The sequence below is a fragment of the Canis aureus genome, chromosome 25 (genome assembly GCF_053574225.1).
Source record: "Canis aureus isolate CA01 chromosome 25, VMU_Caureus_v.1.0, whole genome shotgun sequence".
NCBI lineage: Eukaryota > Metazoa > Chordata > Mammalia > Carnivora > Canidae > Canis > Canis aureus.
The window spans coordinates 22,324,815-22,396,903 of record NC_135635.1 but is presented as its reverse complement, the minus strand read 5'-3'; the positions used below and the strand labels follow the sequence as shown (position 1 = coordinate 22,396,903).

At 35.6% G+C, this 72,089-nt stretch overlaps 1 protein-coding gene and 1 pseudogene across 8 annotated transcripts; both read right to left on the bottom strand.

The window, feature by feature from the left end:
- Positions 1-18,220: 18,220 nt before the first annotated feature.
- LMNTD1 (lamin tail domain containing 1) lies at positions 18,221-67,830 on the bottom strand. 8 transcript variants are annotated; one of them, XM_077870688.1, is made up of 10 exons: positions 67,589-67,830; positions 67,394-67,512; positions 64,119-64,345; positions 61,220-61,418; positions 44,844-45,030; positions 44,037-44,156; positions 41,805-42,016; positions 41,023-41,194; positions 23,253-23,316; positions 18,221-18,590 (listed from the first exon to the last, which is right to left on the bottom strand). In XM_077870688.1, the coding sequence occupies exons 2-9, from the start codon at positions 67,480-67,482 to the stop codon at positions 23,293-23,295; spliced, it is 1,230 nt and encodes a 409-aa protein (XP_077726814.1). In that variant the 5' UTR covers positions 67,483-67,512; positions 67,589-67,830; the 3' UTR covers positions 18,221-18,590; positions 23,253-23,292. The 8 variants fall into 8 exon arrangements, with proteins under 8 accessions (XP_077726814.1, XP_077726818.1, XP_077726812.1 ...); XM_077870692.1 differs by having other exon boundaries at positions 64,119-64,178; XM_077870686.1 differs by having other exon boundaries at positions 67,394-67,533; positions 67,605-67,830.
- Positions 30,844-31,861, bottom strand: LOC144297629 (ubiquitin-conjugating enzyme E2 variant 2 pseudogene; annotated as a pseudogene).
- Positions 67,831-72,089: the final 4,259 nt, after the last annotated feature.

Here is a 72,089-nt window from a genome sequence, read left to right as displayed (position 1 = left end):
GTGTATCATCTGTAAACTGAGAAGAACAGTAGCACCTACCTCAGAGGATGGTCATGGGGATTAAAGGAGCCAGGGATGTGGATGCGCCTGGCACGCTGTGAGCACTAATGATTGGTAGCTAGGACCTCTTGATGAAGAGCATTCAAGTGGAGGACTATTTGAAGTACCTAATACAAAATACAAATAAGGTATTAGTTAGGGGTTCTCACCTCTATCATGTGGAGAGCCCTCTGAAAAGAATGGTTTTGGGTGCTTCAACAGCTAACACGTTTTGAGTATTATTTACCAGTTACTGTGCTTAAGCACGTTTCCTGCTTTAACTTATTTGAACTTCATAATAATGCTATAAGATATGCACCATTGCTCTTCCTATTTTACAGATGAGGAAATGGAGGTACATAGAAGCCAAGCACCCACTGCTTTAAGCAGTAGGCAGGACTGTGTTGAAGGGCCATATGGATGTGGTTTGGGGCACGGAGCTCACTCAACCATAGTGTTCACAGGCTAGACACTGGGCTGAGAGCAGGAGACAGCAGCCTGGTCTGGGAGGAGAGAAGGGATATGCTAAACCTTTGCAAATTCCCTTGTTAGCAGAGGGGGTGGTGAGAGCCCACGGGGCACATGTCTTACCTTCTTACCTGGAAGCCGCTGCCCCACCACTTCACTGCACCTATTAGCAGAGGACACGGGAGAGGAATGATTTCCCAAAACTTGGGTACCTGGCATTTGTGCAAACTGAAAAAAACAAAACAAAACAAAACAAAACAGGGAGGGAGGGAATGGCTTTGTGGGGTAACATGACTTTAGTACAACACTGAGGTGAGGCAGAGATGCCTTCTGGCCAGAAATATCCTTTCTACCACCTGTCTGAAAACTCTCTTTCCAGAAGTGTCTGTTTACAAAGGGAAGGACACAGGGAACATGTTAAACTGTCTTCAGGTAACATTAATTACCAGCTAATCTCTCAGAGTCACTGTTTTATGTGTATTTGACGAAAAGATTGAATTTAATGTCATCCAGCTGAGAGCAAGAGAGGGAAAAAGAATAAGAAGCTAAATGGTTTGTGTTTGGGGGTGAAGTGGGGTGAGAGTAAGGATGGGAGTGGGGAGCGTAAGGGATCCAAGGAGGAATAATCTGGGCACCAGAGACAATTCTGCTTGTTTCCAATTTCTCTTAAGCCAGCTTTGGAAATGCCATTCAGGCGGACCTTATGTGATTCTTTGGCATGGATGTTGTATAACACTGACCCTTGGGAGAGGGCATCCGGGAGTATTGTCTCTTTCATCTTTAAAAACACTTTACTTCTATTCAGCAGCTGCCCTATTGCAATTTAAGTTCCCATCAGTCATGCAGACATTAAGTGGCTTCTTATATAAATACTTACAGAGTTCTGACTTTGCAAGGCTCTCTGAAAAGCATTCTGTTTCTTATAAGTTCTTTGAAGTTTTCTATTGGCTTCAGCAAGTGTGTGCAGATATATCCACAGATGGAAAGATTCCTGTACAATGAACTCCACAACAATAAAGTTATGTGAAAGATAATATGCTCAAGATTCACTGCCGGAGCAGCCACCTCAAAAGGTCATCCTCAGGTAGCATGATTGGGAAATTACTTTTGCTGTTAATTATTGTCCTCATTTAGAACTGAGACTTTAAGAATTTCTTTTTAAATTTTAAGTGTTTGACAATTTTAATGATATGGGTAAATTGAAGAATTTAAATCGAAATTAAAAGTAACTTTTACTTAAAATTTTAACTGAAAGTTTCCATTAATAATTTTTATTCACAATATATCTGTTATCTCTATCTTTGCCTCTACTGATTAATCAACCAATCTGCCTGTGGCCATAATAATATTTTGAGATATCAGCCAATTTTTATTGTAAATTATATTTAATTATGAAAAACATATAGAAAAGTACACAAATCTTAAGTGTACGCACAAATCAATGTGTCTTTTTAAACTGAACACATTTGTGTGTTTAACACTAGCTCAAGAAACACATGGTGTAATTGGTGTTTAATCCCTCTGTCTTTACTTGTATCCTGAGGCCCTTTCTCTTCCTTAAGTTAGAGTTTTCCAACTTTGTATCTTGGGGAAGAGAGGTCTCAGCAGATCACAGAAATAAAAAAGAAAAAGAAAAAGAAAAAAAAAGAACCTTACTTTTTGACAGAGAGCCAAGATGAGAGATTTGGAAGAACATGAATCAATCCTAACCGATTTTTCTAACCATAAGCCTCAATAAAAGATTCTTGGACAGGGGAAGAGGAGAGAAGAAATGAAGTAACCAAATAAAGCAGACATTCGTGGGTCTCCCAGAAGGGAAATTGGGAGTTCAGAAACTCTATCAGAGAAACTGTGGATGGGAACTTTGATGCATATGGAAGTGTTTCCAGATCTGATAGCATCCAGCTTTCAATACAGTGAAGTCTTGAACCCTTGTTCAATTCAACTAAAATAGCATCCATGTGCCATTTCTCAGTGTAATCTTCCATGTCCTGATATGCACATCCCTGGCATGCAGGGAGGGGACTGATGCAGGTTGTCCTTGGTCCTTACTTTCAGAAACATGGGTATAGGTTTTTGTCTAGACCGTGCCATGGTTCCCAAACTTATCTGTACATCAGAATTACCTGGGAACCTTGTCAAATACACAGATTTATTGTATATTTAAGACCCACCTCTAAATTTAATCAGGCCTGGCCATCTGAATGTTGACCAACTCCACAAGTGATTATTATGCAACAAGTCTGGCCTCCACTGGAGGACTGGATTTGGATTCAAGAAGTAAGTATGGGTAAAACCAGAATCAGATGGTGTTTATTTCAATTTGTTTTTATCCAAGTAAATTTCTTATTTAACTTATATATGAGAAGGTACAAATCATAGATTAATAATTAGGTGAATTTTTACCAAGTGAACTTTCCACTTTTGAATGTGTCTATAGAATGAAGAATTTTCAGTTCCCTGGAAGCCCCATCTTGCCTCCTCCTATCACTGGTTCCCATGAAGAAAATTGCTATCCTAATAGTAACATGGGGGATTAGTTTTGTATATTTTTGAACTTTACATAAATGGACTCATACAACATGTACTTTTTTGTATCTGGCTTCTTTTACTGTGTTAAAGAACTCATCTACTTATTTGTGCATAGCTGTTAATTTTCATTACTATAGTGTCCCATCCCCTGGGCATACCACAGATTTTCTATTCTCCCGCCAGACTATTTAAGGTTCTTTACAAATCTTGGCTATTATAAACAATGCTGCTATGAACTTGTTTGTGTGCTTTTAAAATAATCTTAATCTTTGACATAGTTATGAAAGGAATTCAACTATTTTTATTAAAAAGAACATATTGAACATATGGCAAAATGTTTTCTTGGGAACTAAAAGTCACATTTCACTACCATTTTCTTTTTACATAAAAATAAAATATAATGAGCGTAATTATTGATGGTATACACCACAACCTCCTTTTCTGCTTTTTGAATAGTGGGAGAAAACTGCAAACACATGATTGGAGTATTGAGAAATATTAAGTATCAAGACAATTACATTTATAGGTAGGGTTCCTTTGGTTGAGGAGAGAAGTTTATTTAATTTTAAAAAATGTTATTTGTTTTGGTGGGAGGAGAGAGAGAGCAAGCGAGCATGAGCAGGGAGGAGGGGCAGAGGGAGAAGGAGAGAGAGAATCACAAGCAGACTGCACTGAGCATAGAGCCTGAGATCATGACCTGAGCTGAAATCAAGAGGTAGACACTTAACCAACTGAGCTCCCCAGGAGCCCCAAGAAGGGAAACTTATAATGTAGTTTTTTGCTTTTCATATAGATGATAATCTGGGTGATCTTTTCCTGATGAGAAATCCATAAGCCGATTCATAATATCTTATAATACTATGTTAAAAGCTCATTTAAAACTGTCGTTTTCCCAGGAATGGTTCTAATTTGTCTTGGCGAGGGTGTGGTGGGTGAGTGCCAGATCAATGATGCTCTCCTGCATATTCTAGAAGGTCCATGTTGTACCTGTGTATCAGTTAGAATCACGTTCAGTTTTACATTAAAAACAAGACAAAACAAAATAAGACAGTGTGAAACAAGACAAAATGACTGAGACTTAAGCTTGATATACTTTATTTCTCTCTTAGTCTGTGGATATATTATGATATCTTTAAGATAGTATTTGTGATCCAAGCTTCTGTTTTCCTTATCTGTTATCCAAAGCACATGACTTCCATTCCAGTCGTCATCTCATGGTTCAACAGGGTTGCTAGTGATTTAGTTGAAAGCTGGTCCACATTATAGGCAAGAAGGAGGGGAACAAGGATGAGGACAAGGAGGAGAAGAGGAGGAAGAAATTCTTGAACAGGCTTCTCAAGACTTCTTTTAAATCAAAACTTAAGTAACTACTTAGTTTACTCAATAAGTTAGGTCAGCGGGTACGTACTTAAGTCATCAACATATATTGAGACATTATCTCTTCTTCTGATAGGCATACACACACATATTGACTTTTGAACAATACAAGGTTTAGAGGTGCTGACTCCTCATGCAGTTGAAAATCCAAATATACTTTGACTCCCCAAAAACTACTAATAGTGGACTGTTGACCGAAAGCCTTATTGATAACAGTTGATTAACACCAATTTCATGTTACATATTGCTGTATAGTGTATTCTTTTTTTTTTTAAGATTTTTTTTATTTATTCATGAGAGACACAGAGAGAGAGGCAGAGACACAGGCAGAGGGAGAAGCAGGCTCCATGCCGGGAGCCTAATGTGGGACTTGATCCCGGGTCTCCAGGATCGCGCCCTGGGCCAAAGGCAGGGGCCAAACCACTGAGCTACCCGGGCCGCCTATATAGTGTATTCTTACAATAAAGTAAGCCAGAGGAAAGAAAATGTTATAAAGGAAATCATAAGGAAGAGAAAATACATTTACAGTGTGGGTCTGTATTTATTGAAAAAAATCCACGGTTAGTGAATCCATGCAGTTCAAATCTATGTTGTTCAAAGGTCAGTATGATATATATATCAAGATATAAAGAAGATCGAAAATAAATTCATCTGGGTCTTCATTGAAAGGCTGTAGGTCAAGCTTTTTTTTTTTTCCTGAACTTAAATCTCTTCAGCAGTATTTTTCTTTGTGGTAGGAAAATAGTTGACTATGGATGATTAGATAAAATAATCCTGAAATAATTTGCAAAACATTCAGAATACGTATGAAAACAAATTGGAGGCAAAAAACAAACAATAAGAAAAGAATTCTACATACTCTAACTTTAGGCTGTTGTCAGCAGCATGTTTGACAGTTACGAGGTAAAGTGATTAATTGGCAGAGTTTGATTAGAATCAACAGAAGATATGTTGAGACCTAATAACTTAACACTGCATATTGATCCCAGAACCACACTAGCCTTAACAGCTTTCATTATCTTTAATTCTACATTTCCCAGTGATTATATTTTTTTACAGTTGTCAGAGATCATTAATTTTGAAGCTCTAAGGCAATCTACTTTCATGAGGAAAATAAAATTAAAGCCCACAACTTAACACATATCTAACTGCTGCAATAAGACATAATTAATTAAATAAATTAATATTTATCTGTTAATTCATTATACTTTTTGAGAATCATTTCTCTTTTCCTTATTAAGAAAAAAATCCCGTTAAATTCTGGATCGATCATTGCTGATGTTCCCAGTGAGAATCAGTAATAAAATGTAAGAGATAAAGACTAGAGTTTCCTTCTAAAAATAAAGAAATAGGAAGTGAAATTTATCGAATTTAAAAAATTTTTATTATTATTTTTTTAAGATTTTATTTATTTATTCATAAGAGAGACACACAATGAGAGAGGCAGAGACACAGGCTGAGGGAAAAGCAGGCTCCATGCAGGGAGCCGGACGTGGGACTCGATCCTGAGTCTCCAGGATCACACCCTGGGCTGAAGGCGGCGCGAAACTGCTGAGCCACCTGGGCTGCCCCAATTTATCACATTTTAAATTTTTTTTCAGAAGAACCACCTCTCATGTCTCTGAACTCCTATCCTCATGCCTAGCTGGGTGATTGTGTTTATTATGTTCAGCTCCGTCACTTGAAAAGGCACAGGCCCAGGAAACAGCTGTTCACAATTAAATTAATTATCATTTGTCAACGGCACTCTGAGGCCCAGAAATTCTGTGTTCACAGAAGAGAATGTTGCCAGGCCACAGTGCACTTCAGAATGTGTATTCATTTATATTAACCATCTAATTTGGTAAAGTATCTTTAAGGTTTTCAAAGCAGTGACAACATCTTTGTAAAGTTATTGCCACATAATTCACTAATATTTCTCTCAACTTTAGAATATTTGCTCATCATTTATCTAAGAATTTTTTATTCTCCTTGAATTTTGACACCATACTTAAAAAACTAATACAAGTAGCAGAGAATAAAATGTGTATAAGAAATACCAGTGTGGTCCTTTAAAAATGCATAATTTATGGCTGAAGCTGAAGTTTCTTGGGTAGTAACCCCACAAAATTTATGAATTAGAATTCCAGCTCTTTAACCCCTTCATTAAAATATTTTTTTGCTGAAATAAATAATCTGGAGAACTAAATAGGACTTGGAAGACCAAGAGCTTTAACTGTACTCATTAACCTTAAGGATTGCGTCTATTCATGCAAAACAAAGTTCAGTCAGAAAGGGATTAAACTTAAATTTGTCAGGTAATTGACAGAAAAAAAGCAAATGTATTTAAGTTACCTGGATAGTTACCTTTGAGTTTTTCTTCCGGAATCTCTTTCAGAAAGAGATTCCAGGATTTTCTGGAGTTGAGAATTAGGGAGTTAAATTTAGAAAATATTCATACTTTATTCAATTAGAGTTTTCAATTAAAGTTAAATTCTTCTCTCTAAATATTTTTATTTTTAAAATAATATGTACATTAGTGCTTTTGGACAAGTAAATAAGCTGACATGTAGAAATAATAATACACAGGAATATGTTTCTTGAAGCATTGTTTACAACAGGAAATATTTGGGAAATGGTTTGAATGTCCAAGGTGAAGAGATAAATTATGAGATTTGACCCGTTAGCCATTTTAAGCAGTTATAAGACTATGAGTCAATATGTACCAATTTTATCATAAGTTAAAATTACATAAGATAATCCAATGATATTATTGAAAAACAAAGGAAGAAGAAAACAGGATATAAAGATTGTATGTACTGATTACAAATGTACTTATTTCTATAGTTTTCAATATCTTTATGACATGGCTACAAATTTATTAGTGTAATTTGAAATAATGTGTTAGATCTATTTTTATACCAAAGAGAGCTTGTGAAAATGTTGTTGATAAGATCTAAAGTAAACCAGGAAGTTTAATTTTTTGGAAACTATTTGAGTTTAAATAATAAAAAAAACAGTTCAGCAAATATCCTTTTGAGCTTCCTGCTCCCCCACCCAACTCAGCTCCCCGTACTTGTTGAACATTTATTTATTTATTTTTTAATTTTTATTTATTTATGATAGTCACACAGAGAGAGAGAGAGAGAGAGGCAGAGACACAGGCAGAGGGAGAAGCAGGCTCCATGCACCGGGAGCCCGATGTGGGATTCGATCCTGGGTCTCCAGGATCGCGCCCTGGGCCAAAGGCAGGCGCCAAACCGCTGCGCCACCCAGGGATCCCTTGTTGAACATTTAAAAGTTGTGTGTGTGTTTTTTTAAAGTAGGCTCCATGCCCAGTGGGGAGCCCAATGTGAACCTTGAACTCACAACCCTGAGATAAAGACCTGAGCTGAGATCAAGAGTCAGATGTTTAACTCACTGAACCACCCAGGTGCCCCTAAAAGTTTTCAATGAGCCTATAATGTGTAATTTATTCTTCTCTAACACTATCTCATAGTCTAGCCTCTAAACTCCCCTCATAAAAAAGATATACTATACATAATGACAGACATCTATAGTGGGTGTTTTGCTAGCTACAAAAGAACTAAGCAAAAACTCCATTTGGCACTTTCAAATAGGATTTACTTATATTCATAAAATTTTCCTAACATAAGTGAAATTTAAATCATAATACTTTCTTAAAGGATAACATTTCTGAAACACATGGTGATTACAAATTTTAATAAGATATATATTCCTTAGTTGCCAATGAACACAAGTAACAAATCTATTATCTAGACAGAATGGATAAATTCACAAAAGTTGGGGATCCCTGGGTGGCTCAGTGGTTTAGCGCCTGCCTTTGGCCGAGGGCACGATCCTGGAGTCTCGGGATCGAGTCCCGGGATCGAGTCCCACGTCAGGCTCCCGGCATGAAGCCTGCTTCTCCCTCCTCCTGTGTCTCTGCCTCTCTCTCTCTGTCTATCATGAATGAATAAATAAATAAATAAATAAATAAATAAATAAATAAATAAATAAATAAATCTTTAAAAAAATTCACAAAAGTTAAAAATGAAGCATTTACAGTTAAGGTGGGGATAAAAGGAAACCTTATTTAATGGAGGGTATGGAAGGGAACTTGAAAGATGAAAATTACTTAAATAATTTTTGAGAATAGCTTGAGTTCAGAACTAAAGCTTCTCCTTTCTCTTACTTTTTCACTATTAAACTATTTTGCTTTTTCTTCTTAGGGTCATCAACATCTTCTTATGCTGAGCTAGCAGTACTAGTTGAATACAAAACTTAATCAGGAAGTATTGGTAAAGCTTCGGTGATCCTAGCAACAAACTTAGTATTCTAATGAGTGCTTCTCTAATTGATATGCATACTAACCACCTAGGGATAGAAAGTATGTTTAGGGTTGATTTAAAGGTGATGAGTTTCTAATAAGTTTTCAGGTGATTCAGTGCAACTCTTCTACAGACTAATCTTTGACTAGCAGCACTCCAGAATACCAGAAGGCAAAGTTGCATGCCTTTGTAAAAAGTGAAATGGAAATAGACAGTTGACAGAAATGAGCCATAGAATACTTGGCCAGATAAAAATAAAGCAACTGCAACTGAGCCCTGATTGACTGCTGGTGTTGGGGGCTAATGTTGTCTAAGGATAAAATGAGAGCTATCTAGTTAAATGGCTGGCACAAGGTAGGTGTTCAATAACTGGTTTTTCCTCTTCTTTCTACAAAAATTATTACCAAATGAAACTGCTAGCAAACACATCCACATGATATTTCAGCATTTTATACTGATAAAATCAAATGCCGATTAGAGAATGGGCCAATGGGTATAATATAGAGTGCAGAAGACATTATTTAATAAATTTGAAATCAGGGTTTCTTTTTTCTTTTTATTTTTTTTTTCCTCTTTTAAAGTGTTTTTTCTTTTTAAAGATTTTATTTATTCATTCATGAAAGACAGAGAGGAGAGAGAGAGGCAGAGACACAGGCAGAGGGAGAAGCAGGTTCCATGCAGGGAGCCTGATGTGGGACTCAATCCTGGGACTCCAGGATCATGCCCCTGGGCCAAAGGCTGGTGCTAAACCACTGAGCCACCCAGGGATTCCCTTTTTTTTTTTTTTTTTTTTTTTTAAAACAGGGTTTCTTTTGAAAGAAGATTGACTTGTTTAGCAACCACAACAAAAAAGCTAGAAAGAGTAATTTTCCATGAGAGAAGTAATAGGAAAATCAATCCTGGAGGTAGTGGGGTGGTTGGAGAGTTAGAACTGGATTAGGAAGCTAAAGAAATGGTGCTAAGAAGGAAGGTTGATGAAGCAACATGCTTTTATGGGAGCAGTATCCTTGAGAAACTCCCAGAGGTCATGTGACATTGTGATTTATAAATACATATTTGATCTTCATCTCCATACCTGGCACAGAGCTCCCCAAGCCCTTATAATTTCCTGTGATGAGAGCTTTTGTTATGTTAATAAGTGACTTTTAGAAAACATCCCCTGGTTGCAGGGGAGTCAACCTTGTGAATAGAGGATTTAGTTCCACCCCCCCCCCCCCCCCCCCCCCCCCGTTAATGCTGGGGAGGAGTGGGATGCTGAATCAATTACCATTGATTAATGATTTAATCAATCATCCTTCTCTGTAATGAAGCCTCCATAAAGACCCAAAAGGATGGGATTTGGAGAGCTTCCTGGTTGGTTAACATGTGGAGATTTGAGGAGAGTGGTATGTTCTAGGAGAGGGTATGGAAGCTCTGTGCCCTCTATCATACCTTGCCCTATGTATCTCTTCCATCTGGCTGTTCCTGAGTTATATATCCTTTTATAATAAACTGATTATCTAGCAAGTAAAATGCTTTTCTGAGTTCTATGTGCTGCTTTGGTGAATTAATCTAATTTGAGGAAGGGGGTCGTTGGAATCTCTGATCTATAAGAGTGGGTCAGAAGCACAGTTGATAACATGAACTTTTGAGGGGGCATCTGAAGGTGGTGGGGTGGTGGAAGTCAGGTGGGACTGAGCCCTTAACCTGTAGGACCGGATGCTATCTCCAGGTAGATAGTGTTAGAATTGTGTTAAATTGTAGGACACCCAATAGGGTTGGAGAATCTCCTGGTGAGGAGAAAAAAACCACACATTATAATTGGGTGCAGAATCTTTTTAAAAAAGTAATCTCTACACTCACGACTCTAAGATCAAGAGTCAGATGGTCTACCGACTGAGCCAGCCAGGTGTCCCTGGGTGCAGAATTTTGTATGGGAATGACCAAAAAACTTCAGAACATGATAAACATTCAATTCTAAGTTATTTCTTGTGCTATAGACTAAGTGACATAAATCCCCTCTGTTGCCCCAATACAATGTGTTCTGGATACATACAGCCTTACATAGGAAGTACTTTGGGGTGTGGAGGATTCTGGTAGTATTCAGTCTGATTCTGTTTATATCTAGTAATGTTCAGCTTGAGGGAAAGGAAAGCGTATGGAGAAGGTAAGAGAAGAATAGCATATGGAGAGTTTTTCAGTGACTGTGGGGTGGGGGAGAACATAACCCCTAAACAATCAACAATCAACCCCCCAAGAGATGGGGGGTTTCTCATGATGGGGGCGGGAGGAGTCTTTGGGAACATTTAGAGAGTCGACAAATTACATAAAAAGAAAATGCTAATTGAGACAGTAATATGTCAATAAATACAGAAGGGAGAAACATAATGTGACCAGAAATCGACCAGAAGATTTAACACACTTCAGATTTCAAACTATACGGAAGTAAGGGCCAGTGTAGGATCTTGAGCCATAATATATGAGCTAATTTTCACTTTGGCAAAACTATTAGTGTAGGTTTAAACAAATAGGTCCTTTCTTACTAGCACATTTTTCTTTTTTTGATAAAAGGTTAGTAACTATTTTTTAAAATTCAATTAACATATAGTGTATTATTGGTTTCAGAGGTAGAGTTCAGTGATTCATCAGTCCTATATAATACCCAGTACTCATTATATCATGTGCCTTCCTTAATGTCCATCACCCAGTTGCCTCATTCCCTCACTTCTCTTCTCTCCAGCAACCCTCAGTTTGTTTCCTAGTTAAGTCACTTATGGTTTGTCTCCCTCTCTGATTTCATCTTGTTTTATTTTTCCCTCCCTTCCCCTGTGATCCCATTTTGTTTCCTGAATTCCACATATGAGATCATATAATTCTTTCTCTGATTGACTTATTTCGCTTAGCATAATACTCTCTATCTCCATCCACGTCATTGCAAGTGGCAAGATTTCATATTTTTTTGATGGCTGAATAATATCCCATTGTAGATATATATTACATCTTCTTTATATCTGTCAATGGACATCTGAGCTCTTTCCATAGTTCGGCTTTTGAAGACTTTGTTGCTATAAACATTGGGGTGCAGGTGCTCCTTCAGATCACTACATTTATATCTTTGGGGTAAATACCTGGTAGTGCAATTGCTGGGTCATAGGGTAGCTCTATTTTCAACTTTTTGAGGAACCTCCATACTGTTTTCAGAGTGGCTGCACCAGCTTGCTTTCCCACCAACAGTGTAAGAGGGTTCCCCTTTCTCCACATCCTCATCAACATTTGCCGTTTCCTGTCTTGTTAAGTTTAGCCATTGTGACTTGTGTTAAAGTGGTATCTCATTGTAGTTTTGATTTGCATTTCCCTGATGCTGGAGCATTTTTTCATGTGTCTGTTGGTGTTTTGTATGTCTTCTTTAGAGAAATGTCTGTTCATGTCTTCTGCTTATTTTTTGATTAGATTATTTGTTCTTTGGGTATTGAGTTTGAGAAGTTCTCTATAGATTTTGGATACTAGCTCTTTAATAAGACATTTGCAAATATCTTCTCCCATTCTGTTGTCTTATGGTTTTGTCGACTATTTCCTTCACTGTGCAAAAGATTTTTATTTTGATGAAGCCCCAATAGTTCATTTTTGCCTTTGTTTCCCTTGCCTTTCAAGAGGTGTCTAGCAAGAGGTTGTTGCAGCTGAGGTAACAGAGGTTGCTGCCTATGTTCTCCTTTAGGATTTTGATGGATTCTTGTCTCATATTTAGGTCTTTCACCCATTTTGAGTCTATTTTTGTGTTTGGTATAAGAAAATGGCCCAGTTTCAATCTTCTGCATATGGCTGTCCAATTATCCTAACACCATTTGTTGAAGAGACTGTCTTTTTTCCATTGGATATTCTCTCCTGCTTTGTCGAAGATTAGTTGACCATAGAATTGAGGGCCCATTTCTGGATTCTCTATTCTGTTCCATTGATCTATGTGTCTGTTTTTGTTATTAGTACATTTTTCAAAAGTCTTTTTAAAATTAGAATTATCTCCCCATCCCCAATGATGTTTTTACCTGAAAATTCTATAACATAGGGTGAGAATAATTCAAGCCAACTTTTCAATTTAGGTTCACACCTCTAATCTTTCTCCTTAATAGAATAACTTCCTCAACTCCCGAGACAGCTCCTTGAATATGGCAATGTCCCAGTAGCATATTTTCACAAAGGGGATTGGACAACATGCCATTATTAACTTGGTAACATGAGTTAATTGTAAGGTAAGACAAGAACAGCAAATGGAGAATTTAGTAGGAAGTAATTAGTAATCAGGGGGTGGGGTGAGAACATAACCCCTAAACAATCAACACTCAAACCCCCAAGAGATATTGGCTTAACATTAAATTTCTGGGGGATGGGGAAACCATCACACAAATCATGGCTGCCTTGAGTATTTATTTGTATGCTTTGTTCTAACAGTCAATGATGGAGGTGAGGAGAATTTTAAAAAGTCTATCCTGACAGTAAAGACAGACCTTTACTCCAAAGCCAAAGCTAGACGTAATCAAACACTGCATTTGGTCAATGATTTTTAGGTTTTGTAACTGCATATGTGTAGCTAGAAATGCTCTACTCCATATTTTTTTCCTCACTGAAGATTTTTTGTTTTTGTTTGATTTATTTATTTATTTATTTATTTAGTTTTTGTTTGTTTTATTTTTTTTTATTTTTTTATATTTTTATTTTTTTAATTTTTTTTTATTTTATTTTTTATGATAGTCACAGAGAGAGAGAGAGAGAGAGGCAGAGACATAGGCAGAGGGAGAAGCAGGCTCCAAGCACCGGGAGCCCGACATGGGATTCGATCCCGGGTCTCCAGGATCACGCCCTGGGCCAAAGGCAGGCACCAAACCGCTGCGCCACCCAGGGATCCCTATTTGTTTTAAAGCAAGTTTTTATTTTGTTTTAAAGTGAGTTTTACTCACTTTTTAAAAAAGTGGGTTTGGAAAAGTTAGGGTTTCTTAGAAAACAGCCACCATATATAGTGGAACAAATTCTCTCTCCATCTCTCACTTTCCAATGTACTGACAGATTCCAAAGGTGAATCTGGAATTACTATTTCCTTTCTATAACATTCAAACACTTGGCCCCAGAACACAGAGCTCAGGATTGGCTCAATCTACCTTCCCAGCCTGATCTCCTTGTTCTTCCTTTCATTCTATATTCTATGCACACCAATATAAATAGTCATTTCTCAAAACCACCCAGAGTCTTTCATTTACTTTCTGCATGTGCTGATTAACCTTCTGTTTCCCCATTTGCCTGAAGCATCTTCACTTTTCTCTTAAAATCAGCTCCATGGCACCTATCTGGAATTCTTCATTCTCTAAGAACCCACAGGATGTTGTGTTTAGCTTTACCGTGGTATTTCTTTGATTTTTTTTTTTTGTTACAAGTATGTTTCCCACTGGTATATGACCCCTATAAAACCATGGATCATGTATTTTTAAAATTCCAGTGCTTAGCATATAAAAGATGCTCAAAAAATACTTGATTAAGAATGCATGACAGAGAAAAATAAGCTTGCAAGATGCAAACTAAACAGACAACTACCAGCCCTTCAAGATATATCTCCAGCTAATCTGCATAGATTTTAGTGATTTACAGAGAGAAAGATGTTGAGGGGTCCTAGAAAGGTGGTGCAAGAAATTAAGAGGTAATTTACAATCTCTACAGCCCATTATTGTTTCAGGGCAATATTTCAGACAGATTTCTCTTTTTTCAGAAAAGATAAATAAATCCTAAGTAAAGGTGAGGATGTCACAGTTTCTTGCCTATTTTGTTGTGATTCTTTGAAGTATCAGGATTCAACTGGTTCAAGGGATATAGTTTATTTTCTAAGACTAGGGAAGACATTCCCAGTTGAGATTAAAAAGACAAGACCACATTGAAAACAAGTATGTATTTTCTTGGTGATTTACAAATAGTGCTGGTTTTAAAACAAGGCCACAAAATTCTTAGGCCTCCTATAGAAAAGTGATATCTATGTCTCCTTCTCTGAAATATAGGCTCTATGACTTCTTAATAGAATATAGCAGAATGATGCCGTGTTATTTTCTGCATTCAGATCTTAAGAAATTGGTAGCTTCCTCTTCCTGTTTCTTAGGACACTCACTCTTGGACCCTGGGTCACTTGCATGAGGAAGCCCAAGCTGCCTTATGCAGAGGCCAAAGTGAACATGAACATGCAGCCAGCACTAATTTGTCTACCATTTGAATGAGCCATCTTGGGAGTGAATATTTTCCTACACCCAATCCCAAGCTCCTTACAGTTCTCCTATTTTCAGTAGAGCAGAAAATATGAGAAATGAACTTGAAAAATAGTTCCTATATTTCAGAAGTTTTACATTTTCTTATACTGTGGTAAAATATAAACAACAAGCTGGTAGTTTCATGGCATTCAATCTACTGAAATGGTCTTTAAGTAAACTATTAGGAAAGTAAAACTCAAAAAATAAAACAAAATTTCTGCTTGTATCTAGTTTGTCTTATAATATATTCCAAAGAATATGAATATGTTATGAATATGTCTATATAGATATATTTCAAACCAGTATTTTTGTAAATATAAATGGTGGTAACCATTTCTATTATTTCAGTGCAAAGTTGTATTGTTGCTACACATTTAAAACTTGTTCCGGTGGTTAGATTCTAATGCCTCCTCTACTTGGACTTGGGATAAAGTGCCAAGAGTAGCAGGAGTTTACCTCCCAAAAGAACTCTAGCCCTGATACTGATCTGAAAATTTGGATTTCTCTTCAAAGCTCATCGGCAATTAACCCAAAACACTTCGTCATCAGAACAGTGTTTATCTTTTCACAATTTCTTTCATTAATTCCTGTCAAAATCATAAAATGTGTGTATGTGTGTGAGAGTGAGAGAGAGAAAGGGGAGTGGGTAGGGAGAATGTGCTGGGGTAGAGTTTAAAATGTTCACCTCTTGGAGGATATGTAGCAGTAGATAGGGTTTTGGATTTTTTTTGTTGTTGTTGTAATTCATCCTGTTCATTCATCTATAGATAAGTTGTTTCCGTAAGCAGTGAATATTATTCAGCAATGTACATTATTCAAATGCTTTATGAAGTAATTCTCATAATTCCTATAAAATTATAAACAAATGGTGCTACTAACTTGCAGAAGGTAATAATGAAGGGGCAAATTTCTTGAACTACAAGATAAAGCTCACTGCTATGTAAGGCTGCTGAAGCCTAAATGATTGATGTTATATTTCACTCATAGAAACTTAGGTAAACAAAATGCTCCAAACCCACATTCTTTCTTTGTAATCCCTGAATAGGCTTGCCCGAGCATTTAGACAGTTAATGATTTATACCAGCAAAGGTAGGTCTGTCTTCCCCCATCTATACCATTCTAGAGAGACAATGTAGGAAGATAGTTGAGGCATTGTGCTACAACACTCCGTGGTGACTTAACTGACAAGGAATCTACTATAAATCCCAGAACTGAACATTTATTTTTCTTTCTTGCAGAGGCAAAAGATTATACACTTTGTAAAAGTGCTATTCACAAAAGTAAGCAATACTTAAATGTACCATGTTTTTGACCACCCAGAGAGGAAATGATCTTGTAGAAGAGCTCAGAGGAGATATTATGTTATTGATGAAGTGTCAATGAATTAGGAGTATGTAGATGAAATTCTTCTGAAACTACACAATTCTAAAGGAAAACTATTTGAGCTGAAACATGTTTTGCATTAGGAAATCTTTGTTCATATGAAGGAAATAATTGAAAACACCTGAAGCTTACATGCTGCTTCTTTCATGTGTTTCTATCCAAATCTTAGAGGGAAGTCTGTTATGGGTGAGATCGTTCTTTGGCTATAGTTACCGGAGCCCTTTTGGTTGTATGTTTATACTCCCAATGTGAATATGATAATCACAAATGGAGACAGCTGGAAGAAATTGTAAACCATGAAATAAGTTAACTTTTATTGTATACTGTCCAATGCCCTTGTAGTCTCCTTATAATGCCATGACTACACAGTTTCTATGGTAACCACAAAAAAGCCAGAACAGCCTATACAGTTAGCCAACATAGGATTGATTCAGAGATCATACTTAATCATTCATAGTGGTATAAGGTATTATTGACAGTTTTCAAAAAATGTGCAAATCTATTCCTAAATGCCTAAAAAATGAGGAAATAATGTGATAGTGTGTCCTGGTGACTAGAAAATATTTATGTTGCATCACTATGCAGGGGTTAATGTGAATCATTTCTATGTTAAACCAAAAAGCATATGACAAATGTTTCTGTCAAGCAATGGATGTCTTCTCAGATGCTTTAGACTGGCATATGACTTTTACTTTTCACCTTGGAAATACCAATCAGATTTTATTAAAGGTATTTAAAAAATAATTCTAACAATTTAAAAAAAAATTTCATCAATTTTTAAGTGTACCATTCAGTGGCATTGAGTACACTAACAATATTGTGCAACCATCGTCACTATTTCCAGAACTTTATCATCATCTAAAAACATAGATTCTATACCCATTGGATAATAACTCCCCATTCCCTCCTTCCTCTAGTATCTTGTAAACTGTATTGTATCTTCCACTTCTATAAATTTGCCTATACTAGTTACCTTAAATAAATGGAATCATAGAATATTTGTCCTTTTATGTTCAGCTTGTTTCACTTAGCATTAACATTTTTAAGGTTTACCCATGCTGTAGCATATATTGCAATTTCATATTTTAATGAATGAATAATTATATGTATGTACCACATTTAAAAAAACATTCATCTGTTGATGGACACTTGCATTGTTTCTATATTTCGACTATTGTGAATAATGCTATTAACATGTTTGAGTCCCTTGGTATATGACTCTTTAAAAATAAAGTTTTGGTGTTTGAATGTAATAAAACAAAATTCAGTGTCACCATCGGATGGATTTTTTTGGTTATTTTGCTTTTCTTTATTTTTTTAAACAGATATTGGGGGAAATCCTTGCTTTTCTCACTTCTCCTCACATTCCAGGACTGTGTATGCCATATCTTTCTTCATATGCTATATAAATACCATAAATCAATGTAAGTTAAATTAAGCTAAGCAGTTTTACATGGTATAGAGTAGATGTGTTCCCAGAAACTGAAGCAATCATATCTTCTGACTACACAGAGGGTCAACATTACACATGAGCAAACTTCATTACTTTTCAAATTCTTTTAGAATAAGATTGTTAAAGAATAAGGAGTAAGAATACTTGAAAAAAAAGTAGCTCCATCATATTATTTAATTGAAACATTCTTGGCATTTCCCATCCGTGGGATTTTTTACTTAGTACCATAGCTAGAAGATACTATTTTGGATGGATTTGAGGTAAGTGTACACAGGCAGGTTTAAAAACTCCCAACTAGTTACTCCATGGAAACTTCATCTACTACTTCCAAGCATTAGGAAGCTAAATTAACCCATGCTTTAACACGCAGACCAGATTCTAAGTATAAAGAATCAGACAGACCATAGTTTCAGAATTCCTGAAATATTGCTTTTGGAAAATGCACCTGCAGAAGCAGGAGAATAGTAGGCCTAACAGCTGAGCAGGTTATAAAAGACTGAAATGAACGATGGGGAAACATCATGTGCAGAAAGTGAAGACTGGGATGGTTTTACTTTTGATCAATGTTTCTCTTCTTAACAGCCTAGAAAACAAATGGTTTAACTTGACCACAAAATCTATTTCCTTCTTTAAGGAATGGTTACTGTAAAGTCCTGAGGAATTATCTTTTTTAGAAGAAACTATTTTCTTGCTTGCTGCTGGCTTCTCCTTTGTGGAAGGCTGGCTGTGACATGCTGGGCATCCTTGTAGTCTCTGGATTTGTATAATATTGTCCTGAACAAAAAAATAAAATGATAATGGATGGTGAAATATAGCACAGACTGTAAATATGCTGAAATTGTTATAGAATATAAAGTGGAGATGTTTAGTCTTTCCTTTACCTTAATCTTAAGATTATAGCAGAAAAATAGATCTTGAACATACTGATTGACGAAGGACAATAATAGGAGGGAGAAAATTATACTTCAACCTTTGCCAAGGTGAAAGGATTATTCATTTTTTTCTCTTTTCCAAATCAACTCTGTAACATGTGTCCTTGTTTAGGTTACAGTTTTAATGATGATTTATGATGTAGAGAGCTCTTTGTTAAGCAACATAGCTATTTCATTAGCTGGTCATGGATATTGTTAACTTCTGGTCTTAAATAGGAAGATCAAAATTGTTCTGAGGCAACCAGTCTAATGACTCATTTCGAAATGTTCATGCCCTTCATTTCCTTCTTGATGGGACTTGAATAGTGCTTAGCTATCTTTTCCATTAAATGTCTAAGATGTTTCCTGGATTTAAAATATACCAGGTAATACACATGAAAAAGCAATAAGAAGGGGAAAGTTTCTTTTCTCTGTGTGTGCAACTGCCTGCGTCTTCTGCAGGGATCTTAGCAGGAGACCTCACAGTCTGAGATGTTTATGTTCTATACCTCCTTTATTGAAATGGAACTGGAGACATTTGCACAGGCATCTAGTTTTCTTTAAACACTAGAATACCTCTGACCCATATGGTGGGGAGTCTAGATTGCAGGTATTTTAATTCTTCCCTTACCACCTAACTGTGACATAGTAAGGCTGGGCTGGGGAGAGAGAGAATAGGGTAGCTGACAAATTTGAAAGAAGGAGGTTGTGGGAAACAAATATTCATGAAATTTCAATGGAAGAATTTTGGAAACCTAGCACTTTGAGGGCTGAGAGGAGAAAAATATTAATAAATAAATGGCAGGAATATACAACAAAGTATAGATAAAAAAATTTGACACTAGAAAATTTAACCATTAGATTTTCAATACTTTTTTTTTTTAAATTTTTAAAGATTTTATCTATTTATTCATGAGAGATACACACACAGAGAGAGAGGCAGAGACACAGGCAGAGGGAGAAGCAGGCTCCATGCAGGGAGCCCGACGTGGATCTCGATCCCAGGTCTCCAGGATCACGCCCTGGGCTAAAGGCAGCGCTAAACCGCTGAGCCACCCAGATTTTCAAGACTTCTTTAGCAAGGTTTCACATTAAAGAATACTAAATATTAGTTCTTTCTAGGCCATTAAATACTAACTCATTGCTAACAAACAGTGGGCCCAGGAGGAGAAATTGTTATGGAAAGTTCTTCTCCGGGTCCCAAAGAAGGCTCTTTGAAGGGATAGAAGGACACTTTGTATTCGGGTTGTCTAGTTGGGCTACTCAGAACACCAAGAGATGTGTGAACTCAGCTTAGTTCATGGAAGGACTCTATCACCAGTACTGTATTAGGAGTGACTCAACTCCTAGGTATAAGCACTTTTATTAGTTACAAATATCCTGTGTTGCAGCTTTGGTGCTTTCTTCCCAGGTCCTAAGGAATTGGATACTCTTGAGGACAGTGCTGGTGATAGGTAGCAAATCCTACTTCTGCCCCTCCTCCTTCTTCCCTCTCTATTTCCTATCCTAGATTCTTCAGTGTCTCTTAGCAAGTCTGAGAGTTCATATGGCAGGTGGCAGATACAGGGAAATTACCTGGCCTTTCTAGAATTCTCTAACTCATGGAAATTTCTGTTTCTGTGGCTTCTGTGGCATCATCCACCTACATTGCCCATTAGTCACACAGCAAAGCTCCTACACATTTCTTGCAAAGTACTGAGCAAAGAGTATTTGAGTGCTGTGACTCCAAGTACAAACACATGGTTTTAATCAGTTGTAGCACAGAAATGTGATTAGCAGTCAAACACCCTTGAGAATAAACTTTGGCTTTGCTGTTTGTACTGATAATTAGCACTCTGTTAAATTAATAGTTTTGGAAAGAAGACCTGAATCTTTTTTGCTGTATTGAGCAGTCTTAAGATTCTTATGATGGTCACCTCCTTTTTTTTGTGTGACTAAAAATGTCTCTTTTCTATTTCTACTTCTAAATATGCATTATTTTTCCTCTCAGACAAGTTGGGGAGGGCAATAAGACAAAGACAGTTTTGGGGGGGAAGGGGCAAGGGGAGAGGGAGAGAGAAAATCCTAAAAAGTCTCCATGCCCCCAGCACAGATTCCGAGATCATGACCTGACCTGAAATCATGAGTTAAATTTTACTGACTGAGTCACCTAGGCACCAAAAGACAAAGACAATCTTAATGCTGGCTTGCTAGGATTCTAGTCTTAACTCTGTCACTTGCTATCTAGGTGACTTTAGGCAAATCACTGAGTCTCTCTAAGCTAAAGTGTTTTCAACCATAAAAGGGAGATAATTTCAGCCTTACCTACTTAATAGGTTCAAACAAGATAATGTGAAGACCATGAAATACTATATGAGTGTAAAGCATTGTAAATCACCAAGGAAAGGTCATGAATATCAATGAGAACTGAAAGATGACTTGGTTTTTGAACAATTTTCCATGAGTAGACATGCTAGACACAGAGCTGACTACCATATAAAAGTTATTCACTGACAGATAAAGTAAAATTTTGTTTCCAATAAAGTTTTCATAAATATTCTTCTGAGGGCACATTGATGGTCAATCCTAAATGTACCACCAGATGGGGGTGGAGGCTCTAAGAAAACAAAAGTAAGGCATCTTAAGCCACCTGGAACTTTTCAAAAAAGGGTGGGTAAAACAAATAAACAAACCTACCAAGGAATCTCCTGCAGAGGGGAATCAATGGACAAATTTGTGAACATGGTAGTTAAGCAAAATAATATCTGAAGAAGACCAACAAAACTAAAAATTATGTCATCCAATATCCAATGAGAGGATTCAAAATATATTTTTTCCAACCAAACCCAACAATATAAAAAAAATCTTTGTTTTTATATATATATATATTATATAATAACATGCCCCCTTTCCAACTCATATCCAGTATAATTCCTTCTTGGCTATAGAAATGAAAGTTAATCAAATTGTAGAAGTGCTAGCTGCCAATGTCTGTGGTGGATTTCAGATCCCCTCCTTTGCATTTCATCTACATTCTGCTCAGGGTAGACCCCTGAGAACAAGAATTATATTAATGGGGACTAAGGCCAGATTCTCCAATTCTTTGCAATTCAAAGACTTTAGTTTTGGCTCTGCGGATGATTACAATGTGAATTTTGGTATAACTTGTCTCTACAGACTTCAGTTTCTTTTGCTCTAAAATGAGGTGGTTGGAAAAAAAATCTCTTTACATTCCCAATGTCCTATAAGAAGTGTTTGAAAAGAAAGCATCTCAAAAGAAAAGGCAGGTTGTGGCCATCATATTTTTAGGAAGTTGGAAGCTCAAGAGCAACGACACTACAAAAATAGAGTGGACTTACAAAAGAGTAGGTGACATTCACAAAAACAGAAGATGAAGATTAGGGAAAATCTAGGGAGACACACACTGAAGGACACTGAGACAGCTGAGCAATCTAAGAAAAACTGAAAGGTTGGTACACGAATGTGCGTAGTAGGAGGTGCTATGAAAGGCCAGTAGGTTGTGTGGAGGGGTAAAATTAAGTCATTTCTGCCAGTGGAGTCTAGAATATTAAGAAATTAGCAGTAGGGTGGCTATAGTTTCATTCTTAAACCAAGGAACAAACTTGAAAGCCTATTCAGTAAAAAGATAAATAAATCAGTTATGGACCAGGACAACAAAGGATGTAAAGTAGAGAAGATACTTGACCAAAATAAAATAAAATAAAATAAAATAAAAAATGACCTTTTCATCAGCTCTCTGGGGAACAATTTAAACACAACCACTAGCAAAACAAAGCCATTGAGATCTTCCCCATTTACTTATGTGTTAATACCATGAAAAAGAGGAGGCAATGTAGGAAGTGACTGGTTAAATGATAACAGGGTCATTTATCAACTGAATAGCAGATGTCAGAGTTCCTAATCTGCCTATTTATTTATTTATTTATTTATTTATCTATTTATTTATGTATTCATTCATTCATTCACAAGAGACACACAGAGAGAGTCAGAGACACAGGCAGAGGGAGAAGCAGGCTCTATGCAGGGAGCCCCAGGTGGGACTTGATCCCGGGTCTCCAGGATCACACCCGGGCAGAAGGCAGCGCTAAACCACAGAGCCACCGGGGCTGCCTGCATCTGTAGTCTTTTGACCAGAATAATTTCTATTATATTATTAAGAATGTGTTGTTCATAGGAACTAAAATGAATATAGTTGCAGAATGTTTTTGAGTATTTGAAGTGACTCTGGTTTCTAATTGTTCTTACTTATCCACCAACAAGGATAGCATGAAGATATAGGGCAAAAAGTAAAGATGTGGTATTTCCTTGTTTCCCATTCTTAGAAACTTTATAGCATACAACAAGGGAAGACAAAAACTGGTGGATCCAGAAGCAACATAAATATTTAACAGAAAATTAAGAACTATGGATATAAAACAATATAAAAACAATCTATGGTCTGATGACTCTGAAAGATAGATCTGCAAATTATTTTAGTCCTCTTATTTTTCAGCAGAGAAGGTAAATTTGCAATTCTGTTGCTTACCTTTAAAAGTTGAGTTGACTGCCTTTTTGTTTTTGTAGCTCTAATGTCTTATTTTTCTTGGTCCCTGCAAACCCCATAAAAAGAAGAGAGATTGGGAATCCAATATTCCAAGTATCAATTTTTCACATTAAAACAAATCCTAGAATGGACTAAGAACAAGATAATTGCTTTTCATTTTAAGGAGAAATCTAAGGTTTAAGGATTTTTATATAATGGTAAATTTAACAAAGGGGCTTAAAAACCACTTGATAAGTATTATTTGAATATTAAGTCTAACTTTTCAGTGAATAATTTAAAAAGGAAACCTGTATTTCAAGACATAATAAATCAAAACTGAGAAGAAATATTCATCTGAAAGATTTTTAAAAACTGAGGTTGCAAGGTAATTTAACCAGCCTGTACAATTCCTTAAGTTATCTATTTTCTACACTTAACAGCTGCCATTATGATGAAATAGCTAGTGAGAGGGGTACAGGATCAGGCTGCATCATGAGGGATGTATGAGATGGTATGTGGATGGAAGCAGATGCTGCTTAGCCTGCCAGTTTAGCTGACTTTACCTTGGTGATGAATGAGGTGATAGATATGGTGGTCTCCCTCACTTCTATATGCTTAAGCAGGGAATGAAAGTCACTTTGTTTAAATATAATTTCTACACAGAAAACCAAAATCTAAATAGCGCTCACTTGGATAATACCAAGTATGAATTACTTCTAGCCCAGAAATGAGATGGGTTTTTTCCCTCTGTAAAATAAAAGATAAGAAGACAAAATAATATTCTAGGTACAGATAATAATAAGCTCCTCTGGGGGAAAAAAAAAACTACAGGAAAAGTGACTCAGTCATACCTAACCCTTTCTTTTCCTCTAAAAATACAGAAGAATTATCAAGTATTTGATTACAAGGAAATAATATCCAGAGGCTAGATCTGAAAGAAAGGGACAGAAATGCAGGATGTTTCTGATTAGCACAGTGATTCTCTTAGTCACTAATAGGTTTCTGAATCCAATGAGTCAGCGCGCTATTTGGCTTATCACTGTGTAAACTTTCTGAATAGCAAGTTATAGACCTGGAATATAAATAGGCTTCTCAGATATTTTCTATACTAGAGATTACTGGCTCAGATACAGGAAGAATCTAGCTCACTTCTCATCTTCTGGTACAATTCGTTGACATGGAACAAACCTTGTAACTATTTTATGTCTATCCTTCCAAACTAGCTAGCCTGAGGAGGGAGGTTTTGAATTGCACCCTGAAAGCTCTTTCTTTAGCAAAGTACTGTACTTATATTTTTTAAAAGTTTTATTTATTTGAGAGACGGGGTGGGGGGCGGGTACGGGCAGAGGTAGAGGGAGAGAGAGAATCTCAAGCAGATTCCCTGATGAGTGCAAAGTCCCGTGTGGGGCTCCATCTGAGGACCCTGAGATCATAACCTAAGGCAAAACCAAGAGTCAGATGCTTAGCTGACTGAGACACCCAGGCATTACCAAAGCACTGGATTTTAGAGCTAAACACATTTATTTAAAAAATTCTCACTTATAATTTCTTGAAATTTAAGGACAGAATTATTGATAGTAAAGGTGTTTGTTTCAATTTTAGCAGGAAATGGCAATTTCTTAGTGGTTATTTGAGCCTGAAGCATTCAGCCCTAGTAACTTTAATCTTAGAATATCCTGACTTCCTGAAATAGTATTTCTTACTTGTGTAAAGTAAGAAATGCGTCTTACTCATTCTGTCCTTAGGATTAATATCTTGGAATTCTTTGTATGGTCATTATAAAAACTTTTTTTCACCTATAAGAAGAGGCATGTAAACAGTTTTCATGCCTATTTTTTTAGAAAAAAGTCCTACAGAAATATGGTGATGTTACAATTTAGATTATCTGAAAGCAAGCAAGGGAAGAGAAAAATTATTACTCCTGAATACTTGATATAATTTTCCTTTATAAAAAAGTTCTTGATTTTTTGATGCTATTATTTTGATAACAAAAAATGGACAGAAACTCTTGACGGTTTTCAGTGTTCCTTCAATTCATCTTCTACTCAGTCTGATTATAAGAGGGTCAAATAGTTGGCCTTTTATTCTAAAGGATTCTGAAGGATAGACTTTTTCCCCTATATATCAGTTCATACAATTTGTAATTATATTATTAGTACTGTCATATATATATACACATATATTTATATATAGTAGTTACATATATATACACATACACATATATACACATACAGATGTATGTATATATAAATAAAGTAAAAATCAGAGATGTGACAACATTACAAATTTATAATCTGATAAATGTAAATAATGCAATACAGGTATAAACAGCAATAAAGAGAACAAAGAACCTATATGGAAGACACATAAAGATAATTTATTTCAAACATATTTTTTTCTTTGTTACTATTATGGATTGGAGACATGTTCATATGGGAAAGAATACTTTGATCCCAGCACAGATAAGCCAGACCTATTGGACTGTAATTAGTACTTGCCCATAATCCAACTAATTTAAAATTTCATAAATGTGATCTTAATATATATAGATAGCTTAGTGGTAAGATTTTAAATGTTTAATTCTTGGATGTTATCTATGGTCTAGTTTCATTTGTTTTTTTAACAGATTGGCTTTCATTGTGTGGCTCTGCAGTCTTCAGAAATAAAGGAATATTATTATTATTTTTATTTGTTTTTATTGAAGTTCGATTTGCCAACATATAGTATAACACCCAGGGCTCATCCCATCGAGTGCCCTCCTCAGTGCTCGTCACCCGGTTACTCCAATCCCTCACCTACCTCCCTTTCCCCAACTCTTTGTTCATTTCCCAGAGTTAGAAGAACCTCATGGTTTGTCTCCTTCTCTAATTTTTCCCACTCAGTTCTCCTCCTTTCCCTTATAATCCCTTTCACTACACTATTTCTTATATTCCCTGTATGAGTGAAACTATATGATGATTGTCCTTCACCGATGACTTACTTCACTCAGCATAATACCCTCCAGTTGCATCCACATCGAAGCCAATGGTGGGTATTCGTCCTTTCTAATGGCTGAGTAATATTCCATTGTACATATAGACCACATGTTCTTTATTCATTCATCTGTTGAGGGACATCATGGCTCCTTCCACAATTTGGCTATTGTGGACACTGCTACTATGAACATTGGGGTGCAGGTGTCCCAGAGTTTCACTACATCTGTATCTTTGGGGTAAATCCCCAGCAGTGCAATTGCTGGGTCATAGGGCAGGTCTATTTTTAACTCTTTGAGGAACCTCCACACAGTTTTCCAGAGTGGCTGTACAAGTTCACATTCCCACCAACAGTGCAAGAGGGTTCCCCCTTCTCCACATCCTCTCCAACATTTGTTGTTTCCTGTCTTGTTAATTTTTGTCATTCTCACTGGTGTGAGGTGGTATCTCATTGTGGTTTTGATTTGTATTTTCCTGATGGCAAGTGATGTGGAGCATTTGTTCATGTGTTTGTTGGCCATGTGTATGTCTTCTTTGGTGAAATTGCTGTTCATGTCTTCTGTTCATTTCATGATTGGATTTTTTGTTTCTTTGCTATTGAGTTTAATAAGTTCTTTATAGATATTAGATACTAGCTCTTTTTCTGATATGTCATTTGCAAATATTTTCTCCCATTCTGTAGGTTATTTTTTAGGTTTTTTGACTGTTTCTTTTCTTGTGCAGAAGCTTTTTATCCTGATGAGGTCCCAATAGTTCATTTTTGCTTTGTTTTCCTTTGCCTTTATAGATGTATCTGGCAAGAAGTTACTGTGGCCAAGTTTAAAAAGGTTGTTGCCTGTATTCGCCTCTAGGATTTTGATGGATTCTTGTCTCACATTTAGATCTTTCAACTATTTTGAGTTTATCTTTGTGTAAGAGAATGGTCTAGTTTCATTCTTCTGCACGTGGCTGTCCAATTTTCCCAACACCATTTGTTGAATAGATTGTCCTTTTTCCAGAGGATATTCTTTCCTGCTTTTTCGAATATTAGTTGACCATAGAGTTGAGTGCCCATTTCTGGGTTCTCTATTCTGTTCCATTGATCTATGTTTCTATTTTTTTTTTAATTTTTATTTATTTATGATAGTCACACACAGATAGAGAGAGAGAGAGGCAGAGACACAGGCAGAGGGAGAAGCAGGCTCCATGCACCGGGACCCCGACGTGGGATTCGATCCTGGGTCTCCAGGATCGCGCCCTGGGCCAAAGGCAGGCGCCAAACCGCTGCGCCACCCAGGGATCCCTCTATTTTTGTTATTAGTACATTCCATACAAACCTTAAGATTATTTGTTCCATGGTATGTTGATACGGATTGCATTGAACATGTAAATTGCCATGTAGCATAGACATTTTCACAATATTTATTCTTCCAATCTATGAGAATAAAATGTGTTTCCATCTCTCTGTGTGCTCCTCAATTTTTTTCAGAAGCGTTCCGTAATTTTTAGGGTCTAGATCCTTTACATCTTTGGTTAGGTTTATTCTATTATTATGACGTGAACTTTTCTGCATGTGTGTTATACTTAAATAAAAGTATATTATTCCTAAGATAAAATACTTCTTTTTAGAAACTTAATGACAATAAGGAAAATTAGAGAGGAAAGTAAACACAGTTAGTTACAATAATAAGCACTGACAGCTTATACCCTGACAAGAAAGGAGAAAGAATGTCTTAAAAAATAGATTGATGAACTCAAAATGAGTATAATAACAGTTTATTTAGTATTGGAGAAAAATAGTCTTACCTGAAATAAGTTTAAGCCTATCATTATATTGGAATATATAGGGAATTAATTTTAATATAGTTTGTCATAATTTAGTTATTTCCAGGAATTTCTCTGGCAAAGATGGCTAATTACTACCCCTAGACCATTGTTCTTTCAGATGCAAGATGCACAAGTCCAGGGAAACCTAGACACATGGCCACCAAGAATAAAGCCTGTTTGCCTCAGCCTCTGCTGCAGTTAGACAAGACCATGTGTATACATTCTGCATAATGGAATGTGAAAAGAAGTCATGTATGCAACATCCAAATTATGCCCTTGGAGTTATACTTCCCTGTGTCTCCTCTGAGCCATAACAGATTGCAGCTGCCATCTTTCAAATCAGAGGTGAAGGTGTATGTTGGATGTTAGAATGGAAAAGCCACATTAAATGCCCTGTATCAGCACATCTCCAGACTAAATGAGAGAGAAATAATTGTACATGATGAAAACAGTGAGAAAACAGTGATACATACAAGCACTATTCATATTAAGAAGTGGAGTATTATTAGTTTTCTAGAAGCAGTTTTGTGCAACCTCCTCATACTATTCCCCTTCTCCTCCCAGAGATAATCATTCTGTTTTTTAACATCACTGTTTAATATTGAATGTTTTTGAATTTTATAGAAATGGAATCATTCAACATGTGTTCCTTTTTGTTTGGTGTGTGTTGCTCAATATGATGTTTGTGAGATTCATTGATGTTATTTCATGCGGCAAGTAGTTTATCTATTTTCATTGCTTATGGGATTGTATTAATGTATCAACTTATCCATTATATTGTGGATGAACGATTGGATTGCTTCTTAGTTTTTGGCTATTACAAATGCAGTTGCTATGATCATTATTGTATTTTTTTTGTATACATATGCATATCTTTGTTAGGCATAGTAATTCCTGGGAATGGAATTGTTAGATTATAAGGTGGATATTTGTATATCTGCTTTTGTTTTTGTTTTTGTTTTTTTGCCTTATTGTACTCAGGCTTCTAGCATAATATTGAATAAAAGTTGTCATAGAAAAAATTCTCATCTTTATCTGGATCTTAAGGAGGAAACCTCCATAACTTCACCAATAAGTATGAGAATTTGCTTTAAGAGTTTTGTACATGACACTTGTCAGATTAAGAAAATTCTCCCTAGTCCTACTTTTCTAAGGTTCTCTCTTCATGGGTGGGTATTGACTTTTATCACATGCTTTTTCTGTATCTTTGAGATGGTTGTATACTTTCTCTCTTTATTCTGTTAAAAATGATAATTTTACTTGATTAATTTTCAAAGTTCAAACTAAACTTGCATTCTTGGAATAAACACACTCTGTGATATATTATCCCTAAATAATCCATGTATCAAAGAAGATATCACATTGGAAATTAGAATATATTTTGAAGTGAGTGATAATGAAACTGTGACATCTATCAGATCATAAACATGACATTCTTATACTATTCTTTTACTGTCTATCCTAGATTATAAACTTGCATCCTTGATTTACTAAAGTCTAACATAAATTGTAACTTTTACAATTTACTGGACAAAACATGTAATTTAGAGTACTTTAACACCATTTACTCCCCTCCCAATTTATTTGTTATTGCTGTCGTTATGGGTTAAAAGACATGTTGAAGTCCTAACCCATGGAATATGTGTGTGTGATCTTATTTGGAAATAAGGTCCTTGCAAATATAATGAAGTAAGATCAGGTCATAATAGATTAGGGTGAACTCTAACCCAGTGACTACTGTCTTTATGAGAAGATGGAAATACAGACACAGATACATAGGAGAGACACAGATACATAGGAGAGACACAGATACATAGGAGAGAAGGCCATTAAAAAATGGAAGAAGATTTGTAGATGTATCCACAAGCCAAGGAACACCAAGGTTTTCCAGGTAAGAAGAGGGAAGTAAGGATAATTCTCTAGAGATTTCAGACAGTATAGCTTTTACCAATACCTTGATTTCAGACTTCTGGTCTCTAGAATTGTGAGAGAATACATTTTTATTGTTTTAAGGCACCAAGTTTCCATAAACTACTTCGTTACAGTAGCCTTGGGAAACTAACACACTTATCGTGTATTAAATTCTATATACATTTTAATCTCTACAAGAAAATACTGGTATTAATTATATGGTAAATATTCATTTATGTTTATCCATGTTTGACTCTTTCCATTTTTCTTTATTTCTTCCTACATCTTTGCATATCCCTCAGGATTACTTTCTTTCTTCTTGGAGTAGTTCTATCAGTATTTCCTTACTGTGGGTTTGCTGTTGATGAATTCTCTTAGTTTTGTTTCCCTTTATTTTGATTTCCACTTTCTGAAGTGTATTTTTGCTAGGTATAAAACTCTAGGTTAGTAGTTCTTTTGGCATATAGCACATGGAAGATATATTTTTCCATCATCTTCTGACTGCTGTTATTTGATTTTCTGAAGCTTTACTATAGTATACATTGGTGTTGTTCCTTTTGGATTTGTGCTGTTTTGGATTTACTTTTCTTGATTTACTTTTTTGATTCTATAACTTAGCATCTGTCATCAGTTTTTGACAATTTTTGTCATTATTTATTTATGTATTCTGCCCCAATTTTTCTCTTCTTTTTCTTGTGGAACTCAAATCACAACTTTTTTTTTTTTGAGGACACATTCCACATTTTATTTACTTTTAAGACTAACTTTAATCTCAGAATCACATATCCATACACCTATTTCCTTTTTGTTGATTTCACTTAAATGCATGGTTTGTCAAACAGACTGTAAGCAAATATTTACCATGTCTGTTACATGTACCACACAGGAATGGCTTTTAACAGAAATTCATCGACCTCCCCACAACATGTTTTTATTATAAATACAGGTATCAAAACAATCCTGAACATATTTTTGATACTACTAGTAGTCAGCACCCACACCGCTTCAAAAATTAACACAATTTGTGACAATATTCATTGTACCTGCTACTTTCGACAATTTCAACTGAAGCTCTTTCACTAAGCAAGATGGATAAAGCATGCCATTTCTGTTTTTCCTTCTTGAGATTTTTTTTAACTTTTCAGAAACACACATGCTTCCACAGCATCTGACTCTTCTCTCCATGCTTTCATCTTGTAAACCTGAATTCTATTTTGAGTACTCCAGGTTTATGCTTAAATGACAGTGCCTTAACAAGAGAAAAAAAAATATTGTGCTGCATTTTTCCTCCTGAAACCTGAAAACATAATGGTGTACATATATTAAATATATTTCAACAAATGTCCAGGTCAAGTTTACCAGCTGGAATTCTTTTACTTAATGTGTGGGTATTCTGCATTGTAATATTTAATCAAGACATTAACATGAGTAGAAGGTTGTTGATTTAAGACAAGTTTGAGATCCACTAAAATTAATTGTTGTATGTTTGTCCTTCTGGTGGCTGTGGAAGCTTCATATTTTCTTTGGACATCATTAGACGTCTTTGCTCTTGAAGTACAACTTTAATGCTATATGAATTTTGCCATTTAGCTAACACTGGTATGCTCCGTGCATCCACCATTCCACTGGAATTATTAATTCCATTCATATTAATTTTGGTTACAAATCTAACTGATGGAGGAGCTTCTGGGTATTTAGGTCCACGTTCTACTTTCAGGCTATATATTCTGTTTTCATAATTTGTCCTTGGTGGCCCAATAATCATGCCTGTCCACCTTGTAAGTGTCATATCTTCATTATCTTCAAGGCCCCAGCTAACCGTACCATTGCCTACTCCTTTTTGTCCTTCTTCAAGTTCTTCCAACAAGCGAAAATTACAAGGAACTTTAACACCTGTGGAGACTGCCATCTTCTCCTGCAGCCCGACGCAGCCGCAAATCACAACTTTATTGCACCTACTTGTTCCTCATCTTTTTTTATTTTTAATAGCCTGCTTTGTTTTTCCGCTACTTTCCTTTCCTCCCCTATTCTTTCCTTCCTAGATTTTGGAATATGTTCTACTCTACAACATTTTCAGCATTGCTTCTAAAATTTTCTTTAAAAAATATATATCTAACTCTATGATATGCTTGCTTAAAAACCTTCAGTATCTGCTTTTCTGTCTGTCCTTCAGGAAACATGTATTAAACAATTATTATGGGTCATGCACTGAGCTTAGTTTAGGAGATAAAAAGGTTAGGTTAGTATTCTATTATTCTATTCTAGTAGAATAGGTTACAAAAAGGTTAGTATAAGGCTATTTCTATCCTATTAAAGCTTATATTCCAGGGATAAAAAGAATTTATAATAGAGTACAATAAGTGCTTTGTATGATTGGGGAAGTATAGAATGTTAAGAAAATACATATAAGGAACATAAAACTCATTTGGTGAGGGTCAGAAGATGGACTCTTTGGAGGTAGGGACATATAAGTGGAAATGTTAAAAATGAGTAAGATTTATCCATGTGAAGAGAGAGGAGACAGAACTTGTGAAGGCCTTGAGGTAGTTATTGTATGCTTGAGGAACTAAAAGAACTTCAAGATGGTCAAGATGAATGTTTGATAAGATAGGTTGGGCAAAGCTACAAGATACTTAAATAGTTTCATGGATTTGGGCTTCCACATGAGGACAATGGGATAAGAAATGAAAATATTTAAGCAAGGAAAGTGAAGAGGTTGTTTAAGATAAAGAGGATTTTGTGATTAACTATAGGTAATAGTTGTTGAGAAAGGGAAAGGAATAGAGAAAGATTCTCAGGTCCTAGGGTTTCTGAATGGCATTTGCTGAGATATGGGGGAAAGGTGGAATGACAAACTTTGAGAGAGAGAGGTGATTATGAGATAAATTTTGTAAATATTGGGAATGAGACATTCATGGGGCATCTAAGAAATTATGTGCAATTGGCTTCATGAATCAGCAGTTCAGAAGAGAGGGTTGGGCTGAAGATATAGATTTTGGAAACTTTCCTACTCCATTTCATTTCCCATATAGCTTTCAATGTTCTCTTTCAAACATAGATCTACCTATATGAGACACCTGCTTATAAACCATATAAGTCTAAATTCTAGCTACCTGAAACCGTCTAAATTCTTTACACAATGGTGTGCAAAGACCTTTAAAATTTAGTCCACCAAACTTTCTAGACTAACATTTCAACATATATTTCAGTTGGATACAATTTCTTACCATTCTCTAGACACACAGGGTTTATTTTTTATCTCCATTTGCTTTTAAAATACTCTGTTTCTTTTATTTAGAATGCTTTGTCCACTTTATTTTCAATCTGAATAACTTCTATTCATCCTTCAATATCATAGTTCAAATACTATCTCCTCTGAGTTGCCTTTTCAATTCCTCTCATGCCACTTTATAAATGTTTCTAAAACAATGCTTTTCAAACAGCAGATCCTGTCCCATTTCTTGGTTATGAAGTAAATTTAGAGGGTCATGACAGATAGTTAAAAATGAAATAGAACAGAGAAGGAAATGCAAACAGTTCAAAAAATTAAATCTTGCCTCTTGAAAATTGTTTCAGTTACATATGTATATGTGTATATATATACTGAGTAATGATGTAAGCCATATTTCTTACTGTGGTTTATGGTCAAAAATACTTGAAAGTCACTACCCTATTACTTTTGTTGCTTTACTATTTGCCTTTCTCTCTAGAAAGAGAGTGCATTATTTGTTTTTGTGTCTCTGGTGCTTAGCACTGTGATTCATTTTAGGAACTCAGTCATTTTTGAATAAATGTTTAAGGCAGAAAATGCTTTTGCATAGTTGCCAATGTTCTCTTCTTCTTTCTTTTGTTCAGTGTTTCTTCAATTCTTCTGTTAAGGTAAATAAATAGTTTAAGTTTGTTGATAACATCTTTAGTACATAATCTTCATAAAAGGAATGATGTGTTTTAGGTTTGGAAGATATATTAGCCGTTATTAAGAAATTTTCTGAGCTTCAACAGTTCAGAGTGGAAAAATTTCAGAATTTCAAGTTAATTTTGAGCTGAACAACAACCCAATAGAAAACACCACCCCTAACAACAACACCCAAGTTCATGGATAGTTCTTCAGGGTTAGGGGAGAAGACAAGGACCACAGAAGGAACTACAGGGGCATTCTGCTTTACAAATAATACTTATGTCTTCTAAAACAGAAAGTTACTGATGCAAATATGGCAACATATTAACATTTTCAGTTGGGAGATTAGGCAGAGGGGTATCTTTTAAAACTTTCTGTATTTTATATCATCAAAAAATTTCAAAGAGGGAAAATTTCCTAGCTCTATCACATTCTTTATCTGTGAAATGGGAATAATGAGACTTATAATATGATATGAAAATGTTTTAATTTCTTTCATCAGATTTCTCTTAAGATAGGGGAGGATATCTTGACAGCCTTTTGATAGAAGTTCTGGTGATCTCTTAAGGTATGAGAGTAAGTGTGCTTCTAACAGAGAAAATGAGAGCAATCATGGCAAGAGATTTGGTTGTTCATGGAGTGAAGGGCCAGTGGATGCCCCTTCTCCCTTGGTAAGGTAGCTGAAAGGACTCTTAAGGAGAATCTATTCACATTTTTTTGGCTGTTTTTTGTAGAGGGCTTTGATGAAACCCTTTTTCATTACTCCATAACTATCAGGAATACTTTCTTCATATGAGTGATTTTTGTTTGTTGTGAATATTCAGTGGGGAAGAATGAATTTTGTATCTTATTTCATCCTTTAATGTGTAGTGGACCTCTGTGGATTTGTGACTTCTATAAGATTGGATAAAATTCCCATATATTTTAGAAATTCAGAACACTTTCCCAAGTTTCTACCAATTCCTATGGGAATAAAATCTAAGCAGAACAAATGGTAAGTGGTGACTTTCAGTAAACATCCTGCTGTTGCTTTAGAGGCATTGTCACCAAGAACAGAAACAAGCCAAAGATGGTCATGCTCACTGGAGCTATTCCACAATATACTAGAAAGCCTAGTCAATTTAATAACATAAGAAAATGGTATAGGACTTTTGGGGAAGATGGCAGAGTAGGAGGATCCTAAACTTATCTTGTCCCAGAGATAAAACTAGATAACTCCCACATTAGTACAAATAACTAAGAAAACAACCTAAAGATCGGCAGAACAGACTATCCACAGCTAAATGTAGAGAAGAAGCCATATCAGAAAGGGTAGGAAGGGCGGAGATATGTTTGGGAGGCAAACAGACCAACAGGACTGTCTCAGGGAAGAAGGGATGCCAGCACTGTAGAGAGGGGGAGAGGATCAGACCCCATACTAGGTTCCTTAGGCACAAGAAACACAAATAGGGAAGATGAATCCCTATAACATTTGGTTTTGAAAACCACAGGGGCCTAACAATCAGTGGGGCTTAACACCTGGAACTTTCAAAATTATGGCTCAGCTCTGAGATAGCTGGGAGGGTGCTGTCCCTGCCCTTAAAGAGACAGTACAACAAACAGCCTTGGTAAGTTATAGTATAGAAGCAGCAGTTTGAAAAATACCTGGAACATACAAGAAGATTTATTTACTAATCCCAGAGCATGTGCTGGAAAGGCAGGGATTTTTGGGAGACTATTACAAGAACAAAAGTACTAGTGGGTGCCATCTCCCTTCCCTGTCCTCCAGCTTAGATATATGGACACCTGTGAGAACCAGTGCAGTATCAACACTCTCCACCTACCTTGATAAAAGCATTCCTGCACTCTTCTGTGGACTTGCCCCTGCAACCAGCCTCTGTAGGAATTCTCCAAAGTGCCTAAAGGTCCCCTACCACAGCAGAGGCAATCTTGCTAACACTGAAAGCCAGGCCTCTGTGAGCTTATCTGGATCGACTCCCTTCAACCTGGTGAGCCTTGGTAGCTTTCCTGGGTGGCTACAAGGGCTCTCCCACAGCAGATCAGCATAGCCGTTGCTGGCACTGCAGCCCACCCCCATGTTACTCTTCCAATATGCCCTTGACTGGAGCCCATCCAAAGTGGTGCCACAAGTCCGGTAGTGTAAAAACAGTCCCAACAGGGGTCAGAACCATGGCAAAGTGACTCTTACCCGGGGAGAGGGAAAGATAATGATAAAAACCAGTCCAACTAAAGCTCCACAATGGGCTGGGGGCAAATACCAGGTCTGACTACAAACATAGTAGGCACTCCTGAAGTTATTAAGTTGATGGTGGCTTAATTTTCAACACATCTTTACTCCTGCCCCTCTTACATTTTAGCTATATAGTGTTATATTTTCCCTCCTTTTATTTTACTAATCCCTTACCTGATTTTTATAGATATACTTAATTTTACTGCTTTTGTGATTTCTACTTTTCTTACTCCTACTTATGGTCTTTCCTTTCCACTCAGAGTCTGCTTTAACATTTCTTATAGGACTGGTTTAATGGTCCTATATTCCTTTAATTTTTGCTTATCAGGGAAATTCTCTATCTCTCTATTCTGGATGATAGCTTTGCTGGATAGAATATTTTTGGCTGCATGCTTTTTCTTTAAGCACTTGGAACATATCATGCAATTTTCTTTTGGCCTGCAAAGTTTCTGCTGAAAAATCCATTAGCCTTTTGGTGTTTCCCTTGTATATAACTGTTTTCTTTTCTCTTTGTGCTTTTAATATTCTTTCTTTCTCACTACTTTTTGACATTTTAATTACTATATATATTGGCGTGAATCTGTTTGGGTTGATCTTATAAAGAAAAGGTCCTACAGTTCCCTGCAGTGCAGTGTTCCCTGTACACTAGAAACTGGCACTTCAGGAGTGCCTACTATGTTTGTTGTGTGTGCCCTACTGTTGTGACTGCTATATGCATAAGATGGTATATATACCTAATAGTATCACAAATCAAAAACTACTCATAGATATGGAAAAAATAAGGTGAAAGGAATCCAAGTGTACCACTAAAGAAAACCAGCAAATTGTGAAAGAAGAGAGCAAGAGAAGAAAGGAACAGAGAACTACAAAACAACCATAAAACAAGTAACAAAATGGCAACAAGTATACATACTTATCACTAATTATTTTGAATGTAAATGAACTAAATGCTTCAGTCAAAAGACTATCTAGGGTGATGGAATGAATAAAAAAAGTAAGACCTCTCTAGATGAAAAGATGCTCAACATCACTGATCATCAGGGAAATACAAATAAAAACTACAATGAGACATCACTTCATACCTGTCAGATGGCTAAAATTAATACCACAAGAAACAACTGGTGTTAGGAAGGATGCAGAGAAAGGGGAACCCTACACTGTTGGTGGGAATGCAAACCGGTGCATCCACCCTGGAAAACAGTATGAAGGTTCCTCACAAAGTTAAAAATGAACTGCCCTCATTCCAACTATTGTACTACTAAATATTTACCAAAGGATACAAAAATACTGATTTGAAAGGATACATGCATCCCAAAGTTTATAGCAGCATTATCAACATTAGCCAAATTATGGAAAGAGCCCAAATATCCATTGACTGATGAATGGATAAAGAAGTTGTGGTAATTATCTAAAGGATACAAAATCCTGATTTGAAGGGATACATGCACCCCAATGTTTATATTAGCATTATCAACAATAGCCAAATTATGGAAGAAGCCCAATGCCATTGAGTGAGGAATGGATAAAGAAGTTGTTGTATGTTATTTGAAAAGATGTGGATGGAGCTAGAAAGTATTATGCAAGTGAAATAAGTGATTTCACTCATATGTGGAATTTGAGAAACAAAACAGATGAACTAAAGAAAAAAAAAAGAGACAGATTGGTAAGTAGACTTTTTACTATAGAGAACATACTCCTGGTTACTGGAGGGGAGATGGGCAGGGGAATGAGTTAAATGAGTGATGGGGATTAAGGATGGCATTTGCTGTGATGAGTACTGGGTTTTTAAGTAAGTAATGCATCACTAAATTCTACATGAAACTAATATTACACTGTATGTTAACTAACTGGAATTTAAATGAACACTTGAAAAAAACCCTTATACAATTAAACACCAAAGAAATAAATAATCCAATTAAAAAATGGACAGAAGATCTGAATAGACATTTTTCCACAGAAGACCTACAGATGGCCATTAGTTACATGAAAAGATATTCAGCATCACTAAATTATCAGGCAAATGCAAATCAAAACCACAATGAAATATCACCTCACATCTGTCAGAATGGCTAAAAGACAAGAAATAGCAAGTATTGGTGAGGATGTGGAGAAAAAGGAACCCTTGTACATTGTTGGTGGAAATGCAAACTGGTACAGCTACTGTGGAAAACAGTATGGAAGTTACTAAAAAAATTGAAAATAGAATTTTTATATGGTCCAGTAATTTCACCATTGGAGATTTACCCAAAGAAAACAAAACAAAACAAAAAACTAATTAAAAACGATATGCACCCCTATTTACTGCAGCATTATTTACACTAGCCAAGATATGGAAGCAAACCAAGTGTCCATCCATAAATGAATGAATTCAGAAGTAGTATGTGTGTGTATATTTATAGTGGAATATTATTCAGCCTTAAAAATGAATGAAACCTGACCATTTGCAACAACATGGATAAATCTAGAGGATATAATGCTAAGTGAAATAAGTCTGTCAGAGAAAGATAAATACCATTGATGTGGAATTTAAGAAATAAAACATATGAACAAAGAATAAAAGAGAGAAAAACTACGTTTTTTTGAAAAATTATTATAATACCAGTATAGTTAACATACAGTGTTATATTAGTTTCAGATGTATAATGTAGTTATTCAGCAGTTCAATATATTACTCAGTGCTCATCAAGATAAATGTACTCTTCATTCTCTTCACCTATTTCACCCATCTCTCGCATCCAACTATCCTCTGGCAACCTTCTGTTTGTCCTTTATAGTTAAGAGTGTGTTTTGGTTTGTCTTTCCCCTTTGTTCATTTGTTTTGTTCCTTTTTCTCCACATCATTGCCAACATTTGTTTTTTTCTGGATTTTTTTATTTTAGACATTCTGACAGGTGTGTGGTGGTATCTTATTGTGGTTTTGATTTGCACATCTCTGATGAGTGATGTTGAGCATCTTTTTATGTCGGCCACCCATATGTCTTATTTGGAAAACAGTCTGTTCATGAGAAGACTCTTAAATTTAGAAAACAAACTGGTGGTTGCCAGGGAGGAAGTGGGTGGGGGAGATGGATGAAATGGGTCAAGGGGATTATGAGTATACTTATCATGATGGGCATTGAGTAATGCACAGAAATTTAAATCATGTATTTATTGTACATCTGAAACTAATATAATGCTTTATGTTAATTATAGTTGAATAAAAAATTACAGAAAATTTGAAGTCAAATTTCCTTGGGAAACAAGTTGTTTAGAATGAGTAAAATAGGGAATCTGTCATCATTTGGAGAAAAACATAATTCATGTACTTCTTGCAAGTTTCAAATCTAAGTTGTAATGTACTAAAGGTGTGCATCTGTATAAATTATGTGTATAAATAATTGCTAAAAGGGCTGTTTGAATTTCAGACCCAAATCTCTTACTTGGCAGATGAAGAAACTCAAGCAAAAAGATCTAAGGTACTTAATTTTATGAAGTGGAATATATTCAGCACTTTACGTAAGTTTCATCATTTCACTTCTAAAAGTTACTATTTTGGGGGTGCTACCTCCATTTATGTGTTGCTCTACTAACACAGTGGTTTTCATACTGTGATATAGAATTCTTTGATTCCCGATAGTGCCTCAAAGATCGCAGGGAAGGAGGGAAGAAGCCAGGCAAGATGGGAGGGAAGAAGGGTATAGTGGTCAGTAGGAATTGCTACCTTTTCTTCAACTTGGACAGGTTTGCTTTTTTCCCATTTTATATATTGGGTCTGTCCAAGATTTCTTTTTAAAAAAATTTTTTTATTGGAGTTCAATTTGCCAACATATAGCATGAGCACCCAGTGCTCATCCCACCAAGTGCCCCCCTCATTGCAAGATTTCATTTAAAAAAGCATCCCTCTACTACATAAAAGTTTGTGAACCATTTTAGCATGAGCAGGATATAGCACCTGTATGAAACAGACTTTCTCCACAGCTTAGGTTCTGGCATTGTGTTTTAATTAGCTTCTTGTAAACATTTGGGGGTACCAGATGAACCTCATGAACTCTTTCCCCAAGAAACAGCATATAGGCACACATTTGTGTACCAAATACAGCAGTTCAGGGACTTCCTGAAATCCATTCACAGATCTTGGGTTAATAACACAACTCTGAAAACTTTAGAGGACTTAAACAAGAAGCTTCTTGTTGAAAAACAGTAAGAATTTGGAACTATATTAGAATGTGTTTGGAAAAGATGGATTTCTCTTTAAGCATAGTATAGATTTATAGAGCCAGTTTTTCCTGCTTAATGAAAAACAAATGTACTTTTGACCAAACTTCAAGAATCCTATATATGCTGGTCCCACTATTCTTTTTTTAAAGATTTTATTTATTTATTCATGAGAGACAGAGAGAGAGAGAGAGAGACAGAAAGAGAGAGGCAGAGACACAGGCAGGGGGAGAAGCAGGCTCCATGCAGGGAGCTGGATTTGGGACTTGATCCCAGGACTCTGGGATCATGCTCAGAGTCAAAGGCAGAGGCTCAACCGCTGAGCCACCCAGGCATCCCCCAACTATTCTTTTGATCCATTGCTTCATTCAATAGGTATTTATCGGGGGATCCCTGGGTGGCTCAGCGGTTTGGTGCCTGCCTTTGGTCCGGGGCGTGGTCTTGGAGTCCTGGGATCGAGTCCCACATCCGGCTTCCTGCATGGAATCTTAAAAAAAAAAAAAGCTATTTATCAAGAACAGTATAAGACATTTTGCTAAAGCAAATGTAAGTGACTGATTTCAGATATTTGCTTTAGGAGCCATCTATATTTGAGGATATGAATAGTTCTTAATAATAGTGAATTCTACCACTTAACCCCTTTTACCAGGTTTCACTCCTCCCTCCCTCTCTTTTCCTCCCTCCCTCTTTCTTTCTTGTCCTCCCTCACCACACCCCCATATCCCTTAACTCTTTACTGGAATATGTAACCCTTTGACTTACCTGGGCTGGATCAGGCCTGGATGACTGAGGCCTAGGCTGTCTATCTAAGCTGCTTTCAGCCGTGCAGTTATTGCAAGGTTCAATCAGAGGACAGTAGGGATGTGCAGGGACATTGGGACTGTGGCACCATGGGCTGCTATTGGGAAAAGGGAGTGGTGGATTTTCTTTTTCTCTTTAAAAAAAAGAAAAAAAAATTAAGCCAAAAGTAAACCCAAAAGTTATCTTAAATAGTGGAATTAGCAATGAAGGCTCAATTAAAGTTAAAGCGTATTTTAAGACCAGAGAATATGGCTTTTCTAGACCTTTGGGCAGCACTTTTATCAACATCAGAGGCATTTGCCTCAATATGTGTAACATAAATTCTGCACTCTAAGCCGCAAGCTAGCTCTTGATCCAAGATGAAATCTCTAGATGATGCACCTCTTCCTCCACCTAAGCACTGCTAAAGACAGGGTGATAACTTCATCTCCTCACCTCTCCACAGCTTTGCCTGTAATAGCAGTGCCACTAAGTGAAACGGCAGGAGGGGGTCTTGAAATCGTCTAGTGGAAGTCACCAGCCTTTACTATTCCATGACTATAATCCTGCTTGCTTTGTGTTTTTTATGAAACACAAAAAGCATTATAGTTTTTATGGTCCTATTTAAAATAGGATTTTTTGGTCATTATTGATTTACCTATTCATTATGAATCTATTTGTTACCCAGTCATTCTTATTTGCTCAGTTACTAATTGTGGGAAGGACTCAATTAAAAAAAAAAAAAAAAGCCAAGCAACTTTTACCTTTTAAGAAAAACTCTAACTTGTTTCATCTGATATCCTGAGATATCTTTATCAGATTTATCTTGTTTTTCTTCAGTTGTAGTTATAGATACTGGCCATGGAAACCTGTGTCTTTGAGACGGACTTACTATCGAGCATCTTTCAAATTCAATGTCAGTCTCTAATTTCTCCCACGCTTGCTTCCAGTGAATAGGAGTGTACCAGGCAACAGCCTAACAAAAATGATTCATTAATATCAAATATCAATGCAGTTAGGTAGATTTTTAAAAAATACCATAGGCTTATTGCAATAAAGTTTCAAAGTCAAACAGTTTAATGTCACTTACCTACTATGTGTCAATTAGTGGAACACAATGAAGATGTAGTAAGACATCCTGGCCTTAGTTTCCAATTCTGAAAATTATAACCTGCATAAACTCAGGCAGATTATCTGCTTACTGTCTCGGACTGTGTCCTCATATGTGAAATGGGGAGGGTGATGGTAGGGAATTGCTATATGAGGACGGTGGTTGTGAGATTCAGTTAAGCTACTAAATTTCATAACTGTAAAGAACTATGCAAAAAAGTAGTTGTAATATTATCATTAAATTGGAATATTTAAGATACATATGTATATGTATATATACAGGTTTTATTTGAGATGGGGAAATGGGCAGTAGAAGTAGAGACATGGAGAAGAAGCCACATTCTTTGAGCTTGAATTCTAGGTGGGATATTAAGGAGCCTATTAGACTGAATTTCCTGAGGACAGGAACCATGCAGTAGTTAGTTCTTTTTTTCCACCACCTAGCATAATGCTTGGCAGATACTAAACATATGTAAATGTTTCCCATATGAATGAATTAATCAGTTTCACTCTTTTACTAGCAAATAAAGGGTTTTGTGTTTATATCACCCTGCAGAAATAATCTGATCCTTGATGTGCAAAATAGTTCAAACCAGAGTAAAAGAAGTAGTGTAAGTACAAAGACTAATTCCATTGCAGGGAATGACAGTTTACTCAAATGGGGATTTCAGGAGCTCAGGGACCTGGTCTGTCTGGTTCAACACTTAGTGACTAAGAACAGTGTGCATACAAAGTAGAAACCCCAAATGTGTTTGCAGAGTGAATAAATGGGTGGATAAATGTGATGAAAAGTCTGAAACAGGAATGCCTTAATCATAGAGTTTTGCCAATGATTTTTTTATGAGCCTGAGTAAACAATTTATATTACATCACCTTATTTTTCCCATCAATGAAAATCATTTGAAGTATAAAATTCAGTAAGAACCCATTAAAAAAACTAAAGGTGAGTAAAGGCTTCAAAATTACATCTAATGAGTATTCTAACAACTGCTATTCTTATAGAAAGACATTAAATTGCTCATAATAAATTAGCAAGTCTACTCTAAAGGGAGCATCAAACTAAGCATGAGATATAATGGAGCAAGAAAGACAAGCAGAAAGATAGATTCCAATCAACGTATTATCTGGATTAGTAGGTTTATGACATAGTAAGTAAGACTGAAGGTAGAAAAAAAGGCAGGTATTTAAGAAAAATCAAAAGAATGGTTTTGCAAGAGAAATGACTTTTTTTGTTGTAAACAAAAATATCTTTCAACTTTATTAGTATGTCTTTGGGCATATATTTATGCTAATATTATGCTAAGGAAAAGGTAGAATGAAAATATAAAATTGTCAAATACTGGGAATGAGTTACCCAAAATTATTACTAATACACTTAACTTTATAGTGAATAATGTAGAGTTGTTACAAATTAAACTATATGTCCATTCACTAAAATATTAGTCTCTTAAGAGCAGATACCATGTCCTACTCTACTTTATATTCTCAGCACTTATTACAGCCATTGGAGTAGAGAATAATCTCAACAAATATTTGAGACATGAATAAATGAATAGAAAAGATCTCTAGTAGTACCTGCCTTTCTTATTCCACTCTTCAACCTAAATATCATAAATAAAATCCATCCTTGACTCTGAAATTTGCAACAACTTCTTAGGAATGTAGACTATGAAAATTATTTTTGCCAAATTATAAGTAGCTCTTTGGCACTTTGGCCCTGGGAAGAGGGTGCTGTTGATTTGCCTGACATGTTATTGCAATTAGTAATGGTTTTATACAAGCTATTAAGGATGGTAAATAATTGAGTCAGCTAAGAGGAGAAGGGGAAACTAAGGACAGCTACCTATTCTTTTTAAAAAACCTATTGTTAAGAATAGGACACTGACTTCACCATTAGGTTTGCACAGAATCGTTGTACAATTTGGGCCTGTCTTAAACTTGTTTTGTTCTCTCCAAAGAAAATCTGATGGTGGCTGATGCTTTGCTTCAGATGCAGCTGCCCACACCTGTAAGAAAATGGTTGTTAGTGACAGACCAAGTAGTTTTGTAGATGTCAGAGGGTCATTGCAATGCATCATTCTGAACAGATGAGGTTTTAAAATATGACTGTATAATATATAATGTCAAGCTGTGTAACAACAAACAGCTACTGTATATGGTTTAAAGGAAAGCACAAGAAAGAGGAAACCTTCCAGCATCAGCTAATTACCTGTTCTCTGAGTAAATAATCTCTTTGTTTTTCTTTTAAGGATTATGTTTGCCTAGTTTTAGGAGCTTAGGTATTTTGTTTTAATAGTTGAATCATGAAAACAAAACGTATTTGGGGTGCCTGGGTGGCATAGTCAGTTATATCACGGACTCCTGGTTTTGCTCAGGTTGTGATCTTAGGGTTGTGAGAGCAAGCCCCATGATTAGCATGGAGTCTGCTTAAGACTCTCTCTCCCTCTCTCTCTGCCCCTTCTCCCTCACCCTCACTCTCTCTCCCTCTCAAACAAACAAATAAATCTTTAATAATCCCAAAAGGTATTGTGCACCAAATTGAGGAAAGCCATGGACATTTTATTATGGGTATTAATTTATATTCAAGGATGGACAAAGTGGCACAAGTAACCAACAACAACCAGAAATCACATTTTAGCAAATAAACTTTTTCTGTACAATTCTAGTTCATAGCATTTATATCTTATACTCACTGTTACTGTGCAATTGGCTTGCATTACGATATTCGGAAGGAAGCGATACAAAGAGATTGTTTGTCCATTCACATTTTGCTGGAGAATATGACCTCCAATCTCCAGTTCTTTGTCAAGAGAAGAGTTAATGAGCTTCACAAATAAACCTTTGACATTTACTTCAGCTATTTTAATGTCTCCAAGAGCACTAACAAATAAAGCATAAAGATTTATAAGGTAACTTTAGAGAAGTGTGTCTATAGCTCATTTTAAGAACTGAATAATATGCCTTAAAAATACAACTTTTACCTAGCTGTATGTTCTATTGGACATATTCTATGTAGAAATGGTATGTTTTATAACCTAAGACATATGGCTTGACCTCTTAGTTCTGTTTATCTGTCAACTAAATTATCTCTTTCACATAAAATAAAGTTAAAAAGTGCTTTAGGTGTCAAGATATAAATACCATAGGAAGATGCGATTATCATTATTTAAATTTCCTTCCACTCATCATAAAAGCACAAGACAAGTAAATAAAGAGGAAAGGTAAACCATTTAGATTATTTCTGATAAAGTCACTGAGAAGATGAATAGCAATTATGTACTTAAAAGAATTTTGCAAATTTAAAATATTATGCAAAATATAAGATGGTAATTTTTCCCTGTAACATGTAGAGGGCCTCGTGTATAACAGAGACAAGGCTAATAAACATTTGTATGTTAGCATTTCTCAGAGTGTGGGTCACAACTTAATAATACATCATGAAATCCCTTTGGTGGGTATAGCCGTCATTTTAAAAATGAAATGCCAATAATAATAACAAACAATACTAATTATGTGCTGGGTTCTTTTAAAAGATTATATCTATCTATATCTACAAATTCATATCCACGATTCCAAAATCCATAAAGTCCTAAAAAAACCCCAAAACATAAAAAAATGCATTTGATGTTGTGATGAGCACTGGGTGTTATTTATATATGAGATGAATCACTAAATTCTACAACTGAAACTAATATTACACTGTATGTTAATTAGCTGGAATTTAAATAAAAAATTGGAAAAAATACATTTGAAGCAAAATGTGACCTGAATTCCTGTGGTAGCAAAATCTGACCTAAAACTGAGGGGAGGCTATTTATAGTCTTCATTTACAGCTTGTGTGAATATTCTTGTTTGGCTTTGGAAAAAATTAATGTTTGATTTTGAGTACTTTTCTAAGCCCTAATGGGGTGTTATGTAATATGTGTTCTGGTCATCATATTACTTTCTTGAAATCCTCCAAGTTCTGAATTTTGAAACACAGTAAGTCCCCAAATATTTTGGGAAAGGCATTGTGAACTTGTAGATATTCATTTAATCCTTATGATAAGGCTACACATTTTTTACTGAAGGTCATGGTAAAAAAAGTTGAGGGACACTAATATTTCATTTAATTCTCACAACAACCCAGTGAGACAGCTACTATTTTTAGTCCCATTTTATAGATAAGGAAACTGAGGTTTAGAGAGATTGTCATGTCCAAGATCACTCAATAAATGTTAACACATGTTCTCTGTCTCACTTAAGGAGTAAATTCTCAAAGAGGTTTGATGCAGCCATTCAAATTGTTTATGGTCTATATATAGCCTGGTGGTTGAGCACCTCTAGAACATACATGCACATATAGATCGCTGCCATTGAATAAATTGGTCTCCACCCACACCTTGGCCCTTAGTGACTCCCTTAGTAATTGACAGCAAGGTGTGTGTGCGTGCGCGTGCACGTGTGTTTTAGCAAATTGTGTTCTTCATGGGCTGAACTAGCATAGTCTGGTATTCCCCAATAATGCACAAATTCCTACACTTACATCCCCATCCTTACTCTCAGCAAATAATTTCATTGAGAAAACAGGACCATCAAAGAGAAATGTTTTCCTACTTTCCACTTAGCAGCAGATTCATCCATGTGCACTTGACCTCTTCTCTGTCCCAGCCTGTCTTGTTTCAGTAGAAAAGGGGCCCTTCTCCCATTTAAAGTTAAACACTGTTCACTACCAACTTGTCCTGCTGCTTCAGCATCTCAGTCCATTCATTATTCTCTTTCTCTCCTTTAATGCCAACCTCTCCCTTCACACTGCCCCTTCCCCCAAATATGTACTCATCCTCAAACTGCTACCACCTTAAAAAAGAAAAAAAACCCACAATCCTCCTCCAGCTTCCACTTCATAGTGCTATTACAATCAAGCTTTTGGAAAGACTATATCATTAATTTTTCACCTCTTATACACTCCTCAATCCACTACCATCTACTTCTCCCTAGACCAAGATGACCAGTGTCCTCTCAGTTAGTAAACTGAGTGGTAAATTGAGTGGTTACTTATTTTTTATTGAGGTAAAATTGACACATTATATTATTTTAATGTTTACAACATAATAAGTCTAATTAACATCCATCACCATTCATCGTTACACATATTTTTTTTAAAAAGATTTTTTTAAAAAAGATTGTATTTATTTATTCATAGAGAGAGAGAGAGGCAGAGACACAGGCAGAAGGAGAAACAGGCATCATACAGAGAGTCCGACGTGGGACTCGATCCAGGGTCCCCAGGATCATGCCCCGGGCTGCAGGTGGTGCTAAACCGCTGCGCCACCGGGGCTGCCCCACATATTTTTTGTGATAAAAAAATTATGATCTACTCTCTTGGCAACCATCAGATATGCAATACAGTATTTTTCATTGAAGTATAATTGACATACAATAGCCTGTTAGTTGCAGGAGTGCATCATAGCCATTTGATATTTTTACACATTGTGAAATCATCCTCATAAGTTGTTATCTAGCTATCATTTGTCACTATATAGTTATTATATTATTATTGACTATAACCCCTATGCTGTATGACCCATGATTTATTTTATAACTCAAAATTTGTACCTCTTAATCTCCTTACTCTATTTCACCTGCTCCCAATCCCTCCCAACTCTGGCAACCAACAGTTTGTTTTCGGTATCTGTGAGTCTATTTCTGTCTTGTTTTGTTTGTTTTTCAGATTGCACAAATAAATTAAATCATATGATATTTGTCTTTGTCTGACTTCTTTCATTTAGTATTATATTCTTTAGGTTCATTCATGTTGTTGGAAATAGTAACGTTTCATTCTTTTTTATGGCTGAGTAATGTTCTTACATATATACTACATCTTTTTCATCCATTCATCTACTACTGATGGGCACTTTGGTTGCTTTCATTATCTTGGCTATTGTAAATAATGTTGCAGTAAACTACAGGTGGCATATATATATCTCTTGAGATTGTTTTCATATTTGGGTGAATACCCAGATACAGAATTGCTGGATCATATGATATTAATTTTTTGAAGAACTTCCATACTCTTTCCATAGTGGCCACACCAACTTACATTTCCACCAACTCAGTCTTTGCTTAATGTCTCTGTGGTATTTGCCTTTGCCATATATGTCTTCTTTTTTGGAACTCCTCTCCTTATTTACCCAAGTCCATTATTTTCCTTCTATCAGTCTGGTTGCTCCTTTTCAGTCTCTACCCCTCTTTTCTTTTTAGTCTCTTTTTCAGTTTTTTCTTCTTCATCCATCTCTCAGATGTTGGTCCCTGGGATTCTGTCCTTAACTCACTTTTATCCTCATCATACTCCATGTATGTGATATCATCTATGAACAGGGCATTAGTAACCATTAACACATAGATGACTGTTAAATCTAAATCTCTTACTTAGACTTTCTGCTGAGCTTTGGACCCATAGAAACAACTGACAGCAGACCTCAAAGGTGCCTCTAAATCAACATGCCCTAAATTGAACTCATCATTTTGGAAGAGTGGGAAACCTATTGCAGCGAATTGCATCATCATTTATCCTGTTGACCATGCCTAAAATTTCCATTACTTTTGTACTCTTTTCAACTTATTGCCCTATCTGTGACCAAATACTATTTATTGATTCTATCCCTATATTTTCTATATACATCCAATTTTCTCCATCCCTATTGCTGCTATCTTCATTAGGTCCTCCTCACCTCTGTGTATTATAACAGTGTTCTAACTGGTTTCTCGAGTCCTATACCTTCCTAACTATTCTCATTTTGCTTCCAGAATAATCTTTGTTTGCTATCCAGAAAAAGGATAAATCCTGCAATATCTGACTGTTTTCTTCCAGAGAAAACACCAACTTCACAGCATGGAAACAAGGCCCTACATAATCTTGTTAATCTCTTTTTTCTGACTTCCTAGCTTTGCTTAAACTTCAATGACAAAGGATTTATCACAAGACTTGTGACAATTCATGCCATTGCATGCTTTTCCCACCATCTATGCAAGTGTTAGTAGTCCCTCTTCTTGTTCCCCACATCCCTACCAACACTTGAAAATTTCAAACTTCTCAATATTTTCAATACAATGGGTACAAAATGCTTGTACTTGTTTCCCCTTGATTATAGTACAGTTGAATAAGGTATTCATTGGCCATTCAATTTTCTTCTGTGAATTGCCTGTTAATATTATTTTTCTACTTCTATAGTGTTGTTTTACATTTTTATGATTGAGTTCATAGTATTTATGGAATAACATTTAAATATATACACATATTTTTAGAAGAAGAACTGATGAGTATTATTCACATTATTTTAAGATGCTATATTAGTGACAGTTTGTTATGGCAGCAATAGAAAACTAATATCCGCTTCTTATAAATTTTCAAATTGTGTGCCAGAAATGTTACTAGAGTCTTCTGTGTTCTATTTTCCTAATTATAAATCACTCCCAATCTCCTATTGTTCCCATGAAGGTAAGTGTCCTTTTTCTCTGGCTAAGATTTTCCTTATGTCTTCAATTTTTTTTTTGTTTGTTTGTTTGTTTGGGGGTTGTGGTGAGGAGGAGCAGAGGGAGAGGGCAAGAGAGAATCTAAAGCAGGTTCCATACCCGGCATAGAGCCAAAATCAAGAACCAGAGGCTTAACTGACTGAGCCATCCAGGCATCCCTCTTATATCTTCGGTTATAGAAGTTTTTCTACAATGCATCCAGAGGTTTGAATTTTTATTTTTCTGTCTTTTATCTTTTTGGGAGTTGGCAGTGCTAGTTGCATCTGTGGCTTGATGTCTTTCATTAGTTTGCAGACCTTCTCTGCTGTATTTCCACTAGCACTGTTCTATCTTAATCTGGTCTCCTCTCCTTAAGTGACTTAAATTATGAGTAGTTAGATTTTTTTTGTTGGCTTTCTCTATTTGTCCTTATGCTTGTTTCTATTCTTCTAATATCTTTGCAATTCAGCCTAGGTATTTTTTCTAAGGATGTTTTAGTGCAATAATTCTCTATTCTGTTTCATCAAATGTATTGTTAAACCCATCTACTTCAGGGGATCCCTGGGTGGCGCAGCGGTTTGGCACCTGCCTTTGGCCCAGGGCGCGATCCTGGAGACCCGGGATCGAATCCCACGTCGGGCTCCCGGTGCATGGAGCCTGCTTCTCCCTCTGCCTGTGTCTCTGCCTCTCTCTCTCTCTCTCTCTCTCTCTCTCTCTCTCTCTGTGACTATCATAAATAAATAAGAATTAAAAAATAAAATCTTAAAAAAAAGAACTGGAAACTAAATATTTTTGGTTTATTCTTATTGAATTATCAAAAAGAAATTCTAGAACTAAAATATCCAATAGGAGAAATTACTATTTCAGAAGTAGATGGCTTATTTTTTATTTTTTATTTTCTAGTTTCCAGTTCTATCTTGTCATTTAATTCCTTGAATATTTAGTCATTGTTATTTTATCCCTGACATATAACCATAATATCTGCACCTCAAGACCTGTTTTTAGTCTATTTGTAATCTTAGTTTTTAGTTAACTTTTATCATTTGTATGCTTTGTTATTTTTTACTTAGTGTCTAGAATTACAGATTAAGAACTGCAGAGATAATTTGAGACTTTGTATAGCATTTTGTCAATACATAGAGGATTTACTTTATCTACTGGCAGCCATTTAAATTGAGAGTAAATCACTTTAATCAAACGAAGATGTGAAATGACTGTTTCAGCTCCAATTAGGATGTTCTATTTTTTTTTAAGATTTTTTTTTATTCATGAAAGACACAGAGAGAGGCAGAGACATGGCAGAGGGAGAAGCAGGTTTCCTACAGGGAGCCCAGTGTGGGACTCAATCCCAGGACCCCAGGATCATGACCTAAGCCAAAGGCAGATGCTCAACTGCTGAGCCACTCAGTCATCCCTAGGATGTTCTATTTTGAATATAACCTTACTATTGGGTGACTCTTTGAAGTTCCAACTGAAAACCTGGGTTGTTTATCAGTGACTCCCTTTCTTGATAGGACCTAAATCCCAATTTTTATTCACCAGGTCCTATGAAACTGTCAATATATTATTAAGTTCTCAGCTTCTTAGCTGCTTCTTTCAAATTAACAACTGAGGAGAAAAGTGGCTCCAAATGTCAGCCATCACTTCTAGAAGAATTGTGAGAATAGAGGATGTAAACATCCATGAAATCTCAATATGCACTACCAAACTGCTTTCAAAATAGTGGTTTCACTTCATACTCCCATTGCATTGTATGAGATTGCCAGTTTTGCAAAGGTTTACTTGTAAGTAATTTACATACATATTCTTTTCTTTTGCATTACTATTATGGTTCTTACTAAACTGTGGATATAGCATTTTACTCTTCTTTGAAATCCCTAGAATTCCTCTATGTCATCCTTAGCCTACTGTTATTAAATTCTCTATGAGATGTTGTGATTTCTTAACAAGATACCTTTTTGTTTGTCAGACTTGCTTTTTTGCTTAGGAGATGAGCACTATTTTGAATTCTGCTTTAAAAAGGTAAGACCCTAGAGTAGTTGTTATCCTTTTGTTATCATACATGTAATGGAATATGTAGAGTTGCTCTTCAAAAATCTTTCATTATTTAAGTGAAGTGTTTATTTATTGATCTTAAATTTTTATTTTATGCACATAAGAATAAATTAGCTCATCTGAAAGCAAAAATAACATCATCTATATCCGAGTGAGTCATTTCATTTGCCGTTCTTTTGCTATAAGGCCAAAAGCTTAGGAAAATATTTCATACAATACATAGAAATTCACAGAGGCAGCGCTGTTAAGCTACTATCACAAAGACTTTTAGTTATCTTTTTCTCTTTCCAATAAGCCTTCCCATTTTTCTTTAGTAGAAAAGTGACCTGAGACCTCTACTTATAAGTCATTATTTGATGAGAGTGGAGAGTGATGTACCAGTCATTTTGTCAAGAGTCTTTGTATGGGACTGATTTGTAAAGAGACTGAAGAGACATATGGCTATGTAACTTTAAAAAAAAACAGTGACTTTTCATTATTTAAGTCCTGATTTATCTAGTTCTTGGGTTTCTCTTGATAGCTTCGTGCTACTTATCTGTCTTTAGGTTTCTACAACTTTAAAGTTTGCTAAAATTACTTTAGAGTTTTAGTCCTTCCAATATACACCTACCTAACATTCTCTATACAGATTGACATCTTTGTGTATAGCTGTGGGGGTCTGGCAAAGGGGTGAGCATTTAGAACTTCCTAAGTTTTTAAAAGGCAAACTTGATTCAATTCATTGGTATTACAAGAGAAAATCCCTCAGACTGAAAGTTTTGATAAAAGACCCTTAATGTAATAAAGAGTTAAGTTAGTAGATCATCATGTTTTAAAATATCTGAGAGAGGATGCCTGGGTGGCTTAGTGGTTAAGCATCTGCCTTCGGCTCAAGGCATGATTCCTGCATGGAGCCTGCTTCTCCCTCTGCCTATGTCTCTGCCTCTCTCTCTCTGTGTGTCTTTCATGAATAAATATATAAAATCTTTAAAAAAATCTGAGGGAAGAATAAATAGATTGGATCATCATCCTTGGGCATATGAATAGATTGGTAATATCATAAGCTATTTGACCAAAAGTATTCATGTAGTTATCATAATTTTGGTGATACCCATCTCAGTCTACAGCTTACTACAATCTTGATTCTAGATTTATAGAATGCAGAATTGCCTGGTGGGTAGAGAAGAAGAATGGGAAGAATGGGTGGAAAGGCAGCCTTAATATAGTTTGGTCACTCCTGAGGCATCTAGAACTGATCTGGAAGCTAATATATGGTCTTAGATATAGGGAAGAAGATCATGCATAGCTAGTGAAAATTCTAATAATGTCTCCATCTTGTTTCTTGTTTGCCTACTAAATTTTTCCTCCTGGTGAAAGATATTAAGCATTCATAAGATGATAAATGATAGTAGGGAAGAAACAACATATTTTACTGAAACAATCAAATTGAGAATTGGCTTCTGTTTCTAGCTAAGATAGAATAACAGAAATTGTATTTGACCACCCACCTGAAACAACTAAAAATCTGGAAAGATCATATGAAACAATGTTTTTCAAGATATTGGCCACTGGCCACTGAAGAATAGTGATCTCTGAAAGACAGAAAATAAATAAAGTGAGCCTTAAAACTTTCCCAGGTTACTGCCTTGAGAGAGTTTCCAGGCTCTGACACAGAGAGCTGGAACCAGGTAGAGCCTGGTGGATTCTCTCACTTGAGGAGATGGAGCTGAGAACCTGGAGACCCCCAGGTGGCAAGAGGTCACAGGCAGAGGAACAGAGAGGAGATTGCTGCATAAAGAGAAATTCTGGAGATTTTTCAGAAGATTCCTTGTAAGTATTCAGCAGAGGATGATTAGCACATGTATTCCAATAAACTCTCTAAGACTGGATAACAAGACACTTGAAAGGATTAGGGAGAACAGCACTCAGAACACCCACAGGATGAGGAAAAGTGGATGTTCCCATCAGTCAGACTGCAAAATGTCACAATTCGTGGGGCACGGGGTACAGTACTTGGAAGAATCTTGCCTCAATACTAAGGATTAATTTGCCATGGACTAGACATTGCTCTGCTGCCACCTAACAAATTTTAAAAGCAAGTCCCAAAAGGTTCAAACTATTTCTAAGCAACTTAATTTCATTCCAGAACAAAGCTCAGGAATATTTATAAATACAAAGATATGCCAGCATTTGAATAATATAAAAATGACAATTTCTGGTGTCTAATAAAAATTACCAGGCAGAAAAATAAATTGGATAATACAACTCATAATAAGAAGAAAAATCAATAAATCGAAATTGACCCAGAATGGACAAAGATGTCAGAAATAGTAGAAAAGGAAAAGTCCTTGTAGCTATATTCTGTATATACAAAATCTAGACAAAAGCTTGAACATGATCGAGACATGGCTGAAGTAAAAATACACTACATGGGATTAACAACATTAGTCATTGTAGATAAAAACATTAGTGAATTTGAAGGCATAGCAATAGATATTATTCAAAATGAGACACACAAAGAACAGAGCATTAATGAATTGTGGGACATCTTCAATTGACCTAGTAAATGTGTAATTGGAGTCTCTAAAGGAAAAGAGTGAGGAATAAAATATATTAAGAAATAATAGCTTAAAATTTTCTGTAATTTTAAAATTGTAAGTTTATAAATTTGCAAATCAAAGAAGTTCTGCAAAGTCCAAGCATATAATTCCTGAAGAAAGTTTTACGCCAAGGCACATCATAATCAAATCTCCCAAAAGCGGCAAGAAAAACGATTAATCACATACAAGGAAACTACTACCATAACACTATAGGTGTGTGGGGTAAAAGTGTAGAATTTTTGTATTGAATTGAAGTAATTATGAAATTAAAATAGAAAGAGCTACAAGAAGATTTATATAAGCATTATGATAACCACAAAACCCCTATAAACTACAGAAATTTATCAAATAACAAAACAATAAGAGAGGAAACAGGAACAAAGGAACTACAAAAACAAAGCAATTAACAAAATGGCAATAGTAAGTTTTTATCTATTGATAGTGATTTTAAATGTAAATAGGTTAAATTCTCTAATCAAAAGGCATAAAGTGGCTGAATAGATTTAAAAAACTCCAATATCCAGCAATGTACTGTTTACAAGAGACTCACTTTAGACATACTTAAATTGAAAGAAAAGAGATGGAAAATGATATTTCATGCAAATGCTAACCAAAATAAAGCAGAGGTAGCTATACTTATATTAGACAAAATGACTTTAAGTAACAAACTTTTATTAAAGACAAAGAGGTAATTATATAATGATAGAAGGGCCAATTCAACAGGTAGATATAATAATTGTAAATATTTATGCACCCAACATCAGAGCACCTAAATATATAAAACAAATATTGACAGAGGTAAAGGAAAAAATGACAACAATACAATAATATGAAACTTTATGACTATACTTTAAATAACAGACAGAATATTGAGGGCAGAAAATCAATAAGGAAACAGCTGACTTGAACAACTCAATAGACCAAATGGATATGTCTGTTATATAGCCACTCGATGGTGGCATTCTTCTCAAGCACACACAGAACATTCTCCAAGATCGATCACACATTAGGTCACAAAACAAGGCAATTTAAGATTAAAATCATTCCAAGTATCTTCTCAATCTACAGTGGAATGAAACTAGAAATCAATAACAGAAAAGAGGAAAATTCATGAACACATGGAAGCTAACAATGCATTGTTGTATCACCTTTGGGTAAAAGAGGAAATAAGAAGGGAATTTTAAAAATAACTGAGATGAATGAAAACAAAAATACAACTTACTCAAACTTATGGGGGCACAGCAAAAGCAGTATAGGAGGGAAATTTATAACATTAAATACCTATATTAAAAAAGAATAAAAATCTCAATTAAAATGCCTAATTTTACAATTCAAGGAAGTATAAAAATGAGAACAAACTAGCCCTAAAATAGAAAAAAAGATATAATAAAGATTAGAGCAGGAACAAACAAAATAGAGAATAGAAGAACAATATAAAATTTAATGAAACTAAAAGTTTTTAAAAATATAAACTAAATTGACAAACCCTTAGCTAGACTAAAGAAAAAAAGAAGGTTCAAATGAAAAATGTCAGAAATGAAAGAGGTAACAATTACAATTGATGATACAGAGATAAAAAAAGGACTATAATGGACTATTATGGACAAATATGCAAATAATTGGATAACCTAGAAGAAATGGACAAATTCCTAGAAACATACAAAGGCTACAAAGACTGAACCAAGAAGAAATAGGAAGTCTGAACAGACCAGTAACAAACAAGGAGTTTGAATCAATAATCAAGAACATTCCAACAACAACAATGAACACTTGGGACCAGATGGCTTCAAGGATGAATTCTTTGAAACCTTTAAAAAAGAACTAATACAAATCCTTCTTAAAATCTTCCAGAAAATAGAAAATGAGAGAACCCTTCCAAACTCACTTTATGAGGCCAGCATTAGTCTGACTCCAAGGGCAGAAAAGACAAAACAAGACAAAACAAAAGCCACAAGAAAATAGGCCAGTATGCCTCAAGAACGTATTTGCAAAAAACCTCAATAAAATACTAGCAAATCAATTCAACAGCATACTATAAGGATCATACACCATGACCAAGTGGGATTTATGTCTGGGATGGAAGGAGGTTCAACATATGAGAAATCAATGTGACTTATACCATTAACACAATGAGAGACAAAAACCACATGATTGCATTTTCTTTATCAGATGCAGAAAAAGCATTTGACAAAATTCATATTCTTTCATGTTAAAACTCTAAACAAAATAGGTAAAGAAGAAACATACCTCAGTATAATAAACACCATATATGAAAAATCCACAGGTAACATAATAATCAATGGGGAAAAACTGAAAGCTTTTCCAGGATCCAGAACAAGGTAAGGATGTTTATTTTCACTATTGCTATTCAATGTAGTCCTGGAAGCCCAAGCCAGAACAATCAGGAAAGGAAAAAAGTGCTTAAATCAGAAGAGAAGTAAATAATTGCTATTTGCAGACGACATGATCATATATGTAGGAAATCCTAAAGACACCACAAAAAGCTGTTAGAATAAATTAATTTATTAAAATTGTACACTACAGAATCAACATACAAAAATCAGTGGAATTTCTGTACACTAATAATAAACTGACCAAAACAGATATTAACAATCCCACTTATATTAGCAATAAAAAGAATAAAATATCCACACACTTAACCAAAGAAGTGAAAGACTTGCGCATTGAAATTATTGTACACTACAATATCGAAAACTTGTACACTATAAAATATTGATGAAGGAAATTTAAAAGGCCAAATAAGTGGCAAGACAATCCATGTGCATGAATTGGAAGAACTAACATTGATAAAATTCTCATACTACCCAAAGCAATCTACAGACTCAATGTAATCTCTATCAAAATACCAATGACTTTTTTTTTTACAGAGGTTGAAAAAACAATCTCAAAATTCATATGGAACCACAAATATCCCAAATAGACAAAGTAATCTTGAGCAAGAAGAACAAAGCTGAAGGTATCCCACTTCCTTAAATAATATCAAGAGCGAAAGTAATTAAAACAGTATGGTCAATGGAAGATTACTCAGCCATTAGAAACGACCAATACCCACCATTTGTTTTGACGGGGATGGAACTTGAGGGTGTTATGCTGAGTGAAGTAAGTCCATCAGAGAAGGACAACATTATATGGTTTCACTCATACGGGGAATATAAAAAATAGTGAAAGAGATTATAGGGGAAAGGAGAGAAAATGAGTGGGAAAAATCAGAGAGGGTGACAGAACATGACAGACTCCTAACTCTGGGAAATGAACAAAGGGTAGTGGAAGGGGAGGTGGGTGGGGGGATGGGTGACTGGGTGACTGGCACTGTGGGGGGCACTTGATGGGATGAGCACTGGGTGTTATACTATATGTTAGCAAATCGAATTCCAATAAAAATATATTAAAAAACCAGTATGGTACTGGCATAAAAATAGACATATAGACCAATGGAACAGACTAGAAAACCCCTAAACAAACCCATACATAAAAATTATGGTCAACTGATGAAGATCAGAACAAGAATGGCCAAACCACACTTATGGAAAGAGTAATAGTGAATATTGGAAGAGTGACATCCACATGTAAAAGAATGAAATTGGACCCTTATGTCACAGCATATACAAAAATTAACTCAAAATGGGATAAGGCTTAAATACAAGACTCAAAACCATTAAACTCATAGGAAAGAAAGAGGGAAAAATCGTCTTGATATTGGTCTTTTTTTTTTAAATTTTTATTTATTTATGATAGTCACAGAGAGAGAGAGAGAGAGGCAGAGACACAGGCAGAGGGAGAAGCAGGCTCCATGCACCGGGAGCCCGATGTGGGATTTGATCCCGGGTCTCCAGGATAGCGCCCTGGGCCAAAGGCAGGCGCCAAACCGCTGCGCCACCCAGGGATCCCTTGATATTGGTCTTGATAATTTCTTAGATATGACACCAAAAGCACAAGCAACAAAAGAATATATAAATAGGGAGTTTCCATTAAACTAAAAAGCTTCTGCAGAGCAAAAGAAATGCTTAGCAAAATGAAAAGGCAATATATAGAATAAGAAAAATATTTGCAAACTATATATCTGATGAGGGTTAATAGCCAAAATATAAGGAATTCATACATCTCAACAACACAAAAGCAAATAACCTGATTAAAAAATGGGCAAAGTACTTCAATAGAAACTTTTAAAAAGAAATTCATATGTTTAACAGGCATGTGAAAAGGTGTTCAACATCACAAATTGCCAGAGAAATGAAATAAAAATCATAATGAAATATTACCTCATACTTGTTAGAGTGGATATTATCAAAAAGAAAATTTAAGTGCTGGTGAGGATGTGGATAAAATGGAACCCATGTACTGTTGGTGGGAATATAAATTAATAAGGTCATTATGGAAAACATATGGAGGTTCCTAAAAAATTAAAAAAATAACTACCACATGATCCAGCAATCCCACTTATGGGTATATATCCAAATCAAATGCAATAAAGATTAGGGAGTGGTGTCTGCACTCTCATGTTCATTGCAGTATTATTCATAAAAGTCAAGATATGGAAACAGTCTAAATGTCCTCAATAGGTGAATGGATATAGAAAATGTCACACACACATACACACACACACACATACGCTGAAATATATAAAAAAAGTAAAATAAAGGAAATCCTGACTTCAACATGGATTTTGACAACATGGATGTATGACAACATGGGTGGAGTTAGGTTGCTGACCAGTATCAGCAACAAGAAATGTGACAACACTACTAAAAGGATAATAAGGGAATATTATGAATAAGTTTATGATAATAAATCTGACAACTTAGATGAAATAGACAAATTGTTTGAAAGACACAAACTATCCAAGAAGAAATGGATAACTGGAATATCCTGATATCTAGTTTCAAGAAATAAAATTTGTAGGTAAAAACCTTCCCACAAACTCCAGGCCCAGAATGCTTCACTGGTGAAATCTATAAACTATTGAGGAAAAAAGTTGCTTCTACACAAACTCAGGTAGAAAATGAAAGAGGAGGCAATATATTCCAACTCATTCTATATCAAAGCATACAAAGACATTATAGGAGAAGAAAACTACAGATCAATTCTCTTCACAAACATAGATATAAAATTTTGAAATAAAATTTTAGCCAATAAAGTCAATAATATATAAAAAGAATAAGTATTAAGATCAAAAGAAGTTTATTTTAAGAGTGTAGGGTTGCTTTAACATTGAGAAAGAAAAACTATATGATCATCTCAGTAGATGTATAAAAAGCATCTGACAAAAATCCAACATTCATCTATAATATTTATTGCCACAATTAAACATTCTGAATCATGATCCTGTTACTCCTTTGTTTGAAACTTTCCCATTGCTTCCCATTGCCCATTATGAGAATAAATTTCCTCAGCTTGGTGTTCAAGGCTCACTGTGATCACCTCCTAACCTTGGCCCCTACCACTCTGTTACAACAATTGATGCACTGCTCAGTGTGGCAATGCTATAAAATGCCTTCTACCTACCTGACCTACCTGATACTACCTTTTTCTGCCTCCTTCACTTTGTTTATGTGCTCCTTTGCTCTAGGCTGGTGCTTCTTAACTTTGTGCATTAGAATTGCCATGTAATTAGAAAAAGTAGTTTGTTCAATTCTATCACTTAGAAATTCTGACTCAAAGAGTCTGGGGTAGAGTCAGGACATTAAAAACTTCTCAGTGGATTCAGTTATGTAGGTATGGTTGAGAACTACTAATCTAGAATGTTCTCATAGACTCCAAATAAGCATACTCAAAATTTACTTATCTTTCCAAGATAATTCTAATTAACAACCCATTCACAAAATCTTCCTAGATCATCCTCTGCTGGGCGAAAGTTCTCTAAATGCTTTGATAATTTATTTGCCTCTCTCAATCTTTGTATCTGTCTGCAGGTCTTTCCTGATCTGAGTAAAAGTTCTTAAAGCGATATTCCCAACTCCTTTTATAAATTTTTGTCCGAAATAAGCCACCATTCTTAACATGGTAGTTAGATATTGAATGAATAATTTGATGAAGTCTTTTTAGATGGTTGAGGGAACATTTAGTTATTCACTACAGTTGAATGGTAATAGTGGTTGATTTTAGGAAATCCGACCTAAGAGGAAAACAGTTTCCTTTATGTCTGACTTTCAAACATAGCTAATAACTTCTTTTAGCCCTCTCATACCCTCTGTCGATATGTGTTTATTTCTAATAATTCACAACTCAATCTGTTGTTAAAGCAACAAGAAAAGTGGGGTTAGGTAAATATATAGGTGAGTCAGCTCTTTATTTTAGCTCCAATGTCACCTTTTTCCTGATGAATTCTTTTTGCCATAGATACCAACAACCATAAAAATGGATCAATGAGTAAGTCCACCTTTTTCTTCCTATCTTGAAGTCAAGAGTCTAGTAGAAAAAAAAATCCATCTGAAAGGGGCAGCCCCAGTGGCTCAGCAGTTTAGCACCACCTTTGGCCCAGGGTGTGATCCTGGAGACTAGGGATAGAGTCCCACGTCGGGCTCCCTGCATGGAGTCTGTTCTCCCTCTGCCTGTGTCTCTGCCTCTCTCTCTCTCTCTCTCTCTCTCTCTCATATGTGCCTCTCATGAATAAATAAATAAAATCTTTTAAAAAATCCATCTGAATGATGTGCCAATAATAAAAAATAGAGTTGACTTTATCTGCAGGTATTATGTAGTGCTGGTTTCTCTGGCATATTTAAAAAAATGGCATTCTTTGTTTGGTTCTCTAGAAAATTACATTAGTTTCTTATCATTGCTCAGAACATAAAACAGTCATATTTCAATAAACTGCTTAGGGTTTTAGATGAAATCATGGGTGTAACATCAGATTAGAACTTTCCTACAGAAATAAAGTAGCTCCTATCCCAATAGAAGATATTAAATAATTCAAATAGAATATGTACCTGGATCTAGACTGTCCCACTTCTTCAAGAATCATAGAAAAGTGCTTCCAGGCTTTCTCAGCATGGAATGAAGGTGTAAAAAGTTTCTTTGAATCACCAAACAAAGATAGGAAATAATCTTCTCCTTCCCCAGTTACAGGTGTGTCAGGAGCAAAGACTGGCAGAGCCTGTTTCTTTGTCATTATGAAGCTGTTGACTCCTTTCAAAGAAACCAAAGAGGAAAGCAACAGAGAGAAGTAAATAAAAGGACATTAAAAGAACCCAAAGCCGGTATCTTTATCCTTTCTTCTACAAAATTTATTCTTTATACGTTTTACTGTCACTGTCAAACTCAATAAGGATAATTAAAAGCTACAAGCCAAAGTCTATGAAATAACTATCAAGTGACTATTTTTAGTGACACAATTCCTAGAGATTATTTCAGTTATCTTAAATTATCAATAATATCATTAGCATAATGACTATTATTTAACTGATTATTTAGTTGTACTAGATGCATCATAGGTTTTCAAGGAGGTAAAACATTTGAGTCTTTCAAATTTGGATATGTTACATATAAATACAACTTTATTTCATTTCATATTAACTATCCTCCCCAATTACTATCCATAAATTAAAGCCTCAAATGAAATATTCCAACCAATAACTAGTAATTTTGCCAGGTAAAGACTCAAATTTCCTCTAATCAACTAAAATAGCTTATTAGAAAGATAGAATAATGCTTAATCAGACTTTAGTATCCTCTTGGAAATTGGCTCTTTTAAAATAATCACTACTATGATTTAAATGCAAAATAGTTCTTATAATTTTGCATGGAAAGAAGCAGGCTAGATATATCTAATGATGTGTCTGCAAAGAGAGAGTAACACTACAGAGAGAGACCATGATGAAGTGGATAGAACAATATGTCCTGGATTTGGACAGAACTGCAATTGTATCCCAGCTCTGCCATTTAATAAGCCAAGTGATTTAAACTTTCTAATTCTCCATTTTCCTGAAGATAAAGTAATACTACCTTGTGTAAGGCAATGTGAGGATTGAAGAAAGTGTAGATAACTGTCTAGTACAATGTCTAGTTTTTAACAAGTATTCATAAGTGACAACAATTATTGTATTTCAGGGGCTTTGGCTAATGTGATTCTGTTTCCAAAATCATCAAAGGATTAAGACAATCTAGAGTTCACTTTATATTCTTGTATCTTTAACAAAACCAAAGCAAGGTGAAAAATTGAAAGGAATAAACACATAGTTCCTAAGGCCGACTCCTCAGAGTATTTTGTCTAGAAGAAATGTTTGGAATTAAATTAGTTTATTCCCAGTAACTTGAGTGTTTACTTAATCCTTAAATTCCTTTGGGGAAGGAGATTATATAGTATCCTTTTCAATGGCTCATCTTGAGGGATAAAAAACTTTGTATTCTAAAAAGGAAAGAGATATTAATTTTAGCCCTGGTTATTATGTCACCTAGAGGAAAAGATGGAAAGGAACCAAATGCAACAAGTTTCAGTGGACCCAGGCATCTATCTACAGAACCTGAATCTATAGTAACTGAAGAAGACTATATCCCAGCTCAGCTCTCATCTTGCAAGGGGAAACCACTATTTTTTGTTTTTTCCCTAAGAGCTTGCATAGTTTAATCCAAATATAGGACATATACCATGGTGATACAGGGATAAAGAAAGAAAAATTTCCCTCCCTAGATGTAAAGTTGGCATTTTCATTTTTAAATATATAGATTTTGGTCATTGCAAAAGGTCAGTGTGATCTTAGGAGGTTTCTTTAAAAAGTGCATTTTAGGCATACAAACAATGAAGCATAGGGAATAATGGCAGTAGATAAAAATCCTACATAACACTGTGTGAAAAGTTTAGGAAAATGCCAGAAACAAAATGAAATATAGATAAGCAGCAGCCAGGTTTAAACGTCTACAGAATAACAGAGGAAAATAGAAACATCATGTAGTCACGGGTATGTTTGTGCTACCAGTTTTGAAACTTGCTGACTGGAAATCTAAATACAGACCCCAAATCTAGCCTATTCATTGTGAAAGTACTTACAGAGATATTCATATTCACAACTAATATTTATTAAGTACTTACTATGTGCTAGGTGATTTCCATAAATATCTTATTTAATCCTTAGGCAAGCCCTATGAAGGTGATATTTTAATCCTTATTTTCCACTTGCGGGTAATGGGACTCAGAGATACCTAACCTAATATCTCACAGTGTAGGAAGCAGAAATATAGTCTGGACCTAGGTCCCCTGTTTCCAAGACCATGATTTTTTTCAGTAAACCATGATAACATACCCTAGAAGTTTCCTAATATTGTAAGGAACAAACACACTGTTGACTATTGCTAAATGCATTGTTTACCCTGTTGGCAACTGTCAAAACCTAACTTTTTCCTGTTGTAGTACTGTTTTCATTTTCTTCTCCAAATTCATTATTGTTTTCATATCTCTCCACCATTTTCTTACCATTTATTTTGCTTCTTTCTGTTATCTGTCTTTTCCTTGCTTAAACCATAAGTCTACTAATGGCACAAATATACAAGATATTGCCTTAATCTCTCTGGTGTGTTCAGAGGAAGGGGATTAATACTATACATAGAATTTTTATCTAGCAATTCTAGACCATCAAAGCCATCAATCCATGAACCATCATGACAATTCAAGATATTTTAAACATGAGGATGATACATTTGGCCACATCCATTTATAGGACCTGAATATGACTCAGTGTTAGAGTCAATGGTGAGCATAGTCAAGTTACTCTGCATATAACACTAGGAAACCCATGTTATTGGAAGTGATTTTGACTTCTAAACATATAAAGAATCTATTGAACTATGTGCTTTAGAAACAGTCTTAAAAAATTTGGTATATGTTTTGCTTACCCAAGCTGTTTTCTGATCTGGAATGGCCCACCAATGTAGTTCTAGGAGTCTTCTGTCCAGCTGTGGAAACAGTTATTCTACTAAACTGAGGGCTAGACAGATTGTAACTGAGAGGCATTTCATAGGATAATGACCGTGAGAGTGGCAGTGTTGTATCTGAATCTGTTGTCAGAAGAAAATGTACTAAAGATCGCTCTGTCATTAGGAGACTATGTGGGTCTTCTCTTCTGTGTACAAAAATTAGTATAATAAACAAAGTGAGAAAGTAAAAATGAATATATATGAACATAAGAATCATGAACTGTGATTATTACTCAGAGTTCTGCTTTTCAAAGGTATTATGTATCTACCTAAGCATAAGAACATCTTATATAGTTGTAGTTTTAATAATGTAAATAGGACACTTTTGTGTCAAGACATATTTTTATTTAGTTTTTTATCTAAAAATTAGTCTATTGGGGGAAGCTGAGTGGCCCAATCGGTTAAGCCCGCCTTCGGCTCAAGTCATGATATTGGGCTCCCTGCTCAAAGTAAGTGTGCTTCTACCTCCCCCTCTGTGCTCTGTCGTGCTCTCTCAAGTAAATAAATAAAATCTTTAATAAAAACTTAAGTAAATAAAAATCAGTTAATTGCTACTATAAATGATTTTGAAAAGTGCAAAAGTAGAGAGAAGAAAACGAAAGTCACCAAAATGCTACCAACCAAAAATTTTTCCATTTCATTCTAGGCCTTTTAATGTATTTTTTACCTCAAAACTGAGACTCTAGAAACTATTTGTATCCCACTTTTATTACTTATTATATCATATTTTCCTTTCTATTAACTAAAAAAAGGACTATAATTCCTGTTTAATATATCATTGTTTAGCGAACCTTCTCCCTTTAATTCTTGCTGCTTAACTAATTTTCCTATATTTATAAAAATTCTAGAGTTAATGTCTACTTTCATATATACTCTGAAAATTAATTACTTTGAATACAGTATACATGTGTACATGTATGTATGTGTGTGTAATCATGTGTATATGTATGCTGAGGGGAATACAGAAAAGGGAGAAGACAGACTTAATTTCCAGGTATTATTTTGATAAGTAAATTTTACTATGAACAAAGGTTTTTATTTCTTTTTTAAAAAAATATAAAAGCATTTGTTAACTAGTGTGCTTTTAAGCAAACCCTCTAAACTTACCACACAATTCTTTTACAAGTAAAACAATATTCCTATGGCATGGTTCATGAAAAGGTTTATGACAACTCCATTTTATTAGTCACATTGATATTCGTTCATTCAAAGCAATCTGTGTATATTTGTGTATGAGTGTGTGTGTGTGTGTGTACAATCTGTGTGTGCTTAATACTTGAATTGTGAACAAAATTGTGGGGTCCAAAATCCTTTGGCTTTTTGAAAAACTGGATAAGTGGCCAGCTCATGTATCCCCTTACTGGGGGACACTTAGCTATCCTCTGTAAATCAAGAGCTCAGTATCTTGCCTCCACAGATTGTCTCTATTTTGATTCTTTATTTTACAGAGTTCCCGTAAAGTTATTTTAGTAAGTCTTCTGTTTTGTTTTTGTTTTTATTTTCCAAATGTTTCCATAAGGGAGGAAGGGCCTAAAGTTTCCTAATCTGTCAAAGTGACGTCAATCTTAATCTCTTTGTTTACTAAGAGGTACATATAATCATTTTGTTCTACAATTTGTAAGTTCATTCATCAGAAATACTATATCTGGAGAGCTTTGTACTCAAAACCAGACTTCTCTAAATGTACCTCTCAGAGTGTAGATAACTCAGGCAATTTAAAACAAAAACAATTAAATGGCATTGGCTTTGAAAATTGTACTACTAGCCCAGTACAAATTAAGCTTGAGCATTTGCCATTCTGCTGACACCTCAAGCATTCATTTTTGTCAGAAATGCTCTAACCCATGAAGATACACTCTTGAGTAGGATGTGGTGAGTTGTGGGAAGGAGACTAAGAGTTAGATTGTCAAATTACAATATTTTATCTCTGTCCAACCCAAGACAGGATCATATGACACAATTTCTGACGCTGGCTAGCATAAGCAGGAAAAGTACTTTTCTCTTTCAAAGTTCCTTACATCTGGCTTTCATTACAAACTGGCTATGTCTTTTCAGCATGTTCATTTTATAAGCTCCAAAGTTTATTCTTCCTCCAGTAAAACAATAGCATTTCCAAATAATTTAATTCCACTGAATACTCCTAATAAGTCTCTACAAATGTTGTGATTAAAGAAACCTGGCTTAGGGCGACAAAGTGTTCTTATTTTTATAGTTGAATAAGAAGTTTCTAATGGCTGCACACACTTTTGGAAGAGATAAAACATTTCAGGAAGAGATACACGTGATATAGCCCATTGTCTAAACCTTGCACTCATCATCCTGTTAGACTCCTTTTGGAAGATGAGATATTTGGCCTAGTGCTGAGTTAGCTTGTCCTCATCATATCAAACTTTCCAATCCCCTTCTTAGCATTTTGTTCCCTCTGTAATTGATTAGCATTACACCAGAGGTAGTTATAAAAGTTCAATTCCCAAATTTCAATGTTATTTTGGGAGATGCTACATTGGTAATACTGACAACAATCATTTCTCAGATGACCTCTAAGAACAAATATTTTAAAAATGAACTTGAAATGAACAGTAAACACAGGACATATAGGTGCAAAATAACATTAGCTTTAAATTGGGTATATTCTATACTTGAGGTCATTTAAAAAAAAAACACTGGAAAACCCATGCTAATGCTTTTATTTATTTTTTAATGCTTTTATTGATAGAATAATTTACTGTAGTAGTAAAAACGTAGAGACTTACTTTTTTGTTTTTGTTTTTTTTCTGTTTTGTTTTTCTTTTTCTTTATTGGGGGTGAGGGTAGTGGTAGGTAGTGGTAGTTTTTATCTAGTATCTTCGCAGGGCATTTCCAAAATCAAAATTCTCTAGCAATTCTTTGTTCCCAAGGTTAGTAAAGGAGTTCTAAAGAAATTATCTGCCAATTACCCTAACATGTTAGATATAAGTTCATGTCTTGTATGATAGAGATCTATGCAGGTGAGTTTTTGTATTACTCAAGAGCTGAATTTTAAAAACAGTGGTTGGGGAAATAGTTGTATGTTGTAGTTAATTAATTTTAGAAAATGTGTGGAATCAGTTCTAGTTACAACTACTTCATAAGATGTTTGGAACAAGAGGTCAAGTACTCCATCATTATCCTCTAAATCTCAGATCCTTCTCTCCTCTCATTTGTGCCATTCTTACTGTGCTTGATTCTCCATTTTATCTTCCTGCTCATGGAGTTCGCTCTGCAGGGCCACTGAAGTTTTCTGGCTGGCTTGCATGTCTTTCATCTTGGCTAGAAGAAAAGTCTCTTTTCTTTCCTGGGGAAACAAATCATGATACTAGGAATAAATTCAGTTGAAGTTCAAAGAGGATTTTCTTTTTAAGTGATCTTACCCGTTAATCTAACTACCTCAAAGTATCTGCCAGATTTAATAGTCTATTTCCCAAGCTGGTGCCAGAACCAGGCTTCTAATGTGAATATGTAAGTACTGACATAACCAATACTGGTATTGGCTAAGCATATTATGCAAATCAAGGCAAAGGCATGTAGCATTCACTGGAAGCAGCTCATGAGGCAGAGCTGCAACCCAGCAAAGCTATCTTTATGACCATAACCTTCACATTTGGTCAATACTGCCTGTTAGAGCATTGTGAGGTAATGTCGCCATAGTTACAAAGTTCCAGTCTCTGAGCAATTATGTTGATGCTATATCCACTTTGCAGTTTGCAGACACTAAATAGGGTAATATGCTTTTAGGAGAACCATATCTCTCACCAGACAAATTTTGCCACCAAAATATTCAATATCCGGGATCCCTGGGTGGCGCAGCGGTTCAGCGCCTGCTTTGGCCCAGGGCGTGATCCTGGAGACCCAGGATCGAATCCCACGTCAGGCTCCCGGTGCATGGAGTCTGCTTCTCCCTCTGCCTATGTCTCTGCCCTCTCTCTCTCTCTCTGTGACTATCATAAGTAAATTAAAAAAAAAAAAAAAAGACTTTATCTACAAAATATTCAATATCCTATTTTGGATTTCTGAGGGTCAAGGCTAGTATATAAACACTAGGAGCATTAGTCACTGGTTTTAATTGTTTTTTGGTTTCTGTTTTTGTTTTGACAAGTGTTCTTTGAACATATGGAAATGGTCACACAGAAGGATCAGAAAACTTGTGTACTTCTCAGGTAGAAAGAAACCTATTGGTAAAATTAGTGAAATCAAATGAGATCTACATTCTCCTAGTTATGCCAGCAGTATGATTTAGAAGAAATCACTTAGTTCAGATTCTAACCTTGAGTAAAAGATTCACAATGTTTCTGATAATGATGGTATAAGAATAAAATTAACACGGTAAACAGTAAAAAGATATATTAGCAATTATGATTACTGGATGAGCAAATTCATTAAATATTTAAATAAGTATCTATTCTGACCAGGAGCCAGATAGGTACTATGAATAAACAATTCCTGCTTCAAGGAGTAATAATAAAATATCTTCCAATTTAGATTAGGAAATGGCTTCCATCATGAAATGATGAGCAGTATTTAAATACAAAGGACAATGAACAAACTGTTTCAATGAGTCAAAAAGGAAAAGATTTCTTGGGGAGCTTGTGAAATGGTGGCATAGGAGGATCTTAAGCTCACCTCCTCGCACAGATACTCCTAGATTACAGCCATATCAGTGTAACCAACGTAGAAAATGATCTGAAAATTGGCAGAATAGACTCTCTACAGTTAATTGTAGAAAGGAGGCCACATAAAAAAAGTGGTAGAAAGGGCTGAGCCACAGTTGGGAACCCACTGAATATGTGAAACTAACCACAAGCACTGAAGGGATACAAGCACAGAAAAGAGAGGGGAACAGACCCCAACACCAGGCACTCCAGACACTTGGGACCTATACCTGGAAGATGAGTCCCCATAACATTTGGTTTTAAAAATCAGAGATGTTTAACTTTTTGAGTTTTTGCAATCATTAGGGTTTAATACTAGGAACTCTGAAAATCAGTGGGATTAGGGTTTAATACTGGAAACTCTGAAAATCAGTGTGATTAGCTCCAAGAGGGCCAGAGGGTGATAGGAAACAGTCCCTACCCTTAAAGAGACAGTACAGAAATAACCCTGCTAAGATAAGGCATTGAAGCAGCAGTTTGAAAAGCACCTGGGGGTATACAGGGAAGATTTCAGAATGTGTGATAGGGGCAAAAATCTTTAAGAAATTTCTCCAAGAACAAAAGAGCTACTGGGCACCATTCTCCCCATCTATTCCTAGCCTAGATACCCAGGCATCTGCAGCAACTAGCATAGACACTTGCTACTTAGCCCAGGTTTTATCCTGCAAGCAGATGGGCACGTACCTTGCTAACATCTGTGTGCTCTGCCCCCACATTCTCCTGAAGACTGCCCCATTCAACCTGCCTCAATCCTTCCAAAGCCATGCGTGATGCATTTCATTCTGCAAGTTACCCTGATGGTGGCCAACACCACTCCAAAGTGACTCTTGCTCTGGTGAGAGGGGAAGATAATCACACACACCAGTTCCACTGTAGCTCTAGCAGTGGGCTAGAGGAAAATATCTGATGTGACTGCTGGCCCTGCCCTTCAACAAAGCCTCACAGGAGGCAGCACAAAGTGAGAGTGCTATAATCGGGGGGTGGGGGTGGTCACTGCAACCCAAACAGACAGACTAGGAGCAGACAGGCCTGATAACAGGTCTCATTCACAAAAACAAAACAAAACAAACAAAAAAACCCACTCAGGAGAAAGTGCAGAACAGTGCCTTCCAGGAGGTGTGGCCACAGTTCTGGAAAACAGGCTGAGGGCAAGTATCTGGTTTGACCTAACTACAACCCCAAAGTCACCCCAGACTGATCCCATAATAGCACAGAGGCCAAACTCTGCCCACAAGAAGGACAGCTATGCAGTTGACTGGATTGAAGGCAAATGTGGCTCAACCACAGTAATGTGCATGCAACACACATAGGAGACATCTCTGAAGGGCCAGGTTCTGGTGAACATGGGACATTGCACTATAGGGCACAACAGGATCATTTTTTCATAAGTCCACTACTTTCAAGATCAGGAGATGTAGCTGACTTTCCTAATACATAGAAACAAACACAGGGAGTTAGACAAAAATGAGACAGAAGAATACATCCCAAGTGAAAGATCAGGACAAAAACACAACAAAATGATTTGGAGATGAGTAATGTACCTCACAAAGATTTCAGAGTAATGGTCATAAAGATACTAACTGGATGTGAGAAGAATGGAGGATATCAGTGAGACCTTCAACAAAGAGATAGAAAATACAAAAAAGAACCAATCAGTGATGAAGAACTCAATTGCTGAAATTAAAAATAGACAATCAATGGTAGATCAAAGAAAGCAGAAAAATGAATCAGTAAACTGGAAGACAGAATAATGGAAAGCAAAGAAACTGAACAATAAAAAGAAAAAAAGTATAATAAAAAATAAGAATAGGTCAAGGAAACTCAGTGACATCATTAAGCATAGTAACATTTGCATTAAAGGGATTCCAGAAAAAGAAAATAAAGGAGGGCAGAACATTTATTTAAGGAAATAACAGCTGAAAATAGAGGAAGAAAATAGACAACCAGATCTAAAAGGCACAGAGTCCCCTCAACCCAAGGAAGTCCACACCAAGACAGATAATATTCACAATGGCAAAAAACAATGGTAAAGAGAGAAAATTAAAGGCACCAAAAGAAAAGAAAACAGTTACATATAAGGGAAACCCCATAAAGCTATCTGCTGATTTTTCAACAGAAATTTTGTAAACCAGAGGTATGGTATGATATGTTCAAAGTGCTGAAAGGAAAAAACTTGCAACCAAAAGTCCTCTATCCAACAATGCTATGGTTCAGAATAGAAGGAGAGATCAAGTTTTCTCAAACAAACAAAATTTAAAGGAGTTAATCACCACTCTATCAGCCATATAAGAAATGCTAAAGGGAATTCTTTGAGTGGAAAGAAATGGTCATAATCAGAAATAAGAAAAGGAAAAAGAAAAAATTTCACAGGTGTATGCAAAGATACTAAAAGTAGTGATTAGTTACTTATAAAACCAGTATAGTTAAATGACAAAAACAGTAAAGTCATATCTGTAAAAATCAGTCAAGGACTAAACAAAATAAAAGGATGTAAGGTATCACATCATATACATAAAATGTGGGAGGAAAGAATAAAAATTTAGTGCTTTTAGAATGGGTTCAAACTTAAGCAACCATCATCCTAATATAGATGCACAAGATGTTCTATATAAACCTAGTGATAATCACAAATAGAAAACTATATCTGCAAAGAAGAAAAGAAAGGAATCCATGTATTATCACTAAAGAAAGCAATCAAACCAAAAGGGAAAACAATAAGAGAAGAAAAGGAGAAAGAAGAACAAAAACAACCATAAAATAAGTAACAAAACAGCAATAACAACATACCTATCAATAATTATTTGAATGTAAATGGACTAAATGCTCACATCAAGACATAGGATGACTGAATGGATAAAAACGCAAGCCCCACCTATATGCTGCCTATGAGACTCACTTCTAGCCTAAAGATGCATGATAATAGAAAGTGAAGGAACGGAAAAACAATTATCATTCAAAGAAGTGAAAAAATTATCACTGTTTCAGAAGTGAAAACAAAAACAAACAAAAACAAGTAGAATTGAAAAGAAAGCTGTGGTAAGAACACTTATATTGAACTTTAAAACAAAGACTGTAACAAGAGACAAAGGTAGACAAAATTATCTACCTAATGATAAAAGGAACAATCTAACAAGAATATATAACAATGACAAGTATTTATGCACCCAACATGAGAGCCCCCAAGTATATAAGCACTTATTAACAGACATAAAGGAAGTAATCT

Excerpts from the sequence above, each read along its gene's own strand:
- LMNTD1 (XM_077870688.1), bottom strand. The coding sequence starts at position 67,482 with ATGAAAGACATGCAAGCCAGCCAGAAAACTTCAGTGGCCCTGCAGAGC. Across the intron at positions 64,346-67,393 it reads AAAATGGAGAATCAAGCACA|AAGAGAAGACCCACATAGTC; the intron begins GTAAGAATGGCA and ends TTTTGTACACAG. Across the intron at positions 44,157-44,843 it reads AAGCCAATTGCACAGTAACA|GTGTGGGCAGCTGCATCTGA; the intron begins GTGAGTATAAGA and ends ATTTTCTTACAG.